The sequence below is a fragment of the Quercus suber genome, unplaced genomic scaffold (assembly GCF_002906115.3).
Source record: "Quercus suber isolate HL8 unplaced genomic scaffold, Cork oak 2.0 scaffold_79, whole genome shotgun sequence".
In the NCBI taxonomy this organism is placed as follows: Eukaryota; Viridiplantae; Streptophyta; class Magnoliopsida; order Fagales; family Fagaceae; genus Quercus; species Quercus suber.
In genome coordinates this window covers 1,734,420-1,799,932 of record NW_027069544.1, presented here as the reverse complement: position 1 = coordinate 1,799,932, position 65,513 = coordinate 1,734,420, and the positions used below count along the sequence as shown (strand labels likewise).

The 65,513-nt window shown below is 35.8% G+C and overlaps 2 protein-coding genes across 2 annotated transcripts; one reads left to right on the top strand and one right to left on the bottom strand.

Moving 5' to 3' along the window:
* The first annotated feature begins 9,874 nt into the window (after positions 1 to 9,874).
* Positions 9,875 to 37,930, top strand: LOC112031774 (probable helicase MAGATAMA 3). Its single transcript, XM_065773730.1, is given in 21 exon segments — positions 9,875 to 10,290; positions 10,559 to 10,695; positions 11,247 to 11,256; positions 11,259 to 11,455; positions 15,920 to 16,111; positions 16,325 to 16,360; positions 19,362 to 19,419; positions 19,422 to 19,446; positions 21,048 to 21,098; positions 23,351 to 23,462; positions 23,544 to 23,649; positions 24,777 to 24,874; positions 26,365 to 26,469; positions 26,539 to 26,631; positions 31,642 to 31,695; positions 31,862 to 31,920; positions 32,038 to 32,122; positions 32,380 to 32,748; positions 33,627 to 33,749; positions 33,850 to 33,936; positions 37,046 to 37,930. Coding segments are annotated over 21 exon segments (2,451 nt in total). The 5' UTR covers positions 9,875 to 10,031; the 3' UTR covers positions 37,241 to 37,930.
* Positions 37,931 to 39,147: 1,217 nt separating this feature from the next.
* LOC112034557 (fasciclin-like arabinogalactan protein 19) lies at positions 39,148 to 39,987 on the bottom strand. The gene has a single exon (XM_024067370.2). It carries the CDS (start codon positions 39,985 to 39,987, stop codon positions 39,148 to 39,150), a length of 840 nt encoding a protein of 279 aa, XP_023923138.2.
* Between the last annotated feature and the right edge of the window lie 25,526 nt (positions 39,988 to 65,513).

Sequence of the window (65,513 nt, the reverse complement as noted above, 5' to 3'; positions counted from 1 at the left end):
GAGGTTCCATTGTCAAGGAAGAGCTCATTCTATTTGGGGCATTGGTTATGGAGCAGCTCTGGTTTGCCAGATCGAATCCAAGTTATTCATGATGGAAAAGAATTCTGCCCAATCAAGAATAAATTTCAAGAATATCTTTTTGCATTCTCCTTTGTGTCCTTAGTAAATCCCAAGAGTTGATGTTATTTGGGTTAGGCCAGATCATGGATCCATCAAGATAAACTGTGACGCAGCTGTGGGGTTAGGCCATTCTTTCATTTTCTAAGTAGCGAGGGATTGGAGAAGGGATTTGGTTTTTGCTCTGACAAAACTAGTAGAAACCAACTTCTCTCTCCAAGCAGAGGCTGAGGCAATTTATTGGGAGGCTCAAGTGGTGGCTGGCCATGGTTGCAATGATTGTTATAAAAAGCGATGTCAAAGCTTGTATAGAAGCTCTTCCATCCCCTACTAATGAAGTGCCTTGGAGAATTTCAATTGTATTTGCTGATACCCTCAGTTGGGCTTCACATAGTCTGTTCCATGGTTTTCAAATGGATTCCTAGAAAAGGAAACAAAGCAGCCCACGTTTTAGCCTTATGTTGTTTTAAAAGTGTGAGTTTGATTGCACTGAAAACAGGGTGGTCTGCATTTGGAGTAATGTATACTGTTCATGAGATAAGTACAGAAAAACGTAAATTTTGCTTTAAAATTGGGTTCTACGGTACTATTTATATATTTAAAAATTATTTTACTATACCATGGTTTTCAAATAGATTCCTAGAAAAGGAAAAAAAGAAGCTCACGTTTTAGCCTTCTGTTATTTTAAAAGTGTGAGTTTGATTGCACTGAAAACAGGGTGGTTTGCATTTGGAGTAATGTGTATTGTTCACGGGATATGCAAGTACAGAAAAACGAAAATTTTGCTTTAACATTGGGTTCTACGGTACTATTTATATATTTAAAAATTATTTTACTATAGTGTTTTTAGTAATAAATTTTCAACAATAAACAGTATCCAAACAAAACATAATTTTTTTGTTTGTTTTGTTGTAGGCTCCGCTCCAAGCCCTTTTATGGATATTATCTTATTGGAGCAAACTCATTTTGGTTCTTCTTAATTGTATCTGATTTATGTTTTAGTTTTCAATAAAAGCTTCAGTTGGTCATCAAAAAAAAAGTTTTTCAATTTAGAGCAGTGCTATAATCATAAACTATTTTACAACATTTTTACAAATTGTTGATTTGGCCAACTTTTTATTGGTTTTCATCTAGGTCCACCATTAACATTACTTTTTTATTTACCAGTAATTACTCACCATATCAACAGTTTGTAAATTTTTTTATAAAAAAGTTTGTATCTCTAATATTACTCTTCAATTTAACATGCTAGCTAAAAAGAGTTTCAAGAAAATGGAAAAGAGAATAATTAATGGAAATAATACCAAAATATCACTCTTGTATTCTTCCTTATCAACACTATATCTTAGATGGCAACAGTACTATTACCAGAAAAAAATGGGCATTGTACTCGTGGCTATGGGGAATAGTTCATTCCTTTTTTAAAATAAATTTTCTTGGCAAAATATTTCAATTTTTAAGAATTTATTAAAATAAAGCATTATATATTCCAAACTTATGGTGTGGGAGTCAATTTCAACTCGTGACCAACACACAAAACCAAAATATGAAACTAGCTATTCTATACTAGGGAGTGCATGTGGCTTTATCTATACTAATTAGTAATTTCTCTTCCTTGGGAAATTTGAAAGTGGATGGAAATTTTGTTGATAATATGAATCCTAACCATGGAAAGATTTATTTGGAGCTCGATCAAGAACTCTACGGAGGGTATTCAAAATCAAGTGCTTTTCCCATGAGAAAAAAAAAAGTCAATTGAAACTTGCCACAAAACAAAGTCAATTTATTCTTATACTGTCTGTTTTGGAGATGGAAAAAATTGGACTCTCAATACTTAATTTCATCATACTTAACACTAAAACAGACAACAAGAAAGACACTAAAACATAGTTATAATTTTGGGAAATTAATTGTGCATTTCAATTGTTTAGGGGACAATGTGTAAAATTATGTACACAAGGCTCATTCATGCATAGCAACCTCAAGGCTATGTACGCAAGGTTGGTCTTTGCATATATATCTGGTGACCAAAAAAACATATATGGGAAGTTTTGACAAAAATTCATAAAACGAAGTGCAAAAACTCTAATACTAAATTGTTGGGGACATGGTTTTGCACCCGAATTTTCAATGAGCAAGATGAAAAATTTAAGAGATGTGGCAAATGAGAGACAAGGGACTCAAATTTATTATCGCGTTCACACCAATGTCTTAATATTCTACTACTCTTAAGTTGCTCATGAGGTTTTTTAGTGACATAGGTATGGCCGTTGAAGGAGTGAACGAGAATTTTTTATACAAGACTTGATGTGAGGTTTTATAGCTGGTTTGGGATGTCCTTATGGTTTGATTTGAATAATGGTTGAGGCTACTGACTGCCGTGTCAAACAAAGGGTAAACTTTAGTTTTGTTTTAACTCAGGTAAAGAAACTAAGAAAGTAACTAGTTTAGTCATGGTTAAGGAAATTTATTGACTAAACTTTATTGGCTGCATTTTCTGAGTTAAAACAGCACCTAGGGAAGCTGCTAGATGTGATAAACCTCTTTAGAGGTCAATAAATGAAGAATCAAGCTTTTTATGGGCTAAGGCCTAAGAGAGTTGAACCGTGCATTACTTCATCACCATAGAGTAGAGCATAAATGGTTCCATTTATGTGAAAGTGACCAACATGTGACTTACAGAGACTTCCTTAATGGATCCTCAAATTTTGTAAGAGCATCTATAATAGTAGTGCTAAAAAGTTAAAAAACTATTTTTAGCACCGCTATATACAAAAAGAGTGCTGCAATAGTGGTGGTATAGATAAATTTTTTACCTACATTGCTACCGTGTATGGCTGTATATAGCTGTGCACTGTAGCTGAAAGCTAAAAAAAAATTATTTTTTTATTCTCCCTTCATATAAAATATTATTTGTTCATTCTTCTTTTTCTATTTCTTTTATCCACCCGTCTATCTCAACTCTCCCTCTCAACTCTCTCAACTCTCAAACTCTCATCTCTCTCGCCTCTCTGTCTCACCACCGCCGGCCCATCCAAAGCTCAACGTCACCGGCAGTGGTTGATATTTGCATTGATTTGTGTGATAGGTGCAATGGTTGATGGGTTTTTGGTTTGATTTGTGCAGTGAGTGCAGGGTTTGTGTTGATTTTTGCAGTGGGAGTGATGGTTTCTGGTGGTGGGTTCAGTGGTTGATGGGTCTATGTTTATTTTTTTATGTTCATGTGGTGCTTGTGGTGGTTTCCGATGGTGAATGCAGTGGTGGCTGGTTTGGTTTGACGATGGTCTAGGTTTGATGGTGGTTTTTGTGCCTCTTGGTCTTGTTTCTTCTCTCTCTCTCGATCAATTGCCACTAGGTATAAAATCAATGCGTCGCCGAAATTGGGTCACGATTTGCCGTTGGGTATAAGATCAAGCTCAAATCTGTTGGGTTTTAAGGGTGGATCCAAGGCACCATAATTTGGTGGTTGTGTTTGTTTTGGTTTTGATGTGGTTGTGGTGGATGTTTTTATTATTATTTTAATCAAATAGCTAAAAATATAGATCCATTGATGTTGGGTGTGAAGAGGAAAATTTGATAAGGTGACATTTGTAGGTGCCAAATAGCTAAATTTTTAGCTCCATTATTGTGGATGCTCTACATGGATCCAACCTACTTAGCAAAATCCATACGTTAGGTCTATGGAAATGCCCAAATAGGTCTAATCTCACCCTCCAAACCACATTCTTTTAAATCCCCCGTTAAGGTTGCATAAGTTTGAGCCATACATAAAAGAATAAAATATCATAAAAGAATAAAATATTACAAAATATGTGTGATGGGACCAACAAAATTGGGCTTTGCTTGCATTGGCTTGTAGAATTTCCCCCCTTAGAATTTCCCCCCCCCCCCCCTTCAAAATATGGCCATAAAATACATTATTAAAGTTTCAAATAACGCACTAATTATTTAGATAATTTTGCTAATATTTGTAAAACATTTTTTTCCTTAACATAAACTTTTTAATTAATCTGTGCCTGACACTAGCATAAACTCTATTACCTAAGTTTATCTTATTACCAAAAATTCAAGAAAATTTAAAATAAGATTTAATATTTATTCTCTCTACAACAAGTGGATACACTCTCATAATTTATTATTAAAATAGTTTATATATTATTAATTGTCAATATAGATTACTTTAGGTAAAACCAAATACCTAAGTTTCAAAAAATAAGATTAAAAAAAGTGTTAGGAACCCACATTTGGGTCTAGAATGCATTCAGTTAGTTAGTTGGTTGGTTAGTTACAATCTCAAGCATGTTAATCATATTTAACATATGTTGGAATTATTAATGCACATGAGGAATAATAGGACCATTAGAATAAAACCATGTGAATAGAATAGTTTTATTGTTCTATAAATACTACTAAACTAAAAACTGGTGAAGTCTCTGATGGTTGTATAAGAGATCTGGAGTTCAATCCCCACCTACACTAAAAACTGATTGGTGTCTTGATCTGATAATAAAGAGCTATCATCAGGAGCGGACGCCGTAGGTTAAAACTTTCTCAAAAAAAAAAAAAAACTAATTGCTTAGTGTATTAGTGCATTTCTCTCTCTCTCTTAATATCTTTCTTTCTCTATGGAGGGTGACTATCTCAAATTAAGTCAATTTCTCTACAATTCCTATTTGTCTCCATTAGGAACCATCGAGTTGCTAACAAAAAGTTAAATTACCACCGCACACCCTTAGCTCAATGGTCACTCCACAAGTATTAAAGCTTGTGGGTGTAAGGGTAAGGGCCGGAGTTTAAGTCTCTAAGATGGAGCTTTACACATATATACACTTAGATTAGGCTAGAGTAGAAATTCTATCTTGTATAAAAAAAACAAAAAGTTAAATTAAATTATACTCCAACTAAATTGTATTTCCAAAAACCAAGAAATCTAAAATAAAATTTAATTTTTATTTTGATTATCCATCATAATTTGTATTTCAATATAGTAAAACTTACAGACTTTATACCGTTTCCCTCCTAAAAAAAAGAAAAACACACTTCATACGGTTCTTTTGCAATTTGGTTCAATATATGTATATATTATGATATTAATTTGGTTGAGATAAAGCTCTATTAAAGTTTCAAGCGACTCACTAATTATTTATATTATTTTAATAATATTTGTAAAGTATTTTCTCTTTTACATAAAATTTTTAGTTAATTCATGCGGTCAAAATACTAACGAGCCAGTTGTGAGGCATTTGAAGTAAAAAAGGGTTTATAATTCATTGAATAAAATTAAGAAGTGCCCTTGAAGTTTAAACGTTTAGATAATATAATTATTGATATCAAATAATCTTGAAAAATTGTAAGTTTAAAATCTATAAGAGGAAAATCTAATCGAATAGTAAATTTGTTAAAATTTACATCCAGCAAAAAAATATTGAAAGATGAAACTTCAATTGTTAGGTGTAACATGAATGTTATATATATAAAAGACATGATTTAGGTATGGTACATTAAGGGCAATATATTACGGTCCTCTGCATTTAATTTTATTATCTTTAAAGAAGACAACAATATTTGTACTTTATTTGTCAATGCAACCTAATGTTGTACATTTGTTACTTAAATTAAGTCTTGGTTCTCTTATTGTGGAATAAGAGATCTGAATTTCGAATCCTACCTACACCAAAATTGATTGGTGTTTTAGTCTGATAATAAAGAGCAATCATTATATAGCGGAATTCATAGGTTATCTTAATTAAAGTACACAATATGTTCCTTAATGTGCCAACCAAACTAGTTTGGAACTATTTCTTCCAATCTATTACATGATAATTTATAAAACTATCCATATATATTATTTAAACAAGTTACATAATTTATTGGTCTAGGATTCAATGGTTGAAGCATGGTGATCAAAATACAAAGTTCTTTCATGGTACCGCTACTCAAAGGAAGAGGAAGAATTTTATTAAGGGTTTGCGTGATGGGAATGGAGTCTGGCAAGAAAATGAGGAAGTATTTTCAGCTCTCCTTATTGATTTTTATACTCATCTCTTTACTTCTTCGAATCCTTGATAGGGTTTTGGATGGGGTTGAAGCTGTAGTAACTGAGACTATGAAAGCTGATCTGGAGAGGCCTTTTAGTAGTGAGGAGGTGGGAGTGGCAATCAAGGAAATGGCTCCCCTTAAAGCCCCTAGTCTGGATGGTATGCCGCCCTTATTTTACCATACTTATTGGTTTGATATAGGTATGGATGTTGCTCAGGCCGTTTTATCGTGTCTAAATTCGAGATCTATTCTTAGGTCTATAAACCATACCTTTATTACTTTGATTCCTAAAGTCCAAAATCCTAAAAGGGTTTCAAATTTTAGACCCATAAGTTTGTGCAATGTGATTTATAAAATCATTAGTAAAGTGATTGCCAATCGCCTTAAGCCCATGCTTAATTCCATTATTTCTGAGATCTAGAGTGCCTTCATTGTTAATAGATTGATCACTGATAATATTTTAATTGCATTTGATTTGCATCATATGAAGAATAGTTGTATAGGGAAGAAAGGTTTTATGGCTATGAAATTAGATATGAGCAAAGCTTATGACCGGGTGGAATGGGTATTTCTGGAAAAAATTCTTATTAAGATGGGATTCCCGATCACATGGGTGGCTTTGATTATGGAGTGCGTTACCAGTGTTTCATATTCTATTCTCGTGAATGGTGAGCCAAAGGGTATGATAGTCCCTTCTAGAGGTCTAAGACAAGGAGATCATCTTTCCCCTTATTTGTTCATTTTTTGTGCTAAAGGGTTGAATGCTCCTTTACGGAAAGCTGCAACAAAAGGAGATATACACGGCTTCTCAATTTGTAGATCTGGGTCTAAACTAACTCATCTATTGTTTGCAGATGATTGCTTAATTTTTTGCAGGACTACTTTAGAAGAATGCAATAAAATTCAAGAGCTACTGGCCTATTATGAGGTAGCTTCGGGTCAAGTGATTAATAAGGAGAAAACCACTCTCTACTTTAGTAGAAACACAGATGAAGTAACTCAGGAAGCTATAAAAGTGGCCCTCAATGTCCCTGCTATTAGACATTATGAGAAATATTTAGGCCTACCTTCTTTTGTTGGAAGAAATAGGACGACATGTTTTACCCAAATAAAAGTAAGGATATGGGGTCGTATGCAAGGCTGGAAGGAAAAGTTGTTGTCACAAGCAGGGCAGGAGATTATGATTAAGCCGGTGGTTCAATCTATTCCGATCTACTCAATAAGTGTGTTCAAGCTTTGTGAGTCTTTGTAAGGATATTGAAGCCATGATTCGAAAGTTTTGGTGGGGTAATGGTGATGCGAAGAAAATTCATTGGGTCAAATGGAGTTCATTATGCTCTTCAAAATCAATTGGAGGTATGGGGTTTCGGGATTTCCAAAAGTTTAATAATGCTTTGTTAGCTAAACAGGTGTGGCGTCTTATTCATCATCATGACTCCTTCCTTTTTAAAGTGTTTAGTGCAAAGTACTTTCCGAATGGTAATATTCTTAAGGCTCTAGTTCATCCTAGTTTTTCCTATGCTTGGCGGAGTTTTTACAAGCTCGGGGTGTTATTGAGAAAGGGGCAATTTGGAGGGTTGGTAATGGGCAATTGATTGATGTATGGCAACATAGGTGGCTGCCTGATCTGAACCACAGTAGGATCATATCTCCAAAAGCTAGTTCCTTAGTTCATTGAGTTTGTGATTTGTTCCTCCTTGACACAAGAATTTGGAACCCAGGTTGCTTGGCGAGTTGTTTTCTTCCATGGGAGGCAGATATGGTGCGGCAGATTCAAGTTTGTGAGAAGGGGGCTGAGGATACTCTGATTTGGCCTCTGACTAATGATGGTGAATATAGTGTTAGGAGTGCTTACCATATGCTTATCTTTGCTGAAGCTCTTCTCATGTCGAGCTCATCATCTCAAGATAATAATGGTGTGGTTTGGAAGAAGATATGGAAGATTCGGACTCCTAATAAGATCCGGCATTTCATTTGGCGTGCCACAAAGGATTCATTACCCACAAAGCAGAACTTACGGGCAAGACACCTCCCTATTAGTCAGGAGTGTGATGGTTGTGGTGACCACACAGAGACAACTTTGCACAGCCTTTGGCTTTGCGATCAAGCTCGCTCGGTATGGATGTCAATCCCGGAGTTTCGTTCGTTGGTTCTAAAGAAGTGTCGAACCTTCTTTAAGCTATTAGAGGAGTTATTTAGTGGTGGGTTGGGTTTTCGAATAGCGTTATTTGCCACGGTGGCTTGGTGTTTATGGCAACGTCAAAATTGGATGCGGGAACATCAACCTATTTGGTTGTTACATGAACTGGGTGACAAAGCAAGGGAGCTAGTGGCAGAGTACTGGGACGTGAATTCTCAAGTGTGTTGTGTGCCAAATCCTCGTCCTAGGGTGTGCTAGTCTCCTTCGCTTGAAGACTGCTACAAAGCCAACTTTGATGCGGCTTATTCCAAAGATTCAGGTTCAGCTGCGAATGGTGTTGTTTACCAAGATTTTTCTAGGCAAGTCATTGCGGCATTATGTCAGAATTTTTGTCAGGTCTAGTCAGTTGAGATGGCGGAGGCTTTGGCAGCTCAGAGGGCAGTGAATTTTGCAAGGGAATTGAGCTTGTTTAATATCATTGTTGAAGGCGACTGCCTTCATGTTATTAAGGCTTTGCAGTGAGTAGGCCCTTGTAATTTGTTGTTTGGTCATATAATTGAAGAGACTAAGTGTTTGGGTCGGATGTTGAGAGGGTGTATGTTTCAACATGTTAGGCGGGAAGGGAATAAATTAGCTCATAGTTTAGCTAAAAAAACAGTTTTATTTGCAAATACTAAGGTAAGGGTAGAAGCGCTACCTGAGGAGGTGGCTGATGTTTTTCAGTCAGATTTGTCCTAAGTTTGTGGTTGTTTTTTGTAGTTGTTTCATTAATAAAAACTTCACTTACCTTTTTCTCAAAAAAAAAAAAAGAAGTTACATAATCTATTAAAAGGGATTTGGCTTGCCTTCAGTATTTTTTTAATTGGATATTTCATTTTGTTTTAAGCATACAATGGTAAGTGGTAGTAAATTTTAATCTCCACCTTTTATTAAGTTAGTGGGTGATATGACATTTTTTTTTAGTAAGATGTGACAATTTCTTATTAAAATAAAATGAGGTTTCAATTAAAAAAAAATATTAGAAGTAAGCCACGCTCTATTAAAAAAGGCATGTAATTAAAACTACACATGAATGATCTCTTTAATTACCCAAAAATAGGTTGGAAGAAAATAGTTTTGAATGTGTTTGGAGCCAAATTTTTTCCAATGGACTAAATACTCCTCCAAACTAGTTTGGTTGAATATTCCTCCAATTCACTACGTAATAATTTATAAAATTATTCATATGTATTATTTAAGCAAGTTATATAATTTATTATAGTTAAAAAGATTATGCGAGTAAAAAGAATATGTGAATGGTCTTTTCAACTGCCATATATTGGGTTGGAGGAAAATTACTCCAAACCAAATTCAAGATAAATTTTTTTTTTTTCTATTTCCAATTATTAATACTAGGTCAAGAAAGATTTTTTTAATATTTTTATGAAAAGGCCAAGAAAGATTTTATAGCTTAATTAATGTAAAAAAATATGTTATGATATTTTTCTCAAAAAAATATGTTATGATATTTACAAGGGACACATTTATGTTCAAATCTCCTCACCCCAATTACATTTTAAAAAAAAAATTACATTTAAATTTTTTTCTTTTTCCAATTAGAGAGAGAGAGAGAGAGAGTACATTGGCCTTCAAAGTTCAAAACCCCGGCCGTCTAAACTCTTCAACCCCATAAACCCTTTTGTTTTTGGCAGAACAAAACCCGCGCCTTTTGTTTTTCTCACAATTGAAGCCAGCCATGGCTGTGGACAGAGACAAGCTTGAAGATGAATCACCAATGCTCCGTTTCTACAGAATTGTTCTGGGCTGGGACTATTTCCGCCTCCTTAAGGAATCCTGCAAGAACAAAGACAAGGAAAAGGCAGCGGATGGAGCTATTGGGCTCAAGGAAGTTAAGGACAATTACAAGGACATGGAAGATTATATCTCTACTTTTGAGCCACTTATTTTCGAGGAAATCAAAGCTCAGATTACTCAGAGGACAAATGAAGACGAGGGTATTTTTCTATCTTCTTGTTTGCTTTGAATTTATCAATCAAATGGGTATCTGTCAAATTTTTTCTCTCTTTTTTTTGTTGGGTTGGTTTTGAATATGACCCAGAAAGCTCTTAACTTTTCCCTCAGTTTTCTCCACAGAATGGTCAATAAATTTGTTGCTTTTGCCTCTTTTTTTGGATAAAATTTTGAAGTATGGAATGTGACACTGATAGCAATTCACACACTCACAAATGCACACTCTTTAACTTTGTATTTTGGGCATTGCAGTGTCAGAGTGGGAGAGGAGGCTGGTGGTGGAATGCAATGAGGTTGATGGGTTTCACTTACCGGCAGTTACTTATGCAGCTGACAATGCTAAAGAGTCCATATCACATAATGATCTTTTGCTTCTTTCAAAAGAAAAGGTAACATGAAATCTGATCGTTTTTGCTTTCAACTTCTATATCTCCATGCATTTTAACATACAGTTCTTGAGCATTTTCTTTTTGTCTGGTGGTTTTGCATTGTGCTTATCTCATTGTGTTAGTGCTCATTTGGTATGGCTTATTTTACAGCTTTTTGAAAATGGGGTTGTTTGAAAAAGTGTACTTGCTTTTCATTTCTTTTTCCTTTTTTTTTTTTGGGGTTGGAGGGGAGGGCACATTTGGGAAACAATGTATTTGGGTGTATATTATGCCATGTTTTGTTTCTTAGAAAATTTTTGAAAAAGGAAAAATTAATCTTGGGCCACTGCAAGGTTAATTTTCTGCAAAAAAAAAAAAAAAAAACTAGTTAGCTTTGGTTGATTGCAAGATATAATTCAAGATAATCAGATAAACTGAAATATTGGTTCGAATTTTGTGTTTTTCCTCTTCTTCTCTTGAACTCTGGTAACCGAAAGGAAGCTTTATATATGGTAACTGAAATTAATTTATAATGCTTGGGCTCTCATTGATTGGAGTGTTGCTTATTGCAGTTTCAAGATGGTACAAGACTCCAACAACATATGCATTTGCATTGGTGGAGAACTGCCAGAATGATCGTTTTAGACTTAGAATGTATCTGGCTGGAGAAGTACAGCATTATAATACAGATGTGGTTAAATCTTGTCAAAGGCTGTTAAATATGCGGTCTTTGATTACTTCTCCTACTAGCGAAGTGGAGAAACTCTTTTACAGTCTAAAGGTAATCTTTTTTTCTCGTTAAGTTAGAGAATATTTTAAGATCAACTACTTATATGCAGTCCTTTATTCTGAAGAGATTCTATTTTATTTATATATATATATATATATATATATTATTGTTTTAAATTTTGAATCCAGAGTATGAAACTGTTTAATTCTAAGGAAATTTCTGTTTATTTTTCCTGTCTTTACATAATTGTTATCAAAAGTCCAGAAAAAAATGACAAAAGATAACAAGTAAAAAATTTGACAAAAGATTTTTTTTAATAGAAAAATATTAGCTCAAGTTGGTTACAAATTTTTATATGAAAATGATTGTGATTGTTCTCTCTTTGAAATTGTAATCTTCATCATCTTGTCCATTTGATTGACATGCCCTCACAAAGAGATGTTCGAGAGTTGTTGACAAGCATTTGAAATTAAATTTATTATTTTTTTATCACTGTGTTTTCGCTGAAAAGTGTCAAATTTGCAAGTAGATATGAAACCTTTATAATCATGGATGGTGTTTTGTGCCCTAACCTTAGAAGTAAAACCTTAAAGCAAAGAAGAGTGAGGAGGGCAAGTGCCATGGAATATATATGCGGATTAAAATTGATGCTGGACAAAAGCTTGAATGAACTTTGATACCAATTTTGATGTAGGATCTCTAGGGATTCAGCACTAAATTAGAATTTGTGATCAGATCTTGAAGTCCTGAATAGGGTTTCATGTTATGTAGGTTTAGGTAATTAAAAGATTGGGTCTTTTTTTAATATGTTTGATGGCTGTTTGGTATTAAAGCAGTGAATTGAATGAGAAGAGGCAGATAAATACTAGGCAATCACATCTAGGTTTTGCTAAGCAATCACACTTGGGTAGGAGAAGGCAATCACACCCTCAAAGGCTTAAAAGAAGTGCCTGGAGTTTTATTAAAATCAGTCTCACTGTCTTTCCTTTATTTTATTTTTTTTGATAAGTAATAAGATATATTGATATCAAAAGGGAAAGACCCTAGTACACAGGGAGCGAACAGGGAGCCAAACAGATCAAACACAAAAATTGCAAGAATCTAGATAAACAAACAGAGAAGGGAAAGATTTGTTTTGCAAAGCAAACAACCAATCCAACAAAGTTCTAAAAAAGAAAAGCTTGAGGTCTGGAATAGATCTCTCAGAATCTTCGAAACAACGGCTATTCCTCTCCCTCCAAAGACACCACATTAAGCCATGAGGAATGATGGACCATATATAACCATTTCAATGACGACCAAAGCTGCCTTGCCAGCACCCTAATATACAAGACTCTTTTATAGGTTGTTGTCAATACTACTCCTAGGATCCCTAATAACAAAGAAAACCAATATAAAAGGAGAGGAATGCAAGGACTTTTAAAGGCTTGGATCAATCTCTGATGTATGTGAAACTCCAATTTTTATATACTTTGTTCAGTTGGATGGGCTCATTTATGCGGACATTCAGCTTCTAATATTTTGGATTTCACTATTCTCGTACCTTCTCTTGAACCTTATTGTGGCTACAGTAAATATCCCATATGCTGTCTGGTGCATTTTTTTATAAGTAATTTTTATTCTTATATATATATATATATATATATATAACTAATTAAGAACTTCTAAACCAAATAGAAAAAGGGCTCAAAAAATAAAATAAGACTTGTTCAAAATAAAATAAGACTTGTTCCCATACTTGGGAATGCCTTTGGGCACCTCGTTCAAAACTGCATCCATTTGAAATCCTATTTTGGAAAAAATGGAGAAGAAGCTGTCTGGTTGGAAGTGTCTATATTTGTCTAAGGGTGGTAGACTTACACTCTTGAAGAGTACCCTCTCTAGTCTTCCTACATACTATCTTTCCTTATTTACCATCCCTGTAGTTGTGGCTGACAGATTGGAGCGTATCCAGAGAAACTTTTTGTGGGGGTCTTCAGAGGAGTGTTTTAAACATTCTTTGGTGGCCTGGGAGAAGGTGTGTTTCACCTCTAGAGTCGGGTGGTTTGGGGGTCAGGAATTTAGTTCACTTTAACCAAGCCCTTTTAGGGAAATGGTTATGGAGGTTTGGCCAAGAAGGAACGCATCTTTGGTGTAGGGTTATTGCCACCAAATATGGAGAGGGTCAAGGGGGGTGGAATACTAAAGTATGTAGAAGAGCCCATGGGTGTGGTCTTTGGCGTGGTATTAATGATGGTTGGGAGAGGTTCTCCAATCATTTGACTCTTGTGGTGGGGGATGGCTCCCGCACCCTTTTTTGGCATGATAGGTGGGTTGGGGACACCTCTCTCAAAATGCTCTATCCCCAGTTATATGTGTGTTCTCATGACAAGGAAGCCTACATTTTTGATTTGTTGGGTCATCAAGAGGACGGGGGTACTAGTTTTGGAACTTGAGATTCTATAGGAATTTTCATGAGAGGGAATTAGAAGCTGCTTTCTCCTTCCTAAATTTCATTCAGTCTCGGATTCCTAGAGGTATTGGGTGTGATAGTCCCCATTGGTGTCTAAAAAGGAATGGCAAGTTCGATATTCGGTCTTTTTATAATAAGATTAGGGGTACTTCTCTCTCTAGTTTCCCTTGGAAGGATATTTGGAAAGTTAAGGTTCCTAAAAGGGTGGCTTTCTTCTTGTGGACCGCAGCCCATGGTCGGATACTTACCTTGGATAATTTGATGCTCCAACGCCTCCCATTGGCAAATAGGTGCTATATGTGCTATTGTTCTACGGAATCTGTGGACCATCTTCTCATTCATTGTCCTGTTGCTTACTCTTTGTGGGTGCGAATGTTACAAGTTTTTGGGATTCAATGGGTCATGCCAGGTTCAGTGGAGAGTTTGGTGTTTTGTTGGAACAATTGATTTGGGAAATTTTCTTTGGATATATGGAATATGGTTCCTGGCTGCTTGATGTGGGTTATTTGGATGGAAAGAAATAGGCGCTCTTTTGAGGCTTTAGAAAAATCGCTTGATTAGTTACAAGCCCTCAGCCAAAGTACTCTTTTTGTATGGGCTAGGTGTTGGGGTTCCTCAAATTGTTCTTTTATTCGGGAGTTTCTTATTTCCCTTAGATGTGCCCCTTAAGATTAGTTTCTCTGCTGTCTTTGTTTGCTGCTTTTTGTGTTCACCATCATGAACATCTTGTATTTGATGTTTTCACCTTTTCTTCAAGTTTAATATAATTCTCATTACTTGTCAAAAAAAAAACTATTGAACCTAAAGAAACTTTATACCAAGACTAAATAATAAATAAAGTAGCCCATGAAAGGTGCCAAGAAGGCCCCACATTGAAACTCGACCACAATTCTTGAATATTTTGGTATTTAATCTTGTTTTTCCTCAAACTCTTTCTTGCCAACTTTTTTACAGAGATTTGATAGCAATTTGTGATATTATAAGCCTTTTGAGAAGGACTAGGAAGGACAAATATGTTGCAGTCCTCATTTTGAAGATTTTGTGATTTACTTAGGTGTAAGTATTTTGAATTGGTATACTCAGCGCGGAATTAAGTAGGTATGAACGATAGCATTGGAGACTTAATAAGTGTTTAAATGTTAGATATTTTATGTGGTGTTGCCTACTCTGATTTTCCTTTGAAGGCAGTCTGGAAAGTAAGAATTCCTATGAAGGTAGCTTTCTTTGTATGCATCATGGCCTAGGGAAAATTCTAACTATGGATAATCTTATCAAAACTGGTATGGTGATGGGAAACAGGTGTATTTTGTGTAAAAGAAGTGGTGAAAATGTGGACCATTTGCTATTGCGTTGTGCAGTAGCTATTTGTAGCTTTTGTAGTGAAGTGAGTGATGCTGAAGAAGATGAAAAGATTTTTTTTATTGTTGACGAAGAAGCTCCAAGACTTCAGGAATAAAGCTTGGAATGTTGCCCCTTCTGGTTTTAATATGGCATGTAAGGAGGGAAGGGATAGGAGGATGTTTGTTGAACCGGAACTTTCTATAGAGAGATTCAAAACTCAGTTCCTGGGGTCTCGTTTTTACTTGTTGTTCTTGAGCGAGAACCTCCAACATATAAGATTTTATGAATTAATTGTCTTTGTAATTTAACTTTGCAAACCATTCCTCAACCAAAAAATAAAATCTACAGATTTAATAGTGAATGGGAATTGTAGTAATTAAACCCGAACATAATTGTTGCTTTGTTAATTTTATATGGAATTTGATTGATAAGGATGATCATTAGTGGTGTTTTGCTTTACTGATTTTTAGTTTAGACTAATATAATGCTTGTAGTGATCTTTCTATTTGTTGTTGATACAGCTCAGCTTCTTGCTTACGGTACCCTAATATTTTAAGCAGTTTTGTTTGATCTTGTCCATCAGGCTGGCAAGATCTTTTTTCTCTTTGTACATAGCCAATCAAAATATTCATTGAACCATACTTTATCCTATATGAAGTTTGTTATCATCCTTGCTGGTGAACTGGTCGTTTATCAAGTAATGAATGGAATACATCTTGCAGATCTGCAGTTTATCAACTATTGCTCGTGAATATTTGGCTATGTGGTCAATTGGCTCTCTCCCTTTTAAGGATCTAATATTATCAGCTACTGAAAAAGGTCTTGGTTCTGACAACCAGGGTTGGAAAATTTCTAAGTTCCTAGAGGAATATATAAAAGACAATCATAATGAAACCCAACAAGAAGCCATACAGGTAACACACTACTCAAATGATTAAATATGATTATCAATTGCATGCATTTTTAATATGATTGCTACTACCCTAACATGGTGTTGCTTACATGTTGCAACAACCCATGACAGTTTTTCAACTCTCTTTCTGTCCCCATCTTTTTTTCATTATCTTTTTATTTAATATTTAAGGATTATGCTAATCTGTTGCTTTGAGTGTTATTGTCTGTTGCAGGCTGGTCTAGCACGTAAAGCTTTTGTTCTGATTCAGGTTTGTATTATGTTTTCTTGAGTTTCTTCTAGATTTATTTACAACATGCTTTTCCATTTTTTATCTTCTACTCGGTTTTTCGTGATCAAGTGGGACATGAGTGGGGTATAGAACGTTTTATTTTTTTTGGGATAAGTAACGAAAATTTTATTAAAAAATGAAAAACAGCCAACCCGAGTACATTGGGAATGTACTATGGGGGCATAAATCAATAACCAAGATTACAACGATCAAATAAAACAATAAGGAAAGAACAAGAAAAATGACAAAAGACCACACTCCAATCGAGGAGAGTGTGTAAAAAGAAAGACTTAATCTCTAACATAGAGCGTTCACATCCCTCAAAGCTTCTAGCATTCTTTTCGCGCCAAATACACCATAACAAGCAATGAGGCACAATTCTCCACAACTCACAAGCAATGGGGCAATGAAGAAGATCCACTGATTTCCCACACTTCTTAAACATATAGCACCAATCAAGAACTAGCACATGTCGTTTGCGAAGGTTATCTGTTGTTAAAATCTTACCTAAGGAAGCAGACCATGAAAAGAAAGCTACCCTTGGAGGAACCTTCGATTTCCAAATCATCTTCCAAGGGAAGGATAAGATGGTAGGAGGGTAGAAAGAAAGATAGAATCCTCTAACCTCAAAACCTCTACTCCTTGCTGGCTTCCAACACACCCGATCCGGACCCAATCCCCGTACCGTCGAAGAGTAGACCATATCCATAAATAGATCAAAGGATTCTTGTTCCCAATCTTGTGGAGGACGATGAAATTTAGCATTCCAATGAATCCTCCCACCAGAACAACACATAACCTCCACTACTAAAGAATCCTTTGTTCTACTAATACAATAAAGTTCTGGAAAAGCCTCTTGTAGAGTACGATCTCCACACCACACATGCTTTCAAAACTTCACTCTAGTACCATCCCCCACATCATACAGAAGTAGTTTAGAAAAACTCATCCAACCACTCCTAATATGTCTCCACAAACTAACACCATAAGCACTGGTCACCTTTTCCGTGCACCAACCACCCCAATCATTCCCATATTTTACCTCAATAACCCTCCTCCATAGAGCATTGGTCTCCATGCCATACCTCCATAACCATTTTCCTAACAAGGCAGAATTAAAACTCCTCAATCGTCTAATACCCAACCCTTCAACCTGCAACGGCTTACAAACCTGAGCCCAACTGACTAAGTGTAATTTAGAATCACCATTAATACCACTCCACAGAAAATCTCGTTGTAACTTCTCCATACGATTTGCCACATTCCCAAGTAAAGGCAGAAGGGAAAGGAAGTATGTAGGTAAGGAGGAAAAAGTACTTTTAATAAGAGTTACCTTACCCCCCTTAGATAGATACAACCTCTTTCACCTTGCTAATCTCCTTTCTATCTTCTCCAAAATAGGATTTCAAACTGACAACTCCTTAAATTTAGCTCGTTAGAACGTTGTGAGACAATTCGGTGCCTATCTACTGTTGGTGTTACAGGGAGAACTGCAAGGAGCCACACAGACAACCACACTGATAGCCATAGTCGTTAATCCAAACTTCTAATTATAGATTGGTGATGTCAGATTGCTACTAGCACTTTCTAGCTAGTGCATGTTACCAAAGCTATCAATGTAGCCATGGGAACAGGATTTAGAATCTGTTTTCTTTGTTTTTTTTGTGCTACAGTATTTGAGGTTTTTTAATGTGTTAAACCCACTTCAGACATTGATTGAGAAGATTCCTGCATGGTTTTGGAGGTCACTGGTCACCTCACAAAGTGCCGAGGGTTATGTCGGTTTCAAGTTTATAAGTTGGTTTATGAGTCATGGATCTGTCTGTGTAGTGGTTGATTGTAGGCTGTGTTTGTTTCGTGTAAAACGTTTTCCGGAAAATACATATTTTCCGAAAATGTTATTTTCCGGAAAAGGAAAATATGTTTAAGTGTTTGGGTGAATTATGAAAATTGTTGTGGAAAATATTTTTATGTGTTTGGATGTATTCTAAAATGCTATTTTCCGGAAAATTTTTCATATCAACACAACAACAACAACAACAACAACAACAATAAAAGCAACAAAAATTCCAGCAACAACAACAACACCACCACCAAATTCCGGCAACAACAACCACAACAACAATCAGTTCATCAAAAAAAAAAACAACAACAACAATCAAATTAAAAAAAAAAAAAAATTGTTGAAGAAATGGATGTAGCTTTATCCTCACCCCTCTTCCGTTATTTGGTTTTCAATCATGTTTCTATTCTCCCCTCTCTTCCCTTATCAGTATCATTTGACTTCCTCACAGCCCCTTACAGCTTTATATGTATCCTTTGTCACTTATGTTCACTGAACCCCTAAGCGGGAAATTCTTATGGCTGTCCCATGTCATCTCTCTCTGTGCATATTCCATTATCAACGACTTTTAGAAAAAAAAAATCGCCTATTTTTTTTTTGGTGTGTAAAATTGCCTAATCTTTTAGTTATTCAAACCATAATGGAGGCACTAAAGAAAATATTCTGTAGTTATAATTGTAAATTGAATTAAAAATTGTTTCCCAAAAGCACCAGGAAGTGTTCAGAGTGGCTACTTAAATTACTTATGAATTAGCATTTAATGTCTCAAGATCAATTTTCAATTTAATATCCTTAAAATAAATGCAAAAGGTGGCCACTTGGTTACATACATAAGTAGGAAAGATTGTTTTTCTAGTCTTTTCTGTCTATCTCCTTGTAAGATCAAGGTCGAAGGTGAGGTCATGGATTTAAGACCCAACAGATACTCGAGTAATTTACCAATAAAAAAAATTGAACGAGCTTGTATGAACATTGAGAATACAAATTATTAACAAAGAGCATCCTGTCATTCTTTACTCAGAAAATAGTGTTTTGTTTTATGTAACAAGAATATTTTTTATTTTTGCCATTCTGGTTTGGTTAAATTATGTTTTAGGTACTGTAAAACATGGATACTGACCATATGCTTCCTTTTAGGGGCCCCCAGGAACAGGGAAAACAAAGACTATCCTTGGACTTCTAAGTGCCATTTTGCATGCACTCCAGCAAGAGTGCTCTCCAAGTAAAAATATTCCCCCCANAACAACAATCAAATTAAAAAAAAAAAACAACAACAACAATCAAATTAAAAAAAAAAAAACAACAACAACAATCAAATTTAAAAAAAAAAAAAAAGCAACTGAGAGATCGAGGAAGAGAGAGCTCGAGGTGCGATGGCGCGATCGAGGTTCTGGGTCTGGGTCGAGCGGCGATGGAGCGATCGAGGAGGTGCGATGGGTCTGGGTCGACGACGAGGTGCGATGGCGCGATCGAGGAGGTGATGGGTTTGGGTCGAGCGGCGATGGAGCGATCGGCGTGGTGCTGCGATTCCCTTTGATTGATCGGCGCGGTGCGACGGCGGGGTGCGAGACCGGTGCGACGGCAAGGTGCGATGGGTGCTGGGCTTGGCTCGGCGATGGCGCCGTTTCCTGGGTTCGTGCTCTCTGTTTCGTGGGTTCGTTCGACTGGGCTTGTTCGTGGGTTTGTTCTCTCCGTTTCTCAATTTTCCGGAAAATGCAATTTGAAGTGAAAATAGAAGGTGAAATCTATTTCCACCAGCAGAGGGCTCATTTTCGGTCAAAGGGGAAATGGGTTTCCGTTGACCCAATTTTCCTAAGCAGCCAAACACATCAATTTTACGGAAATTGATTTCCGGAAGTGGTTTGAAGTTGAAACAAACACAGCCATAATGTTATTGGAAAACCTGTGAAGATTTTTATTTTTGATATTTTTATGGATATATTTGTGATTTATCTGAGTTTAAATAACTCTAGTTCCTAGAGTTTTAACCAAGTATATGATGTGCATATTAGGAATTCCATGTGATTGACTGTTTTTAATCCTATTAGAAGCAGGGAAAGTTTTTGAGTCTATGAAGATGACTTGTTGTACCCAAACATAGTTTGATTTATGGAAGTGATTTGATTTTGTTGAAGAAATGGATGCTAGCTTCTATCTCTCCCCTCTCTTCCCTTATCTTTGTTTTCATCATTTTCTTCCTCACCAGCCCCTTACAGCTTTATATTGTATCAGATTTTCACTTATGTCCAGCCATCCACTATTTTGTAATTTGTTCACTGAAACCCCTAAGCGGGAAATTCTTATGGCTGTCCCATGTCATCTCTCTCTGTGCATATTCCATTATCAACGACTTTTAGAAAAAAAAAATCGCCTATTTTTTTTTTGGTGTGTAAAATTGCCTAATCTTTTAGTTATTCAAACCATAATGGAGGCACTAAAGAAAATATTCTGTAGTTATAATTGTAAATTGAATTAAAAATTGTTTCCCAAAAGCACCAGGAAGTGTTCAGAGTGGCTACTTAAATTACTTATGAATTAGCATTTAATGTCTCGAAATCAATTTTCAATTTAAATACTAAATTAAAAGGATTCCCTTAGTAACGGCCGAGGAACCAGGAACTAGCCCAGCTTGAGAATCGGGCGCCCTCACGGCCCCCCCCCCCCCCCCCCCTCTCTTTCCCTCCATTAGTATTTGGCATAAGTATTATATCATTCCTAGGTTATGGTGTCTGTTGTAATTATGAGTGCAGAATGGGATATATCATACAGTTCATTCTATGGCTCATTTATTCATATATGTTTCCTGCATTCTTTTTCATGTAGGGGCGAATTCCTTGAAATGAAGCGTGGGCCACAATTACCTATTCAGGAGAAGTATGTGTTGTTACTAAACCTTTTCTTCTTTTTGAAGACATTCATATTTTTTTCATATTTGACTTGAATATTATATATGTCTATCTATCTATATGTTTTCACATGTTAACTATTCCAATTATTGCTTTATATTATTTGGAGAAGTATGATCATTCTCATTTGGGATTGTTCTTTTTTTTTAATAAGTAAAATTTCATAATTAACTGAAAAGAGTGCCAACGATGTACACAACAACAGGTACACAAAAATTAAACGTGGAAAGTATAACGATCAAGCAAATCAGGCAAAGAAGCAAAAGAAAAATAAATTTGAAGCATTTACCCACTCAAAAAAATTCCTGAGAAATAAAAGCTTTATGTCATGAACTGATCTTTCACACCTCTCAAAAGTCCAAGCATTCCTCTCCTACCAAATACACACATGAGGCAATGAGGAATCATGCTCCATATCACATATCACAGCATTACTGCACCAACTAAACTTGCCCAACTAACTAGCTAAGAGTTCTGCAACACCTAGGCATAACCCAATCAACACCAAACAGTAAAAAATCCATATTCCACAACTCTGTAGCAAGAGTGCGAAGTAAATGATCAGGAATTTTTCCATCCCGCTGACGCATCAATCCATCACAACTAATTGTCACCTTCACAGGTTATTAGTAGTTAAGATTTCCCCCAATGCTAATGTCCAATGGAAAAAATGGCCTTTATTGGCACCTTAGGTTTCCATAGGCTCGTCCAAGGAAAAGACAATTAAGCAAAAATTACTTAAGTGATACTTAGAACCTTTCTAAACTCCAAAATTTTCTTAAGTGAATCTTGGATAATATTTTGGAACCAAAAAAGTTTACAAAATGACTTAAAAAACCCTGCCAAATAAACAATTGAAGATACCATCATTTTGTGAGTTTTTTGCACTAAAATACTGTTTAGTGTTTACGTGACAGGTTTTTTACTGTCCAGATAAGTTTCAGGTGCAGTTTTAAAATAAACATATGATTCAAAAAGTTTAGAGGCTGTATGGTTGCCTGTTTTAAAAGAAAAAGGTGGTGTCCACACTAAAAAATTCTTGTTTAGCCAACTAATTTCAAAAACAATTAAAGATTTTGTTCTCAAAACCATTGTGCAAACACCAAAATTTGAAACTTCTTTTAGGCATCTGCTAGCCTGTAGTGCTGAACCACTCAAAAGTGTTGAAATGGGTTCGACCAAGTGCATATATTAATGATTTTCCAACTGATTACAAAAATAGCTCCAGCTTTTTAGAGGCTGTATGGTTGCCTGTTTTAAAAGAAAAAGGTGGTGTCCACACTAAAAAATTCTTGTTTAGCCAACTAATTTCAAAAACAATTAAAGATTTTGTTCTCAAAACCATTGTGCAAACACCAAAATTTGAAACTTCTTTTAGGCATCTGCTAGCCTGTAGTGCTGAACCACTCAAAAGTGTTGAAATGGGTTCGACCAAGTGCATATATTAATGATTTTCCAACTGATTACAAAAATAGCTCCAGCTTTAACAATGAGGATTTGGTTACATATAAAAGCTAATAAGTTAATCAGCCTCCCCATGATCTCATTACAAACCCTATGACTCATCCAACACCATCAAACATTTTGCCAGCATATAAAGAAAATAATGTTGATGCTATTTTTCTACTGGGGATGGAGGAGTTTAGTGTTAACCTTATTCATTAGCAATTAGAGTCAAACCATACCTGAATCACTTGAGAAGTGTGGCAGCAACTAAGCCCTGATCTATTTAAGTACTACCCAAACCTACTTATAAAAAAATAAAAATAAAAAGTACTACCCAAAGCTATTCTTGACAAGCTTGAGTCCCTCCCACCCTGGGAAAAGTGGTGCAAATTATAAGATGCACCAGGATTAGTGCTCAAAATTAGTGCTATTATTTATTTATTAATTTATTTATCCTACCTGAAGATTATGTGGGATTATGTTTTGTTTTAGAATTATTTTCCTTGTTGATGTAGTCCTTGAAAACCTACTTAAGAAAGGCTCTAATAAACAAAAAAAGAGAAAAGAAAAAAAGAGATTATTGTGAATGAAGTTTTATATTGTAATTTTTGTGATTCTAAGTGTTGATCTCCAGTAACTTTGGTGTTGATTCCAAGTAAAACCTAAGTGCTGATTTTTGGGGCATATCATTTCCTTTACATTTAATGTTTTCTTAAATTCCTATATTATCTTACCTTCTTATTCCTTTTTGATCTCTCCTGCATCATTTTGCAGATACAATCACTGGGTGAGTGCATCTCCATGGTTCATTGGTGGTAATCCTAGGGATAGCATAATGCCCATTGATGGTGATGATGGTTTTTTCCCTACCTCAGGAAATGATTTGGTAAGTTTTGATCCATAACTAGTACCATTGTGAATTTGTGATGTTGAAGAATAATGTTTGCTAACTTTGAATATATTGCAGAAACCAGAAGTAGTCAATTCTTGTCGTAAATATCGTGTTCGTGTGTTAGTATGTGCCCCATCAAACTCCGCACTTGATGAGATTGTCTTGCGTGTTTTAAACACCGGTACAAGTTTTTTCTTTCTAAATTTTCAAAATGAAATTCTGTGTGATTTCATTCCAGTAGAATACCAAAATTATTATTTCCAGATTCATGTTTTATATTGACACACCTATTCCATGAAATCTTTTAATCTATGATATGCATCAGTACATGTACTGGTGTTTGTATGACATGGGAATTGAGTATTAGAGCTAGGAATTTTTAATGTGTGCTATGAATTGGGTTGCCCATTCTTTCTTTTATTTTTTATTTTTATATTGGTAAGATATGCATATGCCCAGTGGGTACTTACCTTCCAGTCTTCCACCTATTCTTATTGGAGAAGGAAGTGTCATTTGAGCTATACAATGTCGTAGAAAAGGCTTTATGTGGTCTACTGTATCAAGTTATTCACTGAGGAATCTATCAAATTAAGGGCAGTCATTAATAGGGGAGTTCATTAAACCCACCAACCTGATGAAACCAACCCAATGCCTTGGGTTGGTGGGTTGGGTTGCAATTTTATTTTGAGCCTTAGGTCGGGTCGGGTTGATAGTTAACCCATCTAACCTGACCCAAACCACCATGTATATAAGTTTATTTATTACGCTTAAATTTTCTAGATTGATTGATTATGGTATTTTGAGAATTAGTTTTGATGAATTTGAAAATTTTGAATATAATTTAAGCATATTATATGAATTGTAATAATTTTTATTGAATTTTTTATTTTTTATTTTTTATTTTTTTATAATTGATAAAATCCCAATTTTATAAAAGGCATAAATACATGATGTATGCACAAGACACCAACCCAACCCAACCCATAACCCTACCTATGTGGGCTGGGTAGGGTTAGTTTCTGCACATGATGGATTAGGAATTTCTCAACCCCACAAGGTTGGGTTTGGTTGAAAAAAACCCTCCAACCTGAGCCACTCTCCTAGTCAGAGCACATTTTTTGGCAGACCCCATTTTTTCATATTTTTTTTATTTGTGTCCCATAGCTACAGAGTTTGCTTAAGTACTTGAAGGTAGTTTATGAGCTCTTATTGTTTGTTTTATATGTACTTTTCTTTAGTGGACACTTAGTGCCATATGGCCATTCCTTGATGTAATATTTTCTTCAAATGTATTCGAGTAATTTTCAGGTGTTCGTGATGAAAATGACCATGCATATAATCCTAAAATTGTGCGCATTGGGCTTAAGGAGCATCATTCTGTTCGGGCAGTCTCCATGGATTACCTTGTATGTATTCAGCAATCATAAAACAATATTGAACTTCACTTTATTAATTTTGTCTTCTTCTTTCTGTCCAAACTGTTAATTCTATTAATTTTAAAAACAGTCTCTGTTTATGGTAAACTGCTGACCAGAAGAACACAAATCTTTTGAAATCTACAAAGGCAGATCTAAAATGTCTAAACCATGTAATACAGACAAGAAGAGGCATACAATGAAGAAATTTTTTTTGATAAGTAATAAACACAATGAAGCAAATTGATCACTAATGAACTTAGCTTTGATTTGGCAAACAAGACCTTACAAATGGGTTGCTCCTCCACTTTCCCTTTTTTTGCTGGAGAATTTGCCTAAAGTTCATCGATTTCAGGACTCAAACTTCAAATTTGGTATCAGGGCAGTGACATTTCCAAACACATTGAAATACTTCTATATTCTAATTCTCAGGTACTGGCAATTTCTTTAATGGAAAAAAGGAGATCCATAACCTTTGAAGGATCAATCAAATTCCTGTTGAGTAACTTCCTTCGAATCTCATCAAGACTCCCTTAGAGTGCAAATTAATTCTTTTAAATATACCTTCAATGGTGCTGATATACTATCTACATAAACCTTATGCCTACAGAATTGGAGGTGCAAAAAAGAACTGCCTTTATTTAAAAAGGAGGATGGTTGGCCAAAGAACCCTAGCTCAAATGGCACTTCCTTGGTCCATAAGAACAGGGTAGAGGGTGAGTTGATAGGCATATAGTTCACTCAATGCTTGTGTTAGTACTTTTTTCTTTTCTTTTTTTCTTTTTTTCCCCCCCCCCCCCCCCCCCTGGTGAGAGAGGTGGGTTTCTGATTTCATAGAAGATGAAGAGTTGCTTAGCCTGCATTTGTTTTGGTGTAAAATGTTCCATTTGTTATTTGGTGTTTGGTTGTTTTCCTGAAAATGCACTAGAAAACATTTTTCGGTGTTTTTCTCTTATTAAAATAAAAAGTATTCCTATATTTTTATATAGATATTAAATAAAGACTCTAATTCACCACTTTCAAATATTTCTTAGCCCAAAAAAAAAAAAATCACTTTTAAGTTTTCAGATAATAATAGAACAATTAATATCAACCTGAAAGAGACAATCAAATTATAATTTTGAAAAGTTATACCATAAGCACAATCAACATAACAGTGAAAATCACCCCCCCAAAAAAAAATAAATAAATAAAAAAACACTAACAGTTCCTTAAAAATATCTAACAAAAAGGCAAGGCTGAGCTTTTAAGTCAATAAGAACCAAAGGTGTAACCCAATACATCAACTGCCCAAATAGAAAATTATTAGGTTCAGCCAATGGTGACTGATTTTACAGTATTAAAAAAATAAAATAAAAGATGATGGTTGCTTATTTTGTATATGATGGATCTTGAATGTTTTTCTGGTACCAAATTATATCTTCCAATACATATAGTGGTAAGGCGAGTCAAAATTTTGACATGAACAAAATCCTTTGCAGGTGAAACAAAAGCAGGAAAGCATGAGTGCTGATAAAGATAAACATGGAGCTCCGCAAAGGGATAAGGATAGTATACGCGCTGCAATTTTGGATGAGGCTGTAATTGTATGTAACTTTTTCCTTGTGTTAAGTGAAATTATGTAGTTTCCTTTCTGATTTCTGTATAACTGGCAGGTCTTCTGCACCCTTAGCTTCAGTGGTTCAACTCTTTTCAGTAAATGGAATCGTGGCTTTGATGTTGTTATAATAGATGAAGCAGCACAAGCTGTAAGTTCGCATTATTTTGTGTATTGCTTTTCCTCATGTCTTTTGATGATTCTAGCTATATTATGGCTGAAGGTGGTGAAGCTTAACATACAACTACTTTTCATTTTACATTAAATAATGAGAAAATTATATTAAACCCACCTGTGATTTGACCCGTTTTCACTTTACCTACCCGTGATTTAAAACTTTACAATTTGCCCACCTGTGTTTAGCTTCGTTTGGTCTCTGTTACCCACCTCTGTTAAAAACATGAGTAAATAAGTCTTTTTGTTTATATTTTATATCTCTCTCTTCCAAAAACATAAAAATAACAAAAATATACAAAGAAACAAGATCAAATAGAGAATTTTGTAAAGAAACTATATAGATAGAGCTGGGTATCAATTTTCATATGTTTCATCCTCTCTCTCAAACTCCCATTGTCTCTCTCTCTCTCTCAAACTCAGATCTCTAATTTTATTCTCTCATCTCTTCTCTCTCTGTGGCGTTGAGGAGACTAATCTAGCACCACAGCAAAAACCTAGCTAACCCAGCCTTGAGGAGGCTGATCAGATGAAAACCTAGCAACACCTAGAGTTGAGGAGGCCGATTGGACTATGCCATTTCGCGATTTTCATTGTTTTCATTTTTTTTTTCGGTTTTGCTTTTGGGTTGTGGGTTTGATCTGATTTGGTTTGCTAGTGGTGGTTGATCTGATTTTTGTGGTGTTGTGGCTTATGGCTTGTGGTGGTTGTGGATTGTGGGGCATTCGGTGGTGGCGAAGAGTTTTGATGTTGGAAACTTTTTTGTTATTCCGGGTACTCTTGCTGAAGCATGGGAAGCGGACACTGTAATGGCCTTACACAAAGATAATCTGCGTGTCAAGATGGATTATGAGCTTGAAGATGCTGTTATAGCCATTGGGGGAAGCCAATTTATGTATAGGGGTTTGTGGTTGGAGCATACCATCATTTTACAGGCTTTATTACCAGTTCTTTCAGACTTCCCTTTAGATAATAATTCCAATTCTAATCTCAAAATTGTGGTTCTAAGTGGGGATTCAACAAGTAACTACGGCGTGGTATTTTTGGATAGATTTAGTCATCATCTTATTGGCTATCTTGTTGTCCTTAGGAAATTGCTATTAACTTGACATATCCAAGCGGCATTGTAAAGCACAAAGCTCTTGATGAGGATGCAGACAATGTTTTAAGCATGGCTGATCTTGTGATATATGGATCCTTCCTTGAACAGCAATCTTTTCTGGACATTTTAATGAAAGCCATGTGCTAAATTCAACTTTCAAACAGTAAGTTCAACTTCCCACCCCAAGCTCTTTCAAAAAATTCAAACCCTAGCCTTTTGATTCATGTTATGTTATATTTTGGTGATAAAAGTTGTTTTTTAATGGAAAAGCCAAAGGTAGGTAGCGGAGACTAAACGGAGCTAAACACAGGTGGGCAAAGTGTTAAGTTTTAAACCACGGGTAGGCAATGTGAAAACGGGCAAAATCACAGGTGGGTTTACAGTATTTTCCCCTTAAATAATCATATAGGATAGTTACATGGAGAGTAACCTCTCTACAATTGGAAAATTAAAAATAGGAAGTCTTTGCTTATGAATTTTCCCTGTACTATTCTGTTCCTTTTTGTTTTCTGCAATAAGTTTGGCTTGATATAAGCCTCTATAGTGTTTATATTTAGTTGTAGATAAACAGCTGATCTGGGTTTTTCAAAAAAGGGCTCTACGACAGCTGTGCAGCCTTTCCTCTTCTTATTTAGTTGTAGAGGCCAAACCTTGGTTCAATGGCAAGTGCTTTCTACTAAAAGTGATACGTTGCGGGTTTGAGTTTGGGAATTACCCTCTTCAAAACAAATTGGGGGTAAGGTTGCTTGCCATGACCTCTCTCAGACCCCTCAAGAAGTGGGAGTTTTGTACACTAGGCACAACATTTTATTTACAAGTAATAACATTTTTTTGGGTTTTTTTGGGGGGGGGGGGGAAGAGAGANCCTAGGAGTCAACATCAAGCGAGATTGGAGTTGGCATAGTGTAAAAACAAAACACATTTTTTTCTTAATCTCAAAACTGTCTTACAAAATAGAAAATTTTGCTCAAATAATAAACAACAAAATGCATAAAGAAACCTTATTATTAAATGGCCAGGCTTGGTAGGTCTTTAGGCCCAATTTTTAGTAGGCTCCATCCATAAGGCTACAAGTTGAAGACCTTCCAAGGAAATTATACGTCATCAAAGCCTCGCAATAAACGAACATCAAACCTACCATTGCCCTTCAACCTCCACCTCAATTAAGTAATACTCTCTCTACTTGGGATGTTGGAGTACATGACAACTATCAAAGAATCTACTGCCTCCACTAGGACCACTTCATTCAAATTCACTTTTTGACTAATTATAACATTAAAACAAGTCAATATCATTTTAATATAAAAAAGTACTCCACATTAGCATCAAAAAACAAAAAAGAATCATTTTTTTTCATAGGTAATAAGACTTTTATTGAAAAATTGAACATCATGTTCACAATGGTGAACACTTTGAACAAGAAACAGATACAATATAATCATGAACTAAAGAAAATAGAGACTAAAAAATCAGATAAAGAAATACAATTTGTACACCCCCAAATACGAGCCCAAAGAAATAGAGTCCCATAGAGGAGAGATTTTAGATAATCTAACATTCTCTCCTTGTCTTCAAAAGTGCGAGTATTGTGTTCCTGCCAAACTAACCACATTAAACATGCCGGGACCATATTCCAAATGTTTGAATGATGCTTTCCAAACTAGTTTCTCCACATAAAGAAAAAAGAGCTAACTGACCTTGGCATTACCTATTGGATCCCAAACACTGCAAAAGCTTCATACCATAAGGCGTGAGAAATTTTACAGTAAAGAAGAAGGTGATCTACAAATTCCCCCATCATAGCAGCATAAACAGCACCTGTAACCAAAAACCAACCTCTCTTGACAAGATTGTCAATGGTGAGTATCCCATCATTAGCTGCTGTCCATAAGAAAAAAGACACCCATTTAGGCACCTTTGCACACCAAATGCACTCCCAAGAAAATTCATCAGCGTTAGGACCAGATAACAGCTTATAAAAAGAGCGCACATCAAATACCCTAGACGTACTATCTCCAAACTAGGTCATCACCCCCCTCACCCCTTGGCATAGAGGAATAAATAAGCTCAAAAAAGGAATAAACAGTGTCTGCCTCCCAATCCTGAGGACCATGACGGAAAAGTAAATTCCAACTCCTCCTACCTCCTTCAGAAGTAGATATTACCAAATCAGAGACCTATGCTTCTTTAGATAGAGAGCAAGCAAAGAGAAGATGAGCAACCATTATATTATTTTTGCTAATTTGATAGGTTTTTTTTTTTTTTTTGGGTGGGGGGGATTTGAACCCTAGAGGCCTCCACAGGAAGTGCCAACTAGTTGAGCTATAAGGCTCTTGGCAAGTAACCATCATATTATTATCTGCTCCATCCCCATCTTTAAAGGCAGATATGCATCATCCTTCCTCAGTTCTTAACATTTTACTCAAAACCTCTGTAACCATAATATAAGATGGTGAGAAAGGATCATCTTGCCTTAGCCCCCCTGAACTGTTGAAAATGCCTAATAGGGAACCATTCACCAACAGCAAGATGCATATCGTAGATATGGAAGAGTGAATATAACATCACACCCTATCCCTAAATCCCATTTTCCCCACACAGATAGATTAAAGTATCATAGTTGACATGGTCTTATGCTCTTTCAATATGCAGCTTACAAACGACTCCTAATTCCTTTTATCCTGATTAAATCAAGATCATGTCCAATGTTCACCATTATTTGGGATGGGTTCTTTGCTGTAGATTGCAAACAATAAGGTAAGCTAGGTGGTAAATTGATGTAGCTATAAAGAGGAATTTCTAGCTGCAACATTTGAATGGTGATAATACATCTATCAAAAGCCAAAGCAGGCTGATAAGGGGGAGTTTTACAGATCAACTTCCAGGATGGGTGGGTTTTGTTGCCCCACGCACCCTAGGGGAGTGGGGGTCTCTAGCCCACCCACCTTGCATAGCCTCTGATCACTGGTTGATAGAAATAAATATATTCGTAGGCCTAAGTAGAATGAGGAAATGACTTTGAACATAAAAGGTTTTGTAATAGAAAAGTCAAAACATGCCTCTTTCTCTCCATATTTTCAATAAGACCTCCAAAGACTTGACAGTATTACTAAGCTGCACACTGGAAACATAGAGATGACAACTCCCTCCTAGGATTTTTAAAAATCAAAAAAATGTGAGAGATGCTCCTCATATCATTTGTATTTCTAGAGAGAAGTGTTACCTACTTACCTCAAGAAGTTGATTAGCCATGTATGTGCTGAACTTTGGCATAGCTTAATATATGTCTTCATACAACAACAACTAGGCCGTAATTCCAAGGTTCAATGATTGATGTCTCAAAAATTCCTCTCAAGGTTCAATGATTGATGTCTCAGAAAGTGGCTGAGGCATAATTTAGTTTGGAAGGCATAGAAGCAGTTTTGTTGAAAGGAATTTTTGATACATATAGCACACATCTAATTTGTATCAGTGGAAGGTGTAGAAGCAGTTTTCCCTTATGTAGACAATATGGTTAGAGGAATTTTTGCATCTTTAATGGAATTTGGTTGTTACTCCAGAGCTGAAGTCTTTATTTTTGCAGCCAAGTGTTAGTGGTCTACTTGTTTTGGCAATGTTCATAATTTCATTTCCCTCCTTTAGAGACTTTATTAATGAGTTCGTACCCAATGCCCAAAGCTCCTACTTCCGTGGGGTCTAGGAGAGGTGATTGCAAGGCAATCTTACCCCCAATTTGTTTTTTGGAGGGGCTGATTTCCAGACTCAAACTTTAGAAGAACTCTGTGTATAGTGATGGTGCATATAGATTTTCTCATGAAATTGTTATTGCTAACTGCACTATAATTAACATTGAAAAATTTATCAGTATCTCCTTCACGTCTACAGGTGGAACCAGCAACACTTATTCCTTTGGCGAATGGATGCAAACAAGTATTTCTGGTATATATCTGGTGCTTTTTCTAATGCTATGGAAGTCCCACATCATATGTTTATATCATGGTTCCTTTTATCATAATGGCCTATGTGCAAACTGTTGACCTATTTGCATAGGGGCTGGCACTTGGGGAATGTTTATGTTTTAGCTCATGTTTAGTTCTGTTTTTAGGTTGGTGATCCAGTTCAACTGCCAGCAACTGTAATTTCTCCTATCGCAGAGAAATTTGGGTATGACATTTTAGTTTATGAATGTTGTGTCGTTTAATTGATATGTACCTAAAACTTCTGTGCATATAATTTTGCTCTCTCTCTCTCTCTCTCTCTCTCTCTCTCTCAAAATTGAAGATATGGGACAAGTTTGTTCAAGAGATTGCAAAGGGCTGGTTATCCTGTGACAATGCTGAAGACTCAATACCGAATGCATCCAGAGGTTAGATCAGATTTATTTAATGGGTTTTTTTATTAGAGAAATTGTTAATTGATGATACTTGGGAGCACATCACAATATACATAAACCAACATGGTGAATCCTAATAAATTTGGATATGGTATGGCATGTTTTTGGGAGTAAAACAGAATAAATGAAATCATGTAACTGAGAAAGTAAGTTTCAGAAGTTTTTTTTATTATTATTTATTATTATTATTATTAAAAATAATAGTTCTCAAAACCATTCTTCTCAACCAGATTAGAAGCTTTCCTTCAAGGGAGTTTTATGCTGAGTCATTGGAGGATGGGCCTAATATAGAAGTGCATACCAGTCGTGACTGGCATTCATACCGTTGCTTTGGACCATTTTGCTTCTTTGATTTACATGAAGGGAAAGAGTCCAAGCTCGCAGGAAGTGAATCTTGGGTAAATGTTGATGAGGTTGAATTTGTTCTCCTCTTGTACTGTAAGTTGGTGAGTAAGTACCCAGAGCTCAAGTCAAGTTCTCAGTTCGCAATTATATCCCCCTATAGCCAACAAGTAAAACTGCTTAAAGACCACTTTAAGACTACTTTTGGAGTGGATTCAGATACAGTAGTGGATATTACTACTGTTGATGGTTGCCAGGTAAAGTATGCTATATTCCCTCGTATAATTTTACTTTCATTAGAATTGCTTTTTGATAGTATCTTGAACTTAGTGTTTTAGGACATATGAAGAGTTGGCTTTGTTTTTGCTTTTTTTATTATTTTCTTTATTTTTATTTTTGATGACATGAAACCTCACCAAGGCAGGGCCCTTTAGACCCACCCCTGGTGAGTAAACCACGATTACATATGAAGAGTTCGCTTTTTGGTAGTTTCCAAGAGTGAATTGTCAGTTGGAATGTATAATGCATAGAATTTGCGCAAGCTTGATTTCCCATGCAATGGTTATATCAAATGGATTATATTATCAAAGGAAGAGATTGAGTGAGAGAGAGAAATCATACATAAAAATATTTTACCCATTTTCATTCTTTTTCTATAATGTTGTTACATTTCTTTATTTGGGATAATAGGATGAGTTGGTCTAAACCATACTCAAACCAGTTATTGTCCCATTTGATAACTTGGTTACAAGTCAACAGGTTTGACTAGCATTTGATTTGACTGACCCAGAGCAGGTAGAGTAATATGAACATTTTTATCTTTTAAAATAAATAAAGGTAGCTTACTTGAAAGTTGGTTTCAGCCCTAGGATTTAAAGTTTCAATTAAACCCATTGCAGTTCCTCATATTTTAGATGACTAAGATCATTAGGTGCTTGGTGGGCTCAAATGGCACTTCATCCTGACATGAGAATGAGTAGAGGGAGGGTATGTGGTTTCAAAATCCATTGGTTGTATGTAACTTACCAGTTAAAAAAATTGAGTTCTTTGTGGACTTTTTTTCCCCTTGTTTGGCTCCAGTTCTGGAAATTAAGATGTTGAAGGATAAAGGCAAACCTTTTCATCTTCTTTACAGGGACGTGAAAAGGATGTTGCCATATTTTCATGTGTTAGGGCAAGCAAAGATAAAAGCATTGGATTTCTGGCTGATTATCGGAGAATGAATGTTGGGATCACCAGAGCAAAGTCTTCTGTCCTGGTATGATATTATTCTGCATTTGGATATTTTCAACAGGACTTTTGTTGTCTCACGCACTTCACCTTTGCTCGTGGAAGCTAAGCTTTAGCTGTTTCTTTAGGTGGTAGGGTCTTCCTCAACGTTGAGGAGGGATGAGCACTGGAATAACTTAGTGGAAAGTGCTGAGAACAGAAAGTGTTTTATTCAGGTGAATATTTCTTCATTGAGTTATTTAAGAATTTCATTTTAACAATGCATTCAAAAGGTTCTTTTGATTTGCTAAGACAGAAATTTTACCTAAGCCTTTCATTGACCATTACAAATCAAATTTATTGTGTTTTTAAAAAAAAAATCAAATTATTCTTTATTGTCCCAAAATTCTGGAATGTAGCTTATATTTAATGAAAGCCAAGTGTCATCATTACCTATCAAAAACAATAAATAAAAAATGAAAGCCAAGAAAAATTTTACAATGTTAAGTCGCTCAATAACTTTTTATTCTATATGTGAACACCTTCCATTTACTCATTATTTTTATCTATATAAAAAATAAATTATAAAATAAAAAAAAAAGTAATTTGACGAATGCACTTATCAAAAAAAAAAAAATATATATATATATATATATTGTTACAAATCCATTTTTAGATTATTTGATCTCCTTATACCCTCTATGCTTTCAAAATATAAAGAGAATGAGAGATCAATAATTATTTCATCTATAAAACGGTGGAAGTTTAGGTTCTTTTTATTTTAAAAAATGAGTTTATGAATTATATAGTAAATAGTATCCAATTAATATGAGATTTGGTCTGTGTGTTAAGCTTGAAAAATTCCAGTGATGAGATGGTTAAATTATTAGTCTAATTAGATTTATATTAACAAGTATTATATTAAGTGTAACATGAAACTTCTGAGTGGTGAAGAATCTGCTGAGGGATGGATGGGATGGACAGGCAGATGGTGCATAGTTTGTGGAGTTGTTCTTATGTGGATTGGGTAGCTCTTGATGCCTCCAATACGTGCAGGTGGGGCAGTGATTGTGTGCTATAGAAGGGTGCTTAAGAGTTTAGAGTCTGTTGTTGACATGTACTCATTGTCTTGTAGGTGGGGGCAAGTGGTACATGGGTTTGAGTGGGCTTGTTCCTGGCTTTATGGCCCTAATGACAATAGAGGAATTAGCTTAGATTCGGCAAAGATGGGAGGGTGCCTTGGTGTTGTGTAGGAGATTTTAATGTCATTCACTTTTCTAGTGAGAGGTTGGGATGCCTAGACTTAGCCCAACGATGATGGAATTCTCTGATTTTGAGGGCCTTAATCTGATTGTCTTGCCACTGAAGAGAAGGGTATTTACCTGGACAAGTGGTACAGATCTGCCTCCAATATTTAAGATTGATAAGGTGTTGTTCTCTTCGGATTGGGAAGAGCATTTCTCAAATGTGATCTAACAGGTTTCACCACACCCAATCTCAGATCATTGTCCAAATTTGTTGGAGGCAGGGGGAATGGTGAGAGGGGAAAGCCCTTTCCGGTTTGAGAACATGTGGTTAAAGACGGAGGTGTTTGTTGTGAGGGTCAAGTCGTTATGGGATTGTTACTCCTTCAGTGGGACCCCTAGCTTTGTGCTAGCCAAAAAGTTGAAGGCAGTGAGGGAAGATCTTAAATGGTGGAATAAGAGAAAGTCTGGGAACTTAGGAATCAATAAGAAGAAATTTTTGGGGGAGTAGGCAAGGTTGGATGTGAAGGAAGGAGTCCATGGGCTCATTGATGAGGAGAAGAGTGTAAGGGATGAAGTGAAAGCTAAGTTGCATCTCATCTCTATGGAAGAGATTTCTTGTGGACAAATCGAGAGTCATGTGGCTTAAGGAGGGTGATAATAACTAAGTTCTTCCATAAGATGGCAAACTCTCGCAAACAAAATAACCATTTGGGTATTTTGGATGTGGATGTGATGTATGAGGAGTAGGAGATGACAGATCAGGTGGTCCAATTCTATCCATCTTTGTATCAGGAAATGGAAGACTGGAAACCTTCAGTTGAGTGGTTGGAATTTGGTCATATTGGGGTGGTGGAGAGTGGTTACTTGAGCAGAGGTTTGAGGAGAAGATACTACAAGTTGTTAGGGATTTTAAGGGGGATAAAGCCGTAGGACCAGATGAGTTTACTATGGCTTTCTTCCATCACTGTTGAAGGGTAGTGGAGAGAGATGTGTTGATATTCTTTGAGGAGTTTTACCAGTATGGGAAGTTTGACAAATTCTTCAATGATTCCTTTATAGCTTTAATACCCAAAAAGAACAATGCTTCCCATATTAGATATTTCCGGCCTATTAGTTCAAAGTGGCTTTCCCAATTCTGTAAGAGAACTCCAACAATCAGAAGGATTCAATGGAGTCTTTATTGGTGAGGGAGGTTGAGGGGGAGAGGCGGAGTTGGGATGTTATGTTTCATTGAGATTTTAATGATTGGGAGTTGAATTTGTTGGCTGCCTTTCTTCATCTTCTAGAGTCTCATATTCCTTTTATTGAGAGTGGAGATTGGTTGAGTTGGAGGTTGAGGAAAAATGGGGAGTTTGACATTTGTTCTTATTATAATCTTTTGAGGGGTCTTCTTCTATCACTTTCCCTTGAAAAGGTATTTGGGGTGGTGAAGGCCCATCAACGAGTTTCTTTTTTTTGTTTGGGCGGCGACATGGGGAAAAATACTCACTAGCGATAATCTTAGGAGAAGAGGCTATACTATAGTGGGTTGGTGTTGCATGTGCCAGTGTAGTGGATCATCTTTTCATTCTTTTTTTGTTTGGGGCAGGGGCATCAGTTGTGGAACTTTGTTTTTAGATCATTTCGGGTCTCTTGGGTCTTATCAGAGAGTGGTTGTCCTTTTGTTTGGGTGGAGGAACTAATTAGGGAAGCATTTGTCGAATGTTTGTCATTTGGCTTGTTATGTTTGATATGGATCATTTAGCGCGAGTGTAACAGTCATACATTTGAGGATTGGTCTTGAGCTCGGGGATTTACATCTAGACAGTCCATCCCAATGTTTATAGAATCTCTTTCTTGTAGTACATAATTCTTTTGGCTACTTTGTGGCTTTTTTTTGGCATAAAGTAGTTTGTTTTTAGCCCCAATACGTATCATCTGATTTTATGCTATTCATTAAAACCTATACATTCCATGCTTTTCTTTTTAGCCCCAATACATATCATCTGATTTTATACTTATTCCCACATTTTCAAAACATATTTCAATAATTTTCTGAATTTTGAAATATTTCCTGGGATCACATAATTCCTACGTGACATTTAATTTCCTCTTGCAGGTTTCCAAGCCCTATACCTCATTTTTCACTGATGAAAATCTAGGTTCCATGAAATTGGAAACTGGAGAACATGATGAGGTAGATAATAATGCAAACCTTCATGGTAGTCTTGGGGATGTTGGCCACGAGCAGGTGGTAGATGACCTTGACTATGGGGATGAAGACGGTGACATGGAAGGCTTTGGAGATGATTAAGTCCATCTATTACTATGATTATTAACTGGCTGGGAACCACAAAGTTCTGGAAATCACTTTGAAACAACAGGTGTGGGTTTGTAAGTTGAAACCCACCAACAATTTTGTGTACTTTCATTGAAACGATCCTTTTGGAGGAATTTCTACATCAGAGTGGCAACTGTTTTATACAAGGTAAACTCTTCATTGATGTTAAAAGGATTATGCTCCTTTGCTGGCTATTGGGATTGGGAGTATTATGTATAGAGGCTTCACAAGATCGAGGTACTTGATTGATCCCCTTGAACTTAATACACATTTGCACAACATCAAAGGAGATAGAAGTCATGTTGCTCCTTTGATGCATAATAATTCACATTTTGTAAGATCCTTTTATAATATCAAAAAAGTAGGCTAGTAGGGTATTCTTAGCAATGCCCCCTTAGAATGGTTAGTGTATTTTCTAGGTCTCAAATGTATCAGTCCACTCTTTCTACAATGTCATTGATTTTCTTGTTTTCTTTTACCAATTAAATAAAGACAAAAGGTGAAAGGCGAAGGATAGGGGAATGAAAAGAAATTTTCATTTATAGCCGTAGTTTTGTTAATCACACGAAAAGCTACTGTGTTTCTCTACTATCACTGTGCTTTTGGATAAAGATTGAGAGGTAGTTTATAATAAATCCACTCGATGGGGCTTATTTTTACTCATTTACACAGACATCAAAGTAGATAAGAAGTCCTCTTGCTCCTTTGATGCGTATGTTAATTCTCGTTTTGTTCACTTATTTATGCTCCCTCCTCTTAAGTAGGCTTTAGTAGGAGTAGAATATTTATAAAGATTGATCACATTCTGTTTATTGCAATGAATGAAAAATAATTTACATACACGCTGTATTTATACCCTAATAAGGCAAGACCTCATAACTGCCTCTAACTAAGCTTCAAGCTATACCCAAGTTTCCCTTCTAAATTAGTTACAACCTTTAGCCAATAACAAACTGACAAATGGCAAATAGATACAACTAAACTCTAAGGTATGCTACTTGTAGTTTTAGTATTTTTGAGTGAAAGCTACTGCCCGTTTACATCTTTTCTTATTTACAACTTTGTGTCTTGCTCCCTTTTATCCTTGCCTTCTTTTATCTTTACTTCCAACTTTCTGATAATATTCTTAGCAAATGCCCCCTTTAGTGTTTTTTTCCTTTTGCGTTTCTCATCATGCTTTTGGATTACAAATTGGTTGTGACCCAAAATCAAACAAGGTCAAAAAAAGTTTTCCTCCAAATTGGTTTTAAAAAAAAAAAAAATTTGCTCCAACTCAGTACATGGTAATTTATAAAATTGTCTATAAATAAGTTTCATAACTTAATAAAAAATGTTGTAACTAAAAATACAAATACACATAAGTGGTTTTATAAATCGTCACATAATGATAATGAGTTAAAGTAATTTTCAAAGAAAGTTTGATCCAAGACTTAATAAAAAAATGTTGTAACTAAAAATACAAATACACGTAAATGGTTTTATAACTCGTCACATCATGATAATAAGCTAAAGTAATTTTCAAAAAAGGTTTGATCCAGGACTTTTCTTTCAATTACGCTCCACTAGTATTTTCTTTTTGGGTTGACTTCACTAAATTATTATGGTATTTGGCTACAAATGAAATAGGCATAGTAGTAGAAGAAACTAACAATTAGTAAATCATAGGGGAAAATTATAGGAGATCAGATCGGATACGTACATGAAACAAAAAATGTCTCCCTTTTCATTTCTAAAATCTGAAATTGCGAAATCCAAAAATACAAAAACCAAAGAAAGAAAAGAATGCTTGTCTTATCCACATAGGACGTAGGACCCACATTATGTGAGTGACCTAAACAATAACAAACTCCGACCCGCTGACGTGGCTGGGCGCCAAAATCTCACCATCCAATGGACCATAATTGTCCGAGTTGATCTTGATCATCAAGACAACCATCAGAGCAAGTCGGAGCAAGACCTGGCGAAGCGCCAAGATACGAAGGCGAATACGCTGGAGAATAACCGCGAAAGCTTTGCGGTGGTTGTTGTGGCGGCGGCGGCGACGGCGCAGTACCGTTAGGGTTGTAGCAAATGTTGGTTAGCTGAGGGAGAACCGAACGGACCGGAGACGAGGAGGAGTACTGAGGAGGTCCACGGAGAGTGAGAATTCCGTTGAGGCCGTGAACTGCGACGTATCGGCCGTAGTACACGCCGGGGAAAACGACTTCGATTTCGTCGACGGAGACGGCAACGACACGGCGGCGACGATTATGATGATGCCGAGGAGGAGGAGGAGGAGAAAGATGCCTGGTGGTGACGTGGAGATCACGCGAGGGGAGGAGAGTACGGAGGTTAGCGGAGGAAAGCCGCTGGAGCTGAGAGAAGGAGAGCCGCTTAGGGACGACGTGGAGGCGGAGCGTGTCGGTGAAATACGGCGCCGTTTGCGTCATGTCGAGAGCGAAGAGCGCGGCGTCGGTGGGAGCGAAAATGGTGAAGAAGTAGTCGCCGTTGTTAGAAGCGTTGGCGTTGGAGTTGGAGTGGGTGCAGAGGAGGTCGAACTGGATGTCGGAGGTGGCGATGGCATTGGAGAAGAGGTTGTAGCCGCGGGCTCTCAAGGCGGAAAGCATCGACTCCATGTCGCCGCTGGAGATGCAGTGGACGGGTTTGACGCCGCCGGGGAGTGACAGTAGCAGAACCACCACGCCCAGAGTCAGAGTCAGAGTCACGATCTTGGTCGCCATTTTTTTTGCACTTCTTGAGACTTGAGAGTTAAAGAGTGTACTATTTTTTGATTTTGTTGAGTTTCGCGGGTGTGGATTCTGTTATATAGTTAGTTATTGTTAGTTATGGTTATCGGCTTTCTTTTTATGCTGGCTTATTACGAAACTGCCACTGGGCTAAACCTACTCGTTTGCTGAATTGGGCTCCACTTAATTTTGCTTTTGCGATTTTTAACTGTTTTAATTCATGGCCCAACGTTCAGACCTGCCTTTTTTTACACTTTTAAATCAAAAATTAAAAACGCAAAGTTTTCAATTCATACAAACCAATTTGGAGAAAAGTTTATGCAATCCATTACATGTTAAATAATAAAAAAATATTATTCATCTATATTTGTAATCGCATGAGCTACTTAATAGTTAAATGACTTGTTTTAATAATTTAATGAATTTTGTAGTTTAATACAGATAAATGGTCTTTATAAACTATCATATAATGGGTTGGACAATCGTGGAGATTTCACTACAAAAAAAGTCTCCCAACGTAGATAATATAAAATTTATGAGATTCAATATTTTTCTATTCTTAAAAAAAAAAAAAAACAACATAATGAAGAATATAAATAATAAACAAATAAACTCGATCATTCTTCATAATGTAGTTTGAGATTATATTTATATCCTAAATTTTATAAATTTTGATTAAGTTTAATAGAAAATCCAATAATTTGATACGAGCAAAAAAAATTTATCTTAAAAGGATAGTAAATTTCCTTTTGATTTGACTATTCATGAAAAAAAAAAAATTAGATTTAAATTAATCAAATCAAAAATCAATATATATATATATATATATGAAATTGTTCAATTTGCAAATTAACATGCATTATTTTTATTAGGAAGTGTGTTATACACTCCATTTGTTTTGCTATAAAATATTTTATTGAAACTTTTTTCATGTTACAGTGTTTAGTTGCCTACCCATTTTCAAGTGTTTGTTTTATAGTAAAATGAAAAAAAAAAAAAAAAATCCTAATCTTACTGTGGACAACTAAATTTCTTAGCTCGAAATAAATCAAACAAGTAAAATAGTTGCACAAATGAGAATTTGTATTTATGAATGTGTGGTACAATTCTCTATGATTACAAAAAAATGATCCTTTAATTCAATCTCTTTGAAAGATTTGTTGATTGGAATTGTGGTGATGTGACTTTGATTCGAACACAAGATATCCTTCAATTTGTCTAAGGAATGGATCAAAGATCTTTAAAATGGAATTACAATGAATTTCTGGCTATGAGCTTGTTAGAAATTCTTTGTTCTTCACGTTCTTCATGTGTTCTTCATGTTCTTTGTGTTCTTTGTGTGTCCTTCCTTTTTGAGGATTTGTGGTGGAAGTTCTTCGGTGCTTTAGAGACTTGAATTTGTAGAGTTTCGCTGATTTGTGGTTTGTTGAGGTTTCTGGAGACTTTTGAGTTTGATTCCAATGAACTTTGAGATCTAGGCAAGTAGTTTAAATGATTTTGCTTTGAATGTTCTTCATATTTGAAGGTTTGTGAAGGAAGTTCTTCGAGATTTTGGAGGCTTGAATCCATTGAGCTTCACCAATTTGTGATTTCTTGAAGTTTTTGGAGGCTTTTAAGCTTGATTTTAGTGACCTTTGAGATCTAGGCAGATGATTTTGCTTCGAATGTTCTTCGTATTCGAAATTTGAAGTTCTTGAAGTTCCTAGAGGCTTCAGGGCTTGATTCCAACAGAGCTCTTGTGCTCTAGATGGCTTGATCTCCTCTCCCAAGATGTCTTGGTCCTCTCCTAAGATGTCTTAGTCTCTTCCTAAATGCTTTAGGAAGGCTTTTATTTATAGGAGTTTGAGGGTGAGTGGGCGACACGTGGCAGAGTCTAATTGAAGACACATGTCACAGCCTGATTGGTCCGTTTATGTCATCGCTTACACGTGCTGGACTGATTATGTCATCGCTTACACGTGCGAGACTACTTATGTCATCTCTTACACGTGCTGGACTGCCTATGTCATCGCTTACATATGCTGATGTGTGATTGGTTTTTGCATGACCCTTGGCAAATTTTTGTTGATTTCCAAGTAGTGATAGCAAAACCTAACAACAATACGTAAAGTTTTGTAATTGATTGTATTTTGTGGACTTAGTAATAGAATGCGTCAGCTTGTGATAAGTCAAGAATTTTCCCTCTCTACACTCACAACTGATCAAAATCCAAGTAACCACCTATAAAGTCATTATAATAGTTATAGATGCATCAGATGCAATAAACTTCTAGTTAGTGAGAATACTTTGTTCGTGGGCAAACCAAACGTGACCCATACACTAGTAGCTAACAACTTCAATTATTCATACAAATCGAAGTCCTTCAAATGGCATCTCCTGTAAACCTCGTTCCCCTATATGATTTGATTTAAGTTTCTCAATGGTGGAAGTGAGTTATCATCAAAGATGGGGTTGTGCAGTTGAGCCATCAATTGAACTTCATCCATTCATCTTGGCTAATTCCATATATATAAAACTGGAATAGATATGTTGCAGTAGGTATGACTTTGCTTGGACTTGTGGCTTGAGCTTGGCGACTCGAGGATTATCACTCACCTGGGCTTGGACAGGGATGCCGAATGTAGCGTCACCACATGTTGCCTGCGGAGGTTGACACCAGCTAAATTGACCCATTGAAACATTATCCATAGGCATAAATGGGTTGAAGCCACCACCGAGTTGGGACTGATCAACTCGGTGGTGTGGTCGTCGTGATTGTTCTTGTCTGGGCTATTACTGAAATTGGCCACATTATTCATGTTGAAAGATCATATTGTGTTCCTAGTCGTTATCAACCCATTACATTGGACATGCTTTGCTTTGAGCATCCTAGCTAGTAGTAAAAAAATATGTAAGGGCCTTTTTTGCCATCCATGGACTTGGGCTAAGGTTGCTTAGGTTGAGGGAGTTAGATCTAGTTCTATCCGCAGGATGGGCCACGTGAACCAGTATGTGCAAAATAACACACTCCAAACAATACATAAATAATCCAATAATTGTTAGCACAAGTATTGTTAGCCCAATATTTAAAGAAGGCAAGTACTTCTAGGTATATAAAATTATAAATAAATACGTGTAATAATATTTTATATATTTATATATACAAACACATACACAACACTAGCATTTGAGTACGCACATGAGACTCTTTTTTTTTTTTTTTTTTTTTGTGTGTTAAGTTAATACCTAGGTGTGTGATGAGATTTATGTGTTTCCAAAGCGTTTATATTTTGTGCTACATCTCATCACACTCTGAGAGATTTTGGTAATAAAAAAATGCATTAACCCCAAATTATGATGAATAAAAACTATTAACTTTCAAAAAATTTTAAAAAAAAATTAGAAAAGCTTCTAAGCATGCACGTGAGCATGTGCTCAAGAGTTAGTATATCTTAAATATTAAACTAATGTATACTTTGATTTCGCCTTGCCTTCTCTTTAATTGAATTTCCCAACAATAAAAGGATAATTAGATTTAAAATGGGAATGAGGGTAATATTTTTAGTAGTGTGTTTTGTAGTGTGTGTTCTTTTTCTAACTTTTATTTTATTTTTTTAATTTTATTATGTAGACATTTTTTTTTCATTGGTATTTTATGAAATATCAATGGTTATATATAGCTCAATCTTCAAAGGATTATACAGGAAAAAAAATTAAATCACAATTTTATTTGTTTAATGTGTAAGTGATAAAGCTAAGTTTAGTTTTTTTTTTTTTTTTTTAAAGCCTTTGATTATATTTGAAGCTTTTTTTTTTTTATTATTATTTATACAAGATAGAATTCTACTCTAATTGAATCTAAGTATATATGTGTGTGAAGCTCCCTCTTGGAGACTTAAACCCCAGCCCTTGCCTCCCCCTCTCCCCCCACACTTTACAAGCACTTATACTTGTGGAATGACCATCGCACCAAGGGTATACGGTGATATTATATTCGAAGCATAACATTGAGGTTAGTTATTTGTCTATTATGATCATTTATGCTTCCAATTAACTATCTTCAAAGGTTACAACTTACAACAACTAAATAATGAAGACCCATTTTAGTAATTGCCATAGAGAGTCTTAACATGGGCAACACCCACTTTGATATAGGACAGAATCTCTAAATTAATTTGTGTAATTTGTTGTTTTTGGTTTTTGGTTTTTTTATGTAATTTTCGTTATTTTAGGTTTAGGGCATTTATTTCCTTTTTTTTTTTTGGTTCTTTTAATACTTTTTAGGTCAACTTTTGTTCCTATTATGATTAGGTATTAATTAGGACTTGTTTTAGAATATATTTTCTTGCCTGTCAACTTTTACGGAGTTCTTAAATAGCCCCCTGAGTTTGTAAACGTTTTTTCGAAGATTATTATCAATAAAATTGTGGAGTTTTTCTCAAACTTTTCTTTAGTGGATTCTAGTTTATCACCTTGTGGATTCAAAGAATCCTCATAGATTTAAGGTTTACTACCAAAAACTAATAGTTTTTTTTTTTTTTTCATCAGGAGAACATCGTGTGTTCTTCGAGCTTCCATGACATCACATTTAGTAAAAATGTCACACAGGTGTGCGTATTAGCAAGTATAATACTTAAGTTTTATTTCAAAAAAAAAAAATTTAATCCTAGAGGAAAAACAAAAGGCTTGAAACTCAATCCAAATCCATAGATTGGCTTGTGAGAAATGTTGAGAAGAATCAATGTACTTACCAGCCATAGTTTTTTAATCCCTTTTCATCCTCTACTATTTGGCCCATGAAAGATAGAGAGAAGCAATAACTTTTCCTACGTTTTCTTTTCCCTTTTTAAATACAAATGAACGAATAAGAGCTAAAGATACACAGAGAAAAAGACAAATAAAATGGATTAGCATGTGGTTAACAAATAGGAAGATGCATGCACGAGACATTAAAAAATGGAAGGTGCTTATCAAAAAAAAAAAAAAAAAGGTTGCGCGCATGAGACTTTAAAAAAGAAGAAGTAAAGTTTCACACGTAAAGTGCCGTGTTCTATTTCTCAAAAAAAATATATATATATATATATATAAATGAAATTGTTCAATTTTTTCAAATTATATGCATTATTTTATTAGGAAGTGTGTCATGCGTTCGATTTATTTGCTGTGAAATATTTTATTGAAAGCATTTCATTTTATAGTGTTAGTTGCCTAATGAAAATGATAAAAAGTCATTTTCAAGTGTTTGTTTTATAGTAAAATGAAAAAAATTCCTAAATCTCACAGCTGATCAAATCCAAGCAACCGAAGTCATTTATAGTTAATAGATGCATCAGATGATAAACTTCTAGTTTAGGAGATACTATGTTCGTGGGCCAAACCAAACGTGACCCATACACTAGTAGGTAACAACTTAATTTATTTATTCATACAAATCGAAGTCCTTCAAAATGGCATCTCCTGTAACCTCGATCCCTATATGCTTTGATTTTAGTTTTTCAATGGTGGGAAGTGAGTATCATCAAAGTGGATGGTAGTTGCAGTTGACCATCAATTGACTTCATCCATGTCATCTTGGCTAATTCCATATATATAAAAACCTGGAATAGTAAATGTATGCAGTAGGATATGACCACCTTGCTGGACTTGTGGCTGAGCTTGGTGACTCGAGGGATTATCACTCACCTGGCTTGCACAGGGATGTCGAATGTAGCGTCGCACATGTAGTTTGCTAAGGTTGAAGCCACACCGAGTTGGGACTGATCAACTCATTGGTGTGGCAGGGCCGGCTCAACGAATTTGGGCCCTAGGTGAAAACTTTAAAAAACGTGTAGGATTATGATCAATATTTTAAGTGGGTTCATTCCATAATCTTCAGAGAATACTAAAGAAATCAAAATTTAAGAGTAAAAACAAAAAAGACTAAAGACCAAAGAGTACAACAATTAAGCAAAAATAGAGAATAAAAACCCAGTAGCAAAACTATGAAGAAGACCAAAGAGCAAGGGAAGGACTGAAGAGAAAACAAAAAAGAACCTAAAATGAAGATCTATGAACACACTAAGGTCTATTACAACACCAATTGATGAGTAAGCCAACTAAAAGAGATNATGAGTAAGCCAACTAAAAAGTGATTTTTTTTTTTTTTTTTTTTTTTTTTTTAAGAATCAAGATGGAGAGAGTGAGTGTTTTTTTCTTCTTTCTTTCTTTTTTTGCCTTTTGTTACTTGTCTATTCTTTCTTTTTTTTGCCTTTTGTTTTCTTTTCTTTTGCATTTTGTTACTTATATATTGAGAAAATCAGTCTCTCTTTCTCTCCCTCTCTACATTTCAAGTAATAAACATGAGTTTTCTTAGTGAAATGTGGTACAAAAGTTTGATCCAGAAGATACTTAGATGTAGTGATTTTTTTTTTTTTTTTTGTGGAGAAAACTAAAGATTTGGTGATTTAATTGGACTTCATGTACTTTCAACTTTTTTGCTTTGTAAGAAACGGTTAGAAATAATTTGTTTTTTCTCAATTTTTAATTAAGGACTTAAATAATTTAGGCGGATCTTAAATCTTTTGAGTGGGATTTACTTTTTTTTTTTTTTTCACAACATTATATAATATGTTAGAACTATTAGGGCCCTCTTATAAGTGAGGGCCATAAGCGCTGGCCTAAATGGCATTGATCTGGTCGTTGAACGTGATTGTTCTTGTCTGGGCTATTACTGAAATTGGCCACATTATTCATGTTGAAAGATCCTATTGTGTTCCTAGTCGTTATCAATTCATTACACTTGGACATGCTTTGCTTTGACTATCCTTGGATTGTATATGGTACCTAGTAGCAAAAAAAACATGTAAGGGCCTTTTTTGTGCCGGCCTTGGACTTGGGCTGAGGTTGCTTAGGTTTGAGGGAGTTGGATCTAGTTCTCACCGCAGGAGAGGCCACGTGAACCAGCATGTGCACAAAATAACGCACTCCAAAACATCATAGAAATAATACATAAATAGCCCAATAATTGTTAGCACAAGTACAGGTAGCCCAAATATTTAAAGGAAGCGAATAAGTAATTGTAGGTATATAAATACGTGTAACATATACATGCACACACACATACCTAAACACTAGCATTTGAGCATGTGCATGAGGCCCTTTTTAAAAAAAAAAAAAAAAGGTTAATAGTTTTTATTTATCATAATTTTGGGTTGATGCATTTTTTAATCACAAAAATACTAAGGTGTGTGATGAGATTTATGTGTTACCAAATGTGTTTTTATTTTGTGTTACCTCTCATCACACTCTTTGAGATTTTGGTGATCAAAAATGCATCAACCCCGAATTAAACTGCTGTCTCTTTAATTGTATTATCCAACAATTAAAGACTAGCCGTAAGCATAATTAGATTTGAAATAGGAATGAGAGTAATATTTTTAGTAGTGTGTGTTCATTTTTCTTAACTTTTTATTTTTATTTTTATTATGTAGACATTTTTTTTCACTGGTATTTTATGAAATATCAATGGATATAGCTAAATCACCAAAGGATTATATAGGGAAAAAAATTAAATCACAAGTTTATTTGTTTAATGTGTAGGTGATTAAAGCTAAGTTTAGTTTTTCTTTTTTTTTTAAATGCCTTTGATTATATTCGAAGCATAAGATTGAGGTCAGTTATTTCTCTATGATGATCATTTATGCTTCCAATTAACTATCTTTAAAGGTTACAACTTACAACAATTAAATAATGAAGACCCATTTTAGTAATTGCATAGAGAGTCTTAACATGAGGAGAAATTATACAGTCTTCTAGTGGACCTAGGGATGGCAATTTTGCCCTACCCCACTTCGCCCCGTGCGGGTTTCCCCGCCCCGCAAAGGTGATGGGGCGGGGATGGGGCAAGATCTTAGCCTCGCACCACGGGGCGAGGATGGGTTTAGACTTTTTAGATCCACCTCGCCCCGCCCCGCCCCGCCCCCGTCCCGCCCGCGTTGCTAAGGGTTATAATTGTAAATTTTTCATACCTTAAAACCCTACTATTTAAATAACATATCAATATTAGCTTATTTTATTCTACCCAATATTGCTCTCTGCCTTTATTTTGTTATATGTTATACTATGAGGTTTTTTTTTTTTTTTTTTTTTTTTTTTTTTTTTTTTAAACTGTTTTTAAAAAAATTTCTTACTCAGCAATTTTATACAGGTAGAAGTCTTTTAGTGGAAATGGTGGACCACATCACTTGTCCACTATGAGGACCTTATAATTTCTCCAACATGGGCAACACCCATTTTGACGTAGGATAAAATCTCCAAATTAATTTATGTAATTTTTTATTTTTGGTATTTTTATGTAATTTTCGTTATTTTAGGTTTAGGGCATTTATTTCCTTATTTTTAGGTGATTTTAATTGTTGTTAGGTCAAATTTGGTTTCCTGTTATAATTAGGTATTAATTAAGATTTTTTTTACAATATATTTTTTGTCTATAAAATTTTTTACAAAGCCCTTAAATAAGCCGTTAAGTCTGTAAACATTTTTTCGAAGATTATTATTAATAAAATTGTTAAGTATTTCTCAAATTTTTCTTTGTAAATTCCAATTTATCACATCATGGATTCAAAGTTTACTGTCACAAAACTAATAGTTTAGTTTCTATTCCATCAAAAAAGTATCATGTGTATTTTTTCAAATTTTTGCAACATCACATTAAATGAAAATGTCATCACAGGTGTGCGTATTCAGCAAGTACAATACTTAAGTTTTATTAAAATATATATATATTTTTANGTCACAAACTAATAGTTTAGTTTCTATTCCATCAAAAAAGTATCATGTGTATTTTTTCAAATTTTTGCAACATCACATTTAATGAAAATGTCACACAGGTGTGCGTATTAGCAAGTACAATACTTAAGTTTTATTAAAAATATATATATATTTTTAAAAATCCTAGAGAAAAACAAAAGGCTTGAAACACGATCCAAATCCATAGATTGGCTTGTGAGAAATGTTGAGAAGAATCAATGTATTACCTACCAGCCATAGTTTTTTAGTCCTTTTTCAACCTCTACTATTTGGCCCATGAAAGATAGAGAGAAGTAATAACTTTTCCTACGTTTTCTTTTCCTTTTTTAAATACAAATGAACGAATAAGAGCTAACGATATACAGAGAAAAAGACAAATAAAATGAATTAGCATGTGGTTAACAAATAGGAAGATGCCTGCACGAGCCATTAAAAAATGGAAGGTGCTCATCAAAAAGAAAAGAGTTGCGCGCATGAGACTTAAAAAAAGAAGTAAAGTTTCACACGTAAAGTGCCCGTGTTCTGCCGCTTTTAAATTGAAGTATTCCTCAAACTTGATCACTTTTTTGTTTTTTTGGTCAAAAGGAAAAACTTGATCACTTTTGTTACTTTAGTTAATTTGTAATATAAGTAGAGTTATTTATACTAGCCTCAATATTTTATATTTATTTTATTTAAATATTATTTTTTCTTTCTTTTGATTTTTTTTTTCCTTTCCTCTTTTCCCAAATCAATCACAAGCTCTGCCATGAACCTTTATCTTTTGGTTAAAAAAAGAAAAGAAAAAAAAATATCACAACCATGAGCTTTGTCACCGCAACTCGTAACCCGAACAACCCACGACCTCCTCGATCAAGGGTGGAGCCATGTAGTGAGTTGGTCTCTAAACTTTTTTTAAAAATACTCTAATAATGGGTAAAAATAGAATCTCACTCAATTTTTTAAAGAGCTAGCCCCTCTAAGAACAAAGCTTTAACCCCCCACCTCCAACACCTCAATCAAATTTGGCTCCCAAAATCTCAACTTTGCACTTGTTTTTGTTATTTTCCATTCCTCAACATCCCATATTTTTGTTTCCAAAAAACAAAAGAGGCATTTTTGTAAATAGAAAAAAACGTGTAATGGCATTTATAAACAATTTTACCTTCCACGAGAATGTCTGCCCCTTTGTAGCTCCACTTAATATGTTTTTTTATTTTTTATTTTCTCGATAATACTAGTACTGCACATTTTTACACATATTTTGTCACAATTTTCTTACGTTATAGACTATGAATAGTGGAGAAAAAATGGTTATCCATGTGATAGTAGCAGAGAGTCATTTATAGTCTATCACATAGGACAATTATGAGAATAGACAGTTAATCATAGTCTGCCACATAGGACAAATATGAAAAAGTGTAATCAATATTTGTTTTTTTTTTTTAAATATTATTTTTTTCCTTTTCTCAATTCTCAGTACAATTTCTTCTCTTTCTCTATCATTACTTCTCTTTCTCTACTTCTTCTTTTTCTCTTTCACAATGTACTTTATGTAACTTTCACATCTCATCTTTCTTATCTCTTTTTTTTTTTATTTTACCACCATTCTCTAACCTTTTCATCTTGCTTCTTCTTCTTCTTTCTTTTTTATTTTATTTATTTACACTCATCATTTTCTGACACTCCTTTAATCCCCCTGCTTTGTAAATCCACTGCTTTTCTTTAGCACTCATCATCAACAAAACCAACTTTTTCATTTGGCCCCCCCAAACACAAATTCCTAGCTCTGCCCGTGTCCTCCATCATCGCAACCCATAAGTTTCACCACCGTAACCCAAACAACTAGTGAGATCCATCATGTAACCTAAAACAACCAGTGAGCTCTAGCATCGCAAGTAGCTCAAATTAACCTATGTCAACCTAAATCTATAAATCTCAAACTCCAATCCGTCATCTATAGTTTCAATTTCGAGGTCTTCCATCGCAAGCAACCTAAATCATTGCGTATCAATCATAATCTACAAAAATCAATTTTAACATATCATCTCCAACCCCAATCCATTTGTGCTCCGCTGTGAGACTGTGAGAGAAAACCATTGTAATTTCAATTGTAGCTCCACTNGGCACCTCCCCCCCCTGAACTTTCAAATATTTTGACCCCCCCACCCCTCTCCTACACAAAAGACCAAAAAAAAAAAATCCCAATTAAGTGAATTCACGTTACCTTTTTAACTTTTTTAGTAGTAGTAGACTTCTACTCCTAGTACAATTCTATATATAAAATTAATGAATCACACTTAGTAAACTTGATGGACTAGACAAAGCCACTTGTAGAATTTTTTTATGTGTCAAGTTTTTTTCTTGGATAGCCAACTTGAGATATACATTCATGACATACAGTCCACTGAAGAGTTTTCAGCAGTTAAAAGAATTGGATAACTTACTAAAAAGATGGTAGAAATGAAAAAAAATGTTTCATATCCATTGGTTTACTCATTAGTAACTTTGGCATTGATCTTACCAGTTACAATAGCTACTGTTGAAAGAGTTTTTTCAGTAATGAACATAATTAAAAATCAATTACGCAATCGAATAGGAGATCAGTGATGAATGATTGCTTAGTCACATATATTGAGTAATATATATTCAAGACTATTGAGTGTGAATAAATCATGCAGCGGTTTCAAAATATAAAAAATCGCCAAGGGCAATTGAGTAAAATAAGCTAGATGTGAAAAAATAAATTTAAGTTTACATTTTATATTAGATTCTGTATAACAATTACGTAATCATATAGTTGTTTACTTATTTTGTTATTAATACCGATTAATTTTTTTAGATTAGTTTTTTACTTCCAATCTTGTCTTTTAATCTTGCCCCCCTGACCTAAATTCCTGGCTCCGCCACTGCATGTGATAGTAGCAGAGAGTCATTTATAGTCTATCACATAGGACAATTATGGAAATAGACAGTTAATCATGGTCTGCCACATAGGACAAATATGAAAAAGTGTAATCAATGAGATGTTATAACTATAGGAAGAACTAAATACTCTTGTTTAATTTGGCGAGATGAAAAAAAAACATGTATAAAGTGTAATCATTTATAGTCTCGCCATCGCCGATCTCGCCGCGGTGTATGTCCGATTCAGTTTATGATGTTAGTGTAATTTGTAATTAATTTTATAATTGATTTGGTGGATTTGGGATGTGGGTTTGTTTAATTTGGTGGATGTGGGTTTGTGCGCCGGTGGTGGGTTGGGTGGATGTGGGTTCGATCTCTCTGGTTGTGTCTTTTTTTTTTTTTTTTTTTTTTGAGGTGAAGCCGATCTCTCTGGTTTTTTTTTTTTTTTTTTTTTTTTTTTTTTTTTTTTGAGGTGGCGTTGGTGGATGTGAGTTTGTGCCGGTAGTGGCTGTCGGTGTTGTTGCGGCAGTGGTTGTTGGTGGCTGTTGTTGCGGCAGTATAGGTTGTTGTTGTTGAGGACGAGGACGAGGATGAGGATGAGAATGATAGGGAGAAACCGTTTGAAGATTTTTTTTTTAATAGTATTTTAATGTGATGGATATATTATTTTAATATATGGGATTGAAAAATAGAACATCTGATAAATGAGATGTTATAAAATGATGTTGTAAAATAGTAAAGTAAGCTTTTGATGTGTTAAAATTATATTTTTTATGCAACGGCTGATGAGAATGCTCTTAGCTAAATATCCGTTAATTTTTCCCATTTATATTAAATCAAATATTGTTCTGCTGGTCGGTCACAATGTATCTGAAATCAGTGTCACCTAAATTACTATCTCCTAGGAATTACAGCTTTTTCCACCAAAATGTTAGCCTTGTCTCTTGTGAAGATGAGTGTCTTTCCTAAGGTGGACAAAGGGAATCTATTGGACCTAGTTAAGTGGGGGTTTGGAAAGTAGTGAAGTCTCTCGCTCTCACACCATTTATTTTAGAAAAGTATGTTAACCATTTCCCTGTTTAAGAAGAAATACGCTGCATGAGAAAGTATAGGAGGGAAAAAGTGGTTGAAGTTAATAAATAAGAAAAATATTAACAGATATTTTTTTAGATAATGGTTAATAATTTATTTAAATAAAATTTTTATGAAAAAAATAATTAATATTTTGACAAATTTTTTTTATTTTTTATAAAAGTTGTGTCAAAATTTTCTTAAAATAAATTTTTAATCATTGTCTAAGGGTACATGTTAATATGATCGAATAAATAAAGGTTCACGACACTTAGGGTAATTGTTAATAAATCATAATAGAAAAATTTTAACAAAACTTTTATGGGAAATATAAAAAGTTGTTAACAAAATTAATTACTTTATTATTTTTTTATAAAAATATTTTTAAAAATAGTTCATGAACCAATACCCTTAGGTTAACATTTTCTATAAATAAATAGTAATGTCATACCATTTACTCATGAAGTACCTCTCTAATAACTAACTTGATGTATATGAAATGAAAAAATAACATATACATAAATAATTAAGGGACTGTTTGGTAGTATATTTTGAATAATAGTTTTTAGTATTTAAACAATATTACATGTATTTTTACATATTTTTTCATTTATATGTATTTAAAAAAATATAAACAACATTATTAGTATAATATTACTAAATGGGTCCTAAATATAGGAAGAACTAAATACTCTTGTTTATAAATAAATAAATAAATAAAAAGTTAAAAATACAAATTAATAGTTCTAAAAAAAAATAAATTAATGGTTACATAAAAAGAAACAGTGTCGTATTGGGAGTTGGGACGGCAAAAAGAAGCTGAAAACCGACTCAAACCAATAACTGCAAGATCCAGACCTATAAGCGGCAGCCTGACTTGTTGCCATTTCTGGTAGCTGAACAAATTATTAAAGTGACAATTTCGACACGTACTCGCCATTATAGCGCGTGTTTTCACTCTCTTCGTACTCTTTCCTACTGAAAATGGGGGTGACGTGCCAAAGGAATATTCCTTTCTCCAGTTTTCACTAGCCGGAGGTCTGGTTTTTATTTGGCCACCCCTATTCTTTTCTTTAATTATTATTTATTAAAACCACTCCTATCCTTTCTGTTAGTAATCAGGTAGAAGTGTTTGGTTCCCTAATTTTTAAGGACTGCTAAATTTTTTTTTTTTAAAAATTAAGGTTTGCGTTGTCAAAAATATTTAGCTTTTTTGTTTTAGCATTAAAAAAAAAAATTAACAAAACTAACTTTTTTGACAAACGAGGATATTCGAACATCTTCAAGTATCTGACATTTTCACTGATGCATACAATCCTTCCGTCCCACACATACCATGTTATTACAGTGAGAAATCTCATAAGGGTGGTCCTAAGATACTTGCGAGATGTTTCAAACTCAGGATTTTATAAATATTATGAGTCTTTAGAAACTACTAAGCCAACCCCTAGGGATTATTTTTGAATATAAACTAGTTTGTAAGTTTTTGTCACACATTTAACATAAATGCTACCAAAGTTTATATTTTTTTTAATGAATATTATACAAATAAGCTACCAGAAACTAAAAAATACCCACATGAACATGTAGGGAAATTAACAAACCAAAAATATAGCTTTTTTTATTTTTATTTTTTATTTTTTATAAAGGAACAATTATAGCATTCTAAAAATTATTTTACACCCGTTCAATTTATGTCAATTGTCATTTTAGTCCTTTAAATTTAAATTTTGTAAGTTTCATCTTTAACTTCACACTTGTTGTCAATTTGAACCTTACATTCGTTTTTGTTAAGAAATTTGTGGCGGCCAAAAACTTTGTTATCAGTTTGTATTTGGTCCCAAATTTATTTATATGTGGGATATGTCACGATCCTACAAATTAGGCCCTGAACCTCACGTAGCTTGTCTTCCCCTAACCCTCATTGCAATGTAGTTCCCCTAGTTTCCCTACGCTTCCCACTGGTTCCCTGTGTTTTTTCTTGTGTTTCCCTTACTCCCACTCTCTTTTACCCTAATTTTTCCAACCCCCTAACATGTTCATCTTCTCCCCCTTTTATAGTCTCTCCTTAGTGGGGGAGTTATCATTACTTCCCCACTTAAGACACACTTTCCCACATCTGTCTGAATCCCCATAAATCCTCACAACTTCAGAGGATTTCCTTGAAACTTGTTTCAGACGTCAATTAGTGCTCGGCAGCAAACTCCCCAAAGTTATTTGACAATGTTTGGTTCCGACCTCAAATGGTTGTTCTCCTTTGATCTTTCCTTTGTCTGGCTTGTCGATGTTAGGCCCAACTTAGCCCGAGCGTAACTCTATATTACTGAGGACTTGCCCATTTTGTTAGCAAGTTAATCCCATCTCCTCCGTGTCTAGCTTTAGCCATATGGGCCAATCGCATTGTAATGGGCCTTAGCCGTGTGGGCCCATCTTTGTGTTGGGCTTTGGTGACGTGGGCCATTCCAAATTCAGGGGCCCAAGCCCCTATAATAGCCCCCCCCCCCCCACGATCCCGTTTTCATGAAATGGAGATAGCATTGGGATTCTCTACTATGTGGTTGGCAATTTCTCTCTCTTTCTCTTTTCCAAATATGACGGCTACACCTTGGGAATGCTAACCGTCACTCAATTAATGCAGCGGACATGATTGCTCGTCTTGAATGTACACATGACAGCATCTTCAACTTTAGACGGTTGAGGTGATCTGGCACTTCGACTACTGAGGTATGCATGAAAAGACACAACGGTAAGCATTGATTGATTTTTGTAATTTCATTAAATGGTACTCGTCTCTATAAATACCAATGTTCTTCGTGCCATTATATACTTTAGTTCCTTTTTCAAATTCAAAACTTCTTTTCCTTCTTCTTCCCAAGCCCACATATGCCTCCCGAACCTTGACCTACATATACTCCTTCTTGCCTAACAAAGAACTCCTTAAGATGCCCAGCCTTCACCAATTGCTCCAAATGATCCTTCAACACACGGCATTACTCGGTAGTGTGCCCTTTTTCTCTATGGTACGTGCAATATAAGTTCTGATTCCTTCTCGTCGGGTCTTTACCCATCTTCCCCGGCCATCGGAAATAAGGCTTATTTTTAATGCATTCCAGGATTTTATAAACTGGTTCCTTGAATGTAATGTTAACTCCTTTAACATGTTGCTCTGAGCCTTCCCCGAGCACCCTTAGCTCTCTCCTAGTTCTTTATTGAAAATTTTTAGGGCGATATTCTTTACGACACTGTAATGAGGCTGGGGCTTTACCTTTTCCCTGTAATCAGTCATCTTCCAGTCTCTTATACTCCTCAATCCTTCTTATTAGCGGGTGCATGTCTTCGAGAGGTTGCATGGTTAGAGAATCTCTCAATGCTGACTCTTCGGGAAGGCCCATTCGAAGGTGCTGGATGCATTGCTCATTCCCCCCTCCTATCTTATTATAAAGTTTCTAATACCTGTTCATATAAGATCAGAGGGTCTTACCACTTTTCATCCTCATAGATAACAAAGAACCTATCGGTTAAGGAACTTTGCTACATGTAATGAATAGGGCTTTAAACGCTTGCATTATCTCCCCAAAATTTCGAATAGACCCCTTCCTCAAACTGTTGAACCACCTCATTGTTGTCGGTCCAAGGCTAGATGGGAACACTTTACACATCAACCCATCATTATGAGCATAGAGCGACATCATTTGTATATAGTGACTCATGTGCTCTATTGGGTCGGTTTTTCCATCATAGATGGTGAATGGAGGTCGAGCGAACCGTCTCAACATTTCCGTACGCTTGATCTCATCGATGAATAGTGATCGGGCTGCTCTCATTAATGCCCGGCTCATGGCATCCAGAGCAGTGTTACAGTGTTCGTGCCTTTCGTGATGGGGGGATTCACGATAACGCCCTATAGTTTCACGTGATCGATCTCTCAACCAACACGAGCCACTGCCTCAAGATGACTCATCGACAACGTGGTTAGGATCATCGAATGAATCCTCTTGATCTCTTTTATGATTCCGGCCTCTCAGCTCAATCTCTAAATCATTGGTTTGCTTCCATAAATTGTCCAACTCCCTTAGCCGATCACTGCGATGAGGCTGCTCGGGGATATATGATACTGTTCGTTCCCTATGGGAAGATCCCCCATCAAAGTCTACTCTTGTCTTGTGCCTGTCATACATATGCTGATGTTCCCTTTTATGCTCCCTTTCCCGCCTCCTACGACCCCTTGAGGAGGCCCTCGACTGATTTCCTCCTGTAGAACCCTCTCCAACATGCGAACCTTCCATAGTGGGATAGTACCAAGCTTGCTCAACGCCTGAAGTAGAGTAGGATTCCCACAGATGGCGCTAATTGTGACGGCCAAAAACTTTGTTATCAGTTTGTATTTGGGCCCCAATTTATTTATATGTGGGATATGTCACGATCCTATAGATTAGGCCTCGAACCTCGCCTGACTTGTCTTACCCCAACCCTCATTGCAATGTAGTTCCCCCAATTTCCCTATGTTTCCCACTGGTTCCCTATGTTTCCCTCACTCTCACTCTCTCTTACCCTAATTTTTCCAACCCCCTATCATGTTCACCTTCTCCCCCTTTTATAGTCTTTCCTTAGTGGGGGAGATATCATTACTTCCTTATTTGACGCACTTTCCCAATCTGTTTGAATCCCTAGGAATTCTCACAACTTCAAAGAATTTCCTTGGAACTTGTTCTAGACACCAATTAGTACTTAGCAGTGAACTCCCCAAAGTTATTTGACAATGTTCGATTCCGACCTCAAATGGCTATTCTCCCTCGATCTTTCCTTTGGCTGGCTTGTCAGTATTGGGCCCAACTTGGCCCGAGTGTAACTCTATATTACTGAGGACTTGCCCATTTTGTTAGTGAGCTAATCCTATCTCCTCTGTTTCTGGCTTTAGCCATATGGGCCAACCGCACTGTAACAGGCCTTAGCCTCGTGGGCCCCTCTTTGTGTTGGGCTTTGGTGACGTGGGCCATTCCCAATTCAAGGGCCCAAGCCCCTACATAATCTATTGTTAGTAACATTAATAAGTGTTTGTTTATGAACAAATTATTTAGTTTTTTGAGTTTTGTGTTTTGCATAAATTTGTTGGAAAATATGGTTTTATCTCATACAAAACACACAGCGGAAGCAACAAACACAGATCTACTTTATTCATGAGAGATAACATATAACCTTGAATTCTATAATAAAGAATAGAAAGCATACATTGATGCAGTGAAATTCAAAAACAAGACTTTGAGAATATTTCTAATCAACATCCCAATTCCACATCATGCCCAAGAAGAGTGGTCTCCCAATTATTCTTTTTGTACATTAATTCTCAAAGAAAATTCTTCTTCTCACTGTAGAGAAAAGCTATTTTCTTTCCTTTTTTTTTTCATCATATGTATATACTAACTATCTTGGTAGTTTCTTTATTTAATAACTCTTATTAAATAAAAATTGATTATCTAATTGAGTTAGCCTTTTGGGCCTACCTAATTGGGTTTTAGTTTGTGGCTTGGGATGGAACCAAATGGAACAAATAAGATTCTAGCTTCAATGGGCCTTTGGCTTATCTGTCAACTCTTGACAAGTCCAAAATTATCATTAATTATATTTAATACCACTACATAAATATAATTGCTCTTTAGGCCTTATTAATAAATTATATCCCAAGACTCTAATGATATCATTTGACCCATCCCCCCCCCCACGATCCCGTTTTCATGAAATGGAGATAGCATTGGGATTCTCTACTATGTGGTTGGCAATTTCTCTCTCTTTCTCTTTTCCAAATATGACGGCTACACCTCGGGAATGCTAACCGTCACTCAATTAATGCAGCGGACATGATTGCTCGTCTTGAATGTACACATGACAGCATCTTCAACTTTAGACGGTTGAGGTGATCTGGCACTTCGACTACCGAGGTATGCATGAAAAGACACAACGGTAAGCATTGATTGATTTTTGTAATTTCATTAAATGGTACTCGTCTCTATAAATACCAATGTTCTTCGTGCCATTATATACTTTAGTTCCTTTTTCAAATTCAAAACTTCTTTTCCTTCTTCTTCCCAAGCCCACATATGCCTCCCGAACCTTGACCTACATATACTCCTTCTTGCCTAACAAAGAACTCCTTAAGATGCCCAGCCTTCACCAATTGCTCCAAATGATCCTTCAACACACGGCATTACTCGGTAGTGTGCCCTTTTTCTCTATGGTACGTGCAATATAAGTTCTGATTCCTTCTCGTCGGGTCTTTACCCATCTTCCCCGGCCATCGGAAATAAGGCTTAATTTTAATGCATTCCAGGATTTTATAAACTGGTTCCTTGAATGTAATGTTAACTCCTTTAACATGTTGCTCTGAGCCTTCCCCGAGCACCCTTAGCTCTCTCCTAGTTCTTTATTGAAAATTTTTAGGGCGATATTCTTTACGACACTGTAATGAGGCTGGGGCTTTACCTTTTCCCTGTAATCAGTCATCTTCCAGTCTCTTATACTCCTCAATCCTTCTTATTAGCGGGTGCATGTCTTCGAGAGGTTGCATGGTTAGAGAATCTCTCAACGCTGACTCTTCGGGAAGGCCCATCCGAAGGTGCTGGATGCATTGCTCATTCCCCCCTCCTATCTCATTATAAAGTTTCTAATACCTGTTCATATAAGATCAGAGGGTCTTACCACTTTTCATCCTCATAGATAACAAAGAACCTATCGGTTAAGGAACTTTGCTACATGTAATGAATAGGGCTTTAAACGCTTGCATTATCTCCCCAAAATTTCGAATAGACCCCTTCCTCAAAATGTTGAACCACCTCATTGCTGTCGGTCCAAGGCTAGATGGGAACACTTTACACATCAACCCATCATTATGAGCATAGAGCGACATCATTTGTATATAGTGACTCATGCGCTCTATTGGGTCGGTTTTTCCATCATAGATGGTGAATGGAGGTCGAGCGAACCGTCTCAACATTTCCGTACGCTTGATCTCATCGATGAATAGTGATCAGGCTGCTCTCATTAATGCCCGGCTCATGGCATCCAGAGCAGTGTTACAGTGTTCGTGCCTTTCGCGATGGGGGGATTCACGATAACGCCCTATAGTTTCACGTGATCGATCTCTCAACCAACACGAGCCACTGCCTCAAGATGACTCATCGACAACGTGGTTAGGATCATCGAATGAATCCTCTTGATCTCTTTTATGATTCCGGCCTCTCAGCTCAATCTATAAATCATTGGTTTGCTTCCATAAATTGTCCAACTCCCTTAGCCGATCACTGCGATGAGGCTGCTCGGGGATATATGATACTATTCGTTCCCTATGGGAAGATCCCCCATCAAAGTCTACTCTCGTCTTGTGCCCGTCATACATATGCTGATGTTCCCTTTTATGCTCCCTTTCCCGCCTCCTACGACCCCTTGAGGAGGCCCTCGACTGATTTCCTCCTGTAGAACCCTCTCCAACATGCGAACCTTCCATAGTGGGATAGTACCAAGCTTGCTCAACGCCTGAAGTAGAGTAGGATTCCCACAGATGGCGCTAATTGTGACGGCCAAAAACTTTGTTATCAGTTTGTATTTGGGCCCCAATTTATTTATATGTGGGATATGTCACGATCCTATAGATTAGGCCTCGAACCTCGCCTGACTTGTCTTACCCCAACCCTCATTGCAATGTAGTTCCCCCAATTTCCCTATGTTTCCCACTGGTTCCCTATGTTTCCCTCACTCTCACTCTCTCTTACCCTAATTTTTCCAACCCCCTATCATGTTCACCTTCTCCCCCTTTTATAGTCTTTCCTTAGTAGGGGAGATATCATTACTTCCTTATTTGACGCACTTTCCCAATCTGTTTGAATCCCTAGGAATTCTCACAACTTCAAAGGATTTCCTTGGAACTTGTTCTAGACACCAATTAGTACTTAGCCGTGAACTCCCCAAAGTTATTTGACAATGTTCGATTCCGACCTCAAATGGCTGTTCTCCCTCGATGTTTCCTTTGGCTGGCTTGTCAGTATTGGGCCCAACTTGGCCCGAGTGTAATTCTATATTACTGAGGACTTGCCCATTTTGTTAGTGAGCTAATCCTATCTCCTCTGTTTCTGGCTTTAGCCATATGGGCCAACCGCACTGTAACAGGCCTTAGCTGCGTGGGCCCCTCTTTGTGTTGGGCTTTGGTGACGTGGGCCATTCCCAATTCAAGGGCCCAAGCCCCTACATAATCTATTGTTAGTAACATTAATAAGTGTTTGTTTGTGAACAAATTATTTAGTTTTTTGAGTTTTGTGTTTTGCATAAATTTGTTAGAAAATATGGTTTTATCTCATACAAAACACACAGCGGAAGCAACAAAGACAGATCTACTCTATTCATGAGAGATAACATATAACCTTGAATTCTATAATAAAGAATAGAAAGCATACATTGATGCAGTGAAATTCAAAAACAAGACTTTGAGAATATTTCTAATCAACATCCCAATTCCACATCATGCCCAAGAAGAGTGGTCTCCCAATTATTCTTTTTGTACATTAATTCTCAAAGAAAATTCTTCTTCTCACTGTAGAGAAAAGCTATTTTCTTTTCTTTTTTTTTCATCATATGTATATACTAACTATCTTGGTAGTTTCTTTATTTAATAACTCTTATTAAATAAAAATTGATTATGTAATTGAGTTAGCCTTTTGGGCCTACCTAATTGGGTTTTAGTTTGTGGCTTGGGATGGAACCAAATGGAACAAATAAGATTCTAGCTCCAATGGGCCTTTGGCTTATCTGTCAACTCTTGACAAGTCCAAAATTATCATTAATTATATTTAATACCACTACATAAATATAATTGCTCTTTAGGCCTTATTAATAAATTATATCCCAAGACTCTAATGATATCATTTGACCCCTCCATGAAATACCCATAGTGAACAAAGTCATAATGAATTGTCACTTTGTAAACAACTATTTTATCCTTGAGTATCCGATTTAATTTTTTAGTCATTCATAATTATTGAAATTCGATTTTAATAAATATAAACTTTAGTAACTCCTTACTAAAGTGGGCGCCCTGAATAACCAGTTCCCATTAAACTTATTTCAAGGGGATATTTCACGTCTTTATAAAAAGAGATTATGGATTCCATCTTGAGAATATGTATTCCCTCAACACTACGTGTGGTTACCCAATATACTGAGATTTTGACCATGAATATTAGATCTCATTCCTAATATATCAATATAACCTACATTTCATGATTGGGCTCACTATCTTCTCAGGATTCAAAGTCTATAAAATTAGAAGTCGTGAGATTAATTATTCAGGTAACAGTTGTTGATTAAATAATTAATGTCATAGCGGTCCAATTCAAAATGTCTTAACACTTAAGACACATCAACACATTAACTAGAAGTCTCTACTTCCATGATCAAGACAAACCATTTTAGTTAATGTGTTATAGTCTTCGTAGATGAAACGCCAAATTTCATCATCGACTGCGAACTACGTTTTGAGTTTACAAGGAACTTGTGATTTATATCTTCTATGACTAAATAACATAAAACACATATAATGCATCTCAAGGACTATGATTATGTCTCATTAGTTCATTTATAAATAGTCTCATATAATTAAACAATTTAATTATTACATGTCAATAAATTGGATTTTAGGGCATAAATCCCAACAAAATTATTATATATAAAAAAAGACAAATGAGACATAAATTAAGCTCGTTGTTTTTTTTTTTTTTTTTGCTCAAGTACTGTAGAAAAACGCTACATGTGCAATTATATTTTAATGCCTGGATATAAAAAATGGCTTACAAATAAGAACATTAAATGTTGAATAATAATTATAATAATAATAATAACAATAACAATAATAACAACAACAACATAAGATGTTAAAAATTTGGAATGATATTGTTTTAAGGGAGTTGATGGAAGTTTAAGATGCCTTAACTTGAAACATTTGATGGGGCAAAGACCAATTAGATTATAAGGGAACTTCAAAACTTTGATGGATTAGTAATCGTTCAAATAATGTGGTGAGCACTTTCTACCACACTAAAAGGGTCCATAAGAACATAATTTAACAAATTCAAGCCTAATTTGGTATGATATTTTGTTGGGTTAGAGAATATTATTTGTTAGAAATTTCATTGGTACCTAGTGGCATGGACGACCAGCTACCTATCTACACAACATAAAATAAAACTTAGTTCAATCTTTGTGTGAATGTGGCAATGTCTAACAATGGATTCTAAGTGTGTTTTCAATATAGTAAAACCAAGCAAAGAAATATTTATTGCTTAATATCGAATTGGATCTATTCTATCAACATCCAACTTAAACCCATCCTGCTCGCCAGACATGTTAATGAGACCCAAAGAAATACGTGAGGTTCCTAATGCGTAGAGGGGTGTTCATCAAACTGCATAAACCGCACAAACCGCACCAAAACCACTCACAACCGCACCGCACCACAAGTAATAGTGCACCGCACCACATGGTGCAGTGCAGTGCAGTTTGCAGTTTTATAATAAGAAAACCACACAAACTGCACCCTCTCTATATATTAATATATTTATTTATTTTTAATATTAAATATATTACTAATAGTTTAATAAACCTAGTTTTCAAAAAAAAAAAATTAATAACCCTAGCAAGTGTTGACTAGAAAAGCCAATCCAAAATAAAGAAAACTAGCTCAATAATTTAAAACTTGGCCCAAAAAAAAGGGAAAAAATTAGTTTTAGGCTAAGTAGGAAAAGCCCAAAATTTGAAAAGTATACCCACTTCAAACCGTATATTATACATAGTATCGCACATGTGACTGCAAAAATAAGGTGCGGTGCGGTTATGGTTTTGGCTAAACTCTAAACCAAACCACACCACACCACACATGTGACTGCAAAAATAAGGTGCGGTGCAACTATGGTTTTAACTAAACCGCACCGCAAAGTGCGGTGCTAAAAATAGCCCAAAACTACACCGCACCGCACTGCGAACAACCCCTAGTAGACATATAGTCACATGAGTAATAAGCTAATATATCCCATGTGGAGAATGTGGGATACACTTAGGAGTGTCCATGGGTTGGTCTAGGTTAGGCTTGTGCCCAATTTGCAACCGACCCGATGATATTAGGTTTCCAGTTGAAAGACCCATCACCGACTGCAAAAAACCACAGGTGAAGTTGGATCGAACTTAGTTGGATGACGGTCAAGTCGGTCGAAGCCAATGAAGATGCTTGCGAAGGTTTGGCTAGGAGGCAATCTGTATTTTTTTGCTGGATATGAGATAAGAACACTGGATCTTCACTGAATTTGAGTAAGAACCACCAAATTTGAGCAAAAACCATTGGATCATAGCTAGATTTGAGCAAAGCAATGAGATATGAGAAATTTGACCAAAAACTAAGAAATCCTCACCGAATCTAAGAAAAAACTACCATGTTGTCGCTCGGATCTGGGTAAATCCGACCTCTTTCAAGGGTTTAGCCAGTTGGATCCAGTGGCTTGGGTTTTGGAAAAGGAGACCCGCCAGCGTAGGTTGTTAAAATCTAAGACCTGCCACCTACCGCCTCTCTGCTAGGATAGAATCGTTTTGATTTAGGTGGCTCCAGGTCAGAAAATTTCATTAGGTCTCGGTTGGGAATGGACAACTATACATATGCTAGTAACGTACAAATCTAGATTGCACACTAGTTGTAGGGACCTCTTTTGAGTCCCTAGCCCAAAAAGTGGGTGGACTTACGCCCAAAAAACCCAAAACAATGAATTTGTAGAGAGTGGGATGGAAAGACTGGGTTTTAGTGAATCAGACAAGCACTGAAATGGAATCGGATCACTAAAGGATGAAAATAAACAAGTTTAAACTAAAGAAAATTGTCCTCGACAAAGTCCGAGGAAACTGATTCTTATATACGATTCTTAAGTTTGATTACAATTTGGTTCCTAATTGCTATAATGTTTCTCTATTAATTTCTTGATCCCTTTCTCCCATTGACTCCTTTTTCTTTTATACTCTCTTCTCCTTTCATCTTTGTCTTCCACGTGTATGCCAGATGGCTAGTGTTGATACTTGTCCCATTAACACCTTCCATAAGTCTTCATGTAATAGTTGTAAGGCTGATAACCACTGTTCAGGTATCACCTCCACATTAATGTGGCCAGAGAGTTAGTTACAGTGCATTTAATATGGTGGTAACAGCTTTCTCCTTAGATATTTTAGGACTTCCCCCTGTCCTATGTCTTTGCCATGCCTATCCATACCAACAGGACTTCCTAGAACGTTCCCCTGAACGATAGACCATTTCTCTTGACCTCGACCTTTATTATCCGATGAGGCATTTATCCTCGCCCCCCCCCCCCCCCCCCCCCCCCCCCCCCCCCTCCCCGTGTGCCACTCCCCGACACTATGAGAAAATCTGAGTCAATCCCTTATTAGAGTCAGGAAGGCACTGGATAAGTCGGACCCTGTCGTCCCTCGTCTTCATATAGTACGTCTTACCCTCAGGTGATGAAGGTTGTAGCACCAGTTTACATCGTGGTGAGTCAGTCTCAGCCCCATTTTCTCATTCAAGGTATCTACACACCCTAATATCCTAAATACATTCACGGCGCACTGGGTAGGAGCCAGACGGAAATGCCTAAGGTAACCGATAGTCACTGACCTCATAGGGATTCTCATCCCTCCCTCTACAAAAGCGACTATCGGGATCACGACTTCACCCTCTCTCCTCTTAATGTACCACTCCCCTTCTTCACAGTACCTCAAACTCA

Coding starts and splice junctions, on each gene's coding strand:
- LOC112034557 (XM_024067370.2), bottom strand. CDS start 39,987: ATGGCGACCAAGATCGTGACTCTGACTCTGACTCTGGGCGTGGTGGTT.